Source organism: Salvelinus alpinus, chromosome 11 (genome assembly GCF_045679555.1).
Source record: "Salvelinus alpinus chromosome 11, SLU_Salpinus.1, whole genome shotgun sequence".
Taxonomy (NCBI): Eukaryota; Metazoa; Chordata; class Actinopteri; order Salmoniformes; family Salmonidae; genus Salvelinus; species Salvelinus alpinus.
In genome coordinates, this window is record NC_092096.1 from 28781784 (window position 1) to 28834119 (window position 52336).

The following is a 52336-nucleotide window of genomic DNA, read 5'->3' on the forward strand; positions in this document are numbered from 1 at the left end:
TCATATGTATATGTATATACTGTACTCTATATCATCTACTGCATCTTGCCATCTTTATGTAATACATGTACCACTAGCCACTTTAAACTATGCCACTTTATGTTTACATACCCTACAGTACTCATCTCATATGTATATACCGTACTCTATACCATCTACTGCATCTTGCCTATGCCGTTCTGTACCATCACTCATTCATATATCTTTATGTACATATTCTTTATCCCTTTACACTTGTGTGTATAAGGTAGTAGTTGTGGAATTGTTAGGTTAGATTACTTGTTGTTATTACTGCATTGTCGGAACTAGAAGCACAAGCATTTCGCTACACTCGCATTAACATCTGCTAACCATGTGTATGTGACTAATAAAATTTGATTTGATTTGATTTGATAGCTTTTTATTTAACAAAAATGGTTGCAGAGAATCACAAAGGCCTATTAGCTCAAAAGCAGAACATTGGTAGGGTTGTAGGTCATTTACATCATCAACCAAAGTTCACCATACACGTTTATTTTGTGTTAGAAAACAATTTTAGGGTGATGCAGATGAGACAGTTAATGAGTTTACTGATAAACACAGCACATTCCTGCACATTGCTGACTGTTAAGTGCTCAGAACCTGAGGAAAAGTGGATCTGCGGATTCAATTGGTATGTGTGGCTTTAAACCTGTCCACAATGCCTTGCAGTGTCCCATCTACATTACAATGTAATTTACAAGCTTGTGCAATGAGAGATCTGTAATCCTGGCAACAATAACCAACAACTGGCAATAATATAACTTCTTATTCTGATAACTGCCATCAAAATAAAAGTCCCCAGTGAAACTGCTTAGTAAATTATAGGAAATCCATGTTTTTAATAAAGGCTCACTTTGATACAGTCTGCACATCCCAAAGGAGTGGGGTGGTGTAACGATCCTAGCTTGCGCCCTGGACTCAAACTCAGGTCCCTCTAGTTCTAAGGGTAGGCTACCAGAGGAGGCTGATGAGGGGAGGACGGCTTATAATAATGAATGGAATGGAGTGAACGGACACATAGAACACAGAAACCAGGTGTTTGATGTGTTTGAGACCATTCCATTTATTCTGTTCCAGCCATTACAAAGAGCCGTCCTCCCCATTTTAAGTGCCACCAGCCACCACTGTAGGCTACCTACCCTTAGAACTAGACTGGGGCCTGAGTTTGAGTCCAGGCCGCAGTTTAATCTCAATTTAATTTCTACATTATCATATTAACATGTAATTTGTATTTTGTTGTATTGCAATAACATATTGAACTGTGCAACAAATGAATTGTGCGTCAATGAAAGTAGGTATCTACCCAGAAGCTCTATCTAAAGCAGACAGCTGTATCAGCAAGTGTAGTCTACCTTTATTTCCTCCACTTAAGCTTAACTATGATGAGGTGACTGGTGAGAAGATAGCTTAATATTGTAAACGGTTTTTAAATATTATATGAGGGACCTTTATTGTGAAGGCTGAAGGAATTTACCCAGAAGTGATACTCTGCGGTCCCCTTAAAGCTGCCAACATTACACAAAAAGGAGCTGGAATCAGATGTCCTACAACAGATTGCACAGTGTAAACACGCGTGGATATGCAGAGTGCGAACTTTAATTAGGTAGTCTATTTGCACAATATATAAACCTTTGGAATATGCGATAAAATAAACAGCAGAGAACAATTATCTATCACCCGATTGAATGCCTGAGCGAATTCAGAGTGGGACCAGAGAAAGAGGGGAGTTTCTCATACACTTTTAGCCGGAGGACTGCGGCTGGAAAGAGGTAAATGGATTTTTGCAATAGGCGCAGTCAATGCCAAAGGCCACTTCGCAGTACAGCGTTAAGAGCGAAAAAAAGAGCCCACCATAGCTCAAGTATGATGGTGCCTATAGCTGCAAATGTAAAATTGCCTGTGGTATAGCCATGCATTTTCATTCTCTCTAAGTTAATTCATCTATGTTATTTCTACCAAGAGAAATATACACCCACATACAGTTTGGGTGGCCTCAAATATTAAGTTAGGGTTCTAAAAAAAAGTCTGATCACATAAAAAATATTGCCAGATGGGATTAGGGGAATTTTCCCTAATTGAATAGCCTATGGATGTAGGGCCCCCTTCAGTAGACTATGTGACCTAAACAAATCTCTGGACTATCTGTACTGGTTGCAGAATACCTTGTCACTTTGAATGTCAATGGAATTTGGATTAATAAGAAAAAGTGTGTGTGCGTGCGGTCACTACTGTAACTCGCTTCAACATGTCAACAGGACCTGAAAATGATTACAAATATATATATATATATATTAAACATTGGTGAGCAATTTTTTAATTTTTTATAAATGTATCCAACAACTAGCAATCTTGTGTAATGCTCCAGCTCATGTGAAAGTTCTGTGTGACACAAGGGGTTGGATTCAATCAAACCTGTCATCATGTTCATGTACTAGGCTTTGTTTAAGTTACAGTACTGTACCATAACATTCATGCTCTCTCCCAAATCTGGAACCATCTATGTTGGAAAGAATCTACAGTACCTTCACAAAGTATTCACACCCCTTGACTTGTCCACATTTTTTTGTTACAGCCTGAATTTAAAATGGATTAAATTGAGATTGTGTGTCACTGTCCTATGCGCAATACCCCATAATGTCAGGGGAATTATGTTTTTAGACATTTTTACAAATGAATAAAAAATTAAAAGCTGAAATGTCCGCAGTAAAAATGTGCTTAACAAGTCACATAATAAGTTGCATGGACTCACTCTGTGTGCGATTAATAGTGGTTATCATGATTTTTGAATGATTACCTCATCTCTGTACCCCACACATACAATTATCTGTAAGGACCCTCAGTCGAGCAGTGAATTTCAAACACAGATTCAACCACAAAGACCAGGGAGGTTTTCCCAATGTCTCACAAAGAGCACCTAATGGTAGAGGGGTAATAATAAAAAAGCAGACATTGAATATCCCTTTGAGCATGGTGAAGTTATTCATTAAACCTTGGATGGTATATCAATATACCCAGTCACTACAAAGATGCATGAGTCCTTCCTAACTCAGTTTCTGGGGAGGAAGGAAACCATGAGGCCAAAAGTGACTTTAAAACAGTTACCGAGTTTAAGGTCTGTAATAGAAAACTTAGGGTGTTTCAACAACATTGTAGTTACTCCACAATATTAACCTAAATGACAGAGTGGAAAAAAGGAAGCCTGTACAGTCGTGGCCAAAAGTTTTGAGAATGACACAAATATTAATTTTCACAAAGTCTGCTGCCTCAGTTTGTATGATGGCAATTTGCACATACTCCAGAATGTTATGAAGAGTGATCAAATGAAATTGCAATTACTTGCAAAGTCCCTCTTTGCCATGCACATGAACTGAATCCCCCAAAAACATTTCCACTGCGTGTCAGCCCTGCCAGAAAAGGACCAGCTGACATCATGTCAGTGATTCTCTCGTTAACACAGGTGTGAGTGTTGACGAGGACAAGGCTGGAGATCATTCTGTCATGCTGATTGAGTTTGAATAACAGACTGGAAGCTTCAAAAGGAGGGTGGTGCTTGGAATCACTGTTCTTCCTCTGTCAAACATGGTTACCTGCAAGGAAACACGTGCCGTAATCATTGCTTTGCACAAAAAGGGCTTCACAGGCAAGGATATTGCTGCCAGTAAGATTGCACCTAAATCAACCATTTATCGGATCATCAAGAACTTCAAGGAGAGTGGTTCAATTGTTGTGAAGAAGGCTTCAGGGCGCCCAAGAAAGTCCAGCAAGCGCCAGGACCGTCTCCTAAAGTTGATTCAGCTGTGGGATCGGGGCACCACCAGTACAGAGCTTGCTCAGGAATGGCAGCAGGCAGGTGTGAGTGCATCTGCACGCACAGTGAGGCGAAGACTAATGAAGGATGGCCTGGTGTCAAGAAGGGCAGCAAAGAAGCCACTTCTCTCCAGGAAAAACATCAGGGACAGACATATTCTGCAAAAGGTACAGGGATTGGACTGGTGAGGTCTGTAGTAAAGTCATTTTCTCTGATGAATCCCCTTTTTATTGTTTGGGGCATCTGGAAAAAAGCTTGTCCGGTGAAGACAGGACCATCAGTCCTGTGTCATGCCAACAGTAAAGCATCCTGAGACCATTCATGTGTGGGGTTGCTTCTCAGCCAAGTGAGTGGGCTCACTCACAATTTTGCCTAAGAACACAGCCATGAATAAAGAATGGTACCAACACATCCTCCGAGAGCAACTTCTCCCAACCATCCAGGAACAGTTTGGTGACGAACAATGCCTTTTCCAGCATGATGGAGCACCTTGTCATAAGGCAAAAGTGATAATTAAGTGTCTCGGGGAACAAAACATCAATATTTTGGGTCCATGGCCAGGTAACTCCCCAGACCTTAATCCCATTGAGAACTTGTGGTCAATCCTCAAGAGGTGGGTGGACAAACAAAACCCCACAAATTCTGACAAACTCCAAGCATTGATTATGCAAGAATGGGCTGCCATCAGTCAGGATGTGGCCCAGAAGTTAATTGACAGCATGCCAGAGCGGATTGCAGAGGTCTTGAAAAAGAAGGGTCAACACTGCAAATATTGACTCAACTTCATGTAATTGTCAATAAAAGCCTTTGACACTTATGAAATGCTTATAATTAGACTTCAGTATTCCATAGTAGCATCTGACAAAAATATCTAAAGACACTGAGGCAGCAGACTTTGAAAATTAATATTTGTGTCATTCTCAAAACTTTTGGCCACGACTGTACAGAATACAAATATTCCAAAACATGCATACTGTTTGCAATAAGGCACTAAAGTAAAACTTTGAAAAATGTGGCAAAGAAATTCACTTTATGTCCTCAATAGAAAGTGTTATGTTTGGGGCAAATCCAACACAACACATCAGGGAGTACCACTCTTCATATTGTCAAGCACGGTGTTGGCTGCATCATGTTATGGCTATGCTTGTCATCGGCAAGGAATAGGGAGTTTTTTAGGATACAAAAATAAATACCGGAATAGAGCTAAGCTCAGGCAAAATCCTAGAGGGAAAACCTGATTCCATCTGCTTTCCAACAGACACCGGGAGACACATTCACCTATCAGCAGGACAACAACCTAAAAAACAAGGCCAAATATACACTGGTTGTTTACTAAGATGACATTGAATGTTCCCGAGTGGCCTAGTTACAGATTTGACCTAAATGCGCTTAAAAATCTATGGCAAGACTTGAAAATTGCTGTCTAGCAATGATCAACAACCAACTTGACAGAACTTGAAGAATATTGTGCAATCAAGGTGTGCAAAGCTCTTAGAGAAAGACTCAACTGTAATCGCTGCCAAAGGTGATTTAAAAAAAACTATTGCATCTGGTGTGAATACTTATGTAAATGTTCTGTATTTCATTTTCAATACATTAGCAAAAATGTCTAAAAACATGTTTTCACTTTGTCAGAGAAAAAAACAACAATTTAATAAATTCTTAGCTCAGTCTGTAACACAACAAAATGTGGAATAAGTCATGGGGTATGAATACTTTCTGAAGCCACTGTAGATGCCTTTCTTTCATTGACCCCTAATATTCTGAACCTATTTTATAGATATATTATATTGAGTCTGTCAAAAAAAAATCAAACTACAAGGTACACCGTATTTAAATGGATGGCTTAAGATAAATGTACTGAAAACCCTATTGAATGAAAAATCCATGAGAAAAGCTGTTGGCTAGCAAGTGGGAGGATTTTCAGCGGTTCAATTACATTTATTTAGAGCGTGCAAGGGAACCACGCCAGCAAAGCCCGTTATGCACCTTCATAAGGTAAGTCTGAAAACCAACTACTGAGAAGTGCGTATGAAAGGCGCGCGTAAGAAAGGCATCATTTCCTAAGTCGCAATCGGGCCCTTAGAGACTTACCCAGAAAGACGCATAACTGTAATTGCTGTCAAAGGTGATTCTAACGTGTATTGACTCAGGGGTGTGAATACTTCTGTAGATGAGATATTCCTGTATTTAGTTTTCAATGAATTTGCAAACATTTCTAAAAACATGTTTTCACTTTGTCATCATGGAGTATTGTATGGAGATGGGTGAGGGGAAACATTTATTTTATCCATTTTGAATTCAGGCTGTATCACATAAAATTGTGGAATAGGTCAAGGGGTATGAATACTTCTGAAGGCATTTTACCTGCAATATTTCACCATTTACCTATTTTATGTGACAGTGGTGATTTATATTTTTTTCAGGCCAAGGCATAAATTCTGCTTGTTTGAATTGAACCTTCCGTCTCATTTCTTTGTTTGATGTGGCAGTTCTGTTTTCTGCTGACTGTTTGTCTAACAAGTTGGAGCCTGAGTCCCTATTGAGCTTCTTGCAAGGACATTTAGAGTAACACTTTATTTCATGGTACATAAGTTACCAGGTATTTACTGAAAAGTTACAGGGTGCAATGGTAATCACACAATGCAATAACCAATTCATTGTTTGTTTCTTTGCGATTCATTTGAATATACATACCGGTAATTTCCTATTAAAGCAATGGAAATAATAGGCTTATTGTAAAGTAAAGAACCACTGAAAGTGGAACTACAAGTTGTAAAAGGGGCAGCAGAAGTTTCAGAAAAAGCAAACACTCACATCTTTTCAAATTGTGGCTGTGTGCTCTTACGATTTAAAACAGTCCAATATAGTTTGGTTATTTTGCCCTTCATGAGTGAACAGCCAGCTACTGGATGATTTACATGGTATGACAATGTGCAATCAAACACAGACAACCCACTGAAGTCAAGCAGACTAGTGTAATTGCCAACACGTGTTTGTACTGTCACTGACAAACTTCCATGCACTTTTCTGCACCTATCTCCTGTCCATGTATGGGGCTGTGTTAGACGTGAATTTACATTGTGTAACGGTTCAAAGCTCTTTCAGGATTGATACTAATCTGTGAGGTAAAGGACTGTGAGACTGTATTCATGCTTGTAGCACAGCCGGTGAACAACACAAACACAGGTTTTATGGAATCCCTGTTAATGGTAACATACCTGATGAGTGGTATCACAGGAAATGAGGCATTGTTGGAGTTATACGGGTGGATTTGCTTGCCAATAAAATGATGGGAAGAGGTGAACGGAGGCATACAGTACAGCTGGAATGAAACAACACCAGAAAATGTCCTTTGCTAAACCTAAAAGAGCAGACCAGTTTTAGGGATGTAGTACTTTTTATAGTGTGTGTTTTAAATTAAACTAATTTAAATAGTCAGAGGGTCCAACATCTTTGAGGGGTTACCAGGGTTGTACAGTGGGTGGGGCAGAAACAGTTGTTTTCAGGCAGCTTCAGACATCAAGAGAGACCCCCAGGATTAGACTATTACTCCCCCGCAACTGTAGACCTTCTCTTCCCCCTGTGGGGAGACTGAGCATGTTTCTCCAGAGTCGTGGATCTTATTTCATTGCTAGAGAATATACACTGGGCTGTAATTACAGGTGGCCTACCAGGACCCACAGTTGGAATGAAAGTTCATCCTTAAAATAAACCAAAGAAATGAGGACTACTTTTTAACAACATACATGGAAAATGTGACAAACACATTTACTTGAAGTACAGTGCAGATGCAAAGTTTGGTAACAGAATGACTGTTTGTGCTGTCTGTCATTCTGTTACCAAACATTGCATCTGCACTGTTCTTCAAGTAAATGTGTTTTTGTAAAATTTTCAGTGGAAATTGTTAAAAGAAGTCCTTGTGCATAGAATTGTATGTTTCGTTTAACTTTGCAGTCATTTGTTTTTGTTTGGCATACATTTTAAAGTGAAATTGCACATGGGCTAAAACTCCTCTGTTGAGCATAGCTGGGGGAGTGTTGGAAGGTTGCACATGTTTAGGACTCATTGTTTTTGGATGAAACAATAAAAAAAAAAAGATAAAACAAAGGGTACACACTCCATATAGCAACTAATTATTAGCTAAGCTAGTTATTATTTCAATTAGTGTGTCTTGAGGGTCTACACACCAGGTCTTAATTAGTATGTGAAAGGCCAAGGTGGAAAACCCGGCATATACTGTGGTCCTCTAGCCGGACAGGAGTTGTGTACCCCTGCCTCTCACCCATGCATGGAATCTCTGATATAGATGCTGTTATACAGTAGCACAAATTGCTAGCCTACTTGAACTCTCTCATGAAATCCTCCTCATACAATAAGCTCACAATAGTGGCCTAGGACAGTGTTTCCCAAACTCGGTCCTGGAGCCCTCTGGGTGCACGTTTTGTTTTTTGACCTAGCACTACATAGCTGATTCAAATTGTTAGCCTAGATACAGATACTTGTGAAAGGTCCCTCAGTCATGCAATGAATTTCAAACACAGATTCAACCACAAAGACCAGGGAGGTTTTCCGATGGCTCGCAAAAGTGTTGAATGCGTGTTGACTCCAATGCTTCCCACAGTTGTGTCAAGTTGGCTGGAAGTCCAATGGCTGATGGACCATTCTTGATGCACACAGGAAACTGTTGCGTGTGAAAATGAAAAACCCAGCAGCGTTGCAGTTCTTGACACACTCAAACCGGTGCACCTTACCCATTTAGCCTCTGAATGGCACACATACACAATCCATGTCTCAATTGTCTCAAGGCTTAAAAATCCTTCTTTAACCTTTCTCCTCCTTCATCTACATGGATTGAAGTGGTATATCTCACTGGTCATCCCCAAAGCCAACACCTCCTTTGGCTGCCTTTCCTTCCAGTTCTCTGCTGCCAATGACTGGAATGAATTGCAACAATTGTTGAAGCTGGAGACTTCTATTTCCCTCACTAACTTTAAACATCAGCTATCTGAGCAGCTAACCGATCCCTGCAGCTGTACATAGCCCAATTGTAAATAGTCCATCCAATCTACCTACCTCATCCCCATATTGTTTTTATTTACTTTTCTGCTCTTTTGCACACTAGTATTTCTACTTGCACATCATCATCTGCACATCTATCACTCCAGTGTTAATTTGCTAAATTGTAATTACTTCGCTACTATGGCCTATTTATTGCCTTACCTCCTCACACTATTTGCACACACTGTATATAGACTTTCTTTTTTTATATTGTGTTATTGACTGTACACTTGTTTATTCCATGTGTAACTCTGTGTTGTTGTTTATGGCGCACTGCTTTGCTTTATCTTGGCCAGGTCGCAGATGTAAATGAGAACTTGTTCTCAACTAGCCTACCTGGTTAAATAAAGGTGAAATAAAATATAAATACATTTAACAAGTGACATCTATAAGGGATCATAGCTTTCACCTGGATTCACCTGGTCAGTCTATGTCATGGAAAGAGCAGATGTTCCTAATGTTTCGTACATTCCGTTAAATATTGAGCGCCTTGTTACACCAGTTACTGAAAGGACTATTGAGAACCCAGATGAACTTGGGAAAACACATGACAGATTGCACGCTGTGGCTTGTTTACTACTACTTGGCTTTCTCCATCCCCTGTTGTCAACATAAGCTCCTCTTCTTACAGGGTTAACAGCTTATTGCTCTCCCCAAGCTGCTTACGTTCAACCTTTGAGGCTCCACATTTTCTCACTAGGAGCGATGCAGTGGAAGATGATTAGGTGCGCCATCCTGAGTGATGGGATATTAAGCATGTGACCAACAGAGTGAGCTGATTTAGCCATGTGTCTTAGTTCACTATTCCTATTCGTTAAGGTTGGCCTTAGAACTGGAAAAGGCGGCTGTGCATTTATTTTAAAAAAACGTTATGAACCAAGCATGCGGATTCAAAAATCTATTTTGTTTTTTATGCTGGTTTTGTCATCAGTAGTGGAAGATATGGTTTTGATCATGTCTGCCGACTACAGTAGACCACCAGACTGTTGTATAAGTAGCAGCATCAGTTGAAGGCACATTTAGTGTTTTAACTTGAAGATACTTCATATCATGTCCTGTTGAACTACCCCTGGTCTGCTGAAATTGTGATTCAATAGAAGCTGCAGTCTTTCCCTTCAATTACTCAATGAGGCACTAATCCTGTACCCCCCCCCCAGAGCAGACTGAGTTAGAGATCTGGACAGCCACACTTGGTCATGTGGAGCTTTACCATGTGTCTCTTCTTTGTACTCAACCCTTCCAAAGCACAATGTTCTAAGCATGTACTGAACCCTTCCAAAACAAAAGGCAAATCTTCCAATTTCAAGTAAAGTCATCTAGTAAATCTGGCCAAGCAAGACTTGCCAGTACCACCCTGTCAGTCCAACTACGTAACACTTGAGTGAGCTCATTCAAGCATCCCGTGATCTTTCAAGAAAAGGCCTACTGGGGAAGGTTATTTATTTTTGGAAACTCTTGAAGCCTATATAACAGAATTGATTTGAAAGTTAATCTTTACCAACTATAGATGGACAGCCAAGTGATAGAATTGTTCTTGGAGCAGCATTTGCATCAGTCATTTCCAACTGAATGAGATCAGGAAATAGACTCTCGCTGTGCCCAGTGTGTCACCACAACGGCGCAGTAAATTATTGCCTCATTAACCTCACTGGGTGACTTTAAATTAACTTCTCTTAACTGAGTGTAAGGCTACCAATCTACTACTACTAATAACCTCCCCTGATTCTAACAAAACTGACAGCTCTCTGTGTGGCAAAGTGCATATCTTTTCCTTTTTTTTCTCATATTGGCTCACTATGAATTTTAGAACTAAGCATCAGCTTTAACATTAGTTGACCATATGTGAAGGCTCACTTAACGTCCTTGCCTGCCTTCATTATAAACTGAACCTCTTTAAATTCTGATGACAGTGAGGCATTTGGAACTACTGATCAGACTAGCTGATTCGGTCCAAAGGAGCTGAATTCCTTTCTCCCTTCCTCCATCGGTCTTAAAGGGCACCAGAGAGACCAAAACTGTCTGTTTGGTGACTGACTAAGCTGAAGCTCCCTGTTATATAAGTAAAAACAAAATTCGCTGCATATGCTGCTGGAAAGGTAAGTCTAGGCTCAAGTTTCAGGTATTGTGAGTAAGAAATGTCAGTCACGTGGTTAACAGGTGTTGTAAACACCCAGTTTTTGGGACATTTTGGGAAATTTCTGTGATATAATTCCAGGCGAGCCCATCCTAGGAACTCCTCTGCCAATGCCATGTTGTTTGCGATGCCATGCCTGCTATCTGCAGCTAGCCTCCCAGCCTCATAACTGGGTCAGTAGCAGTTCATCTCTGCCTGGTTCATTACTCCAACCTACAGTATATCACCAGGAAATGAAGTGATTTTGGCTGCTCGGGGATCCGTCTGTACTCAGTAAAGCTGCTGTCAGATTAAGTGAAATTAAATGTAATTTTAGACAGGCAGAGAGTGGGACAAGTCTGTGGTCCTCCTGCTGAGGGGCTTACCTGGGAAAATCTCACCTGTTGAATATGGCATGTCTTGGGAAGAATGCAACGCTTGGGGATGGAGTTATTTGACAAATGACTGACAATGCCGACTGCCAATCAGCAATCAGCAATACTATCCATTTTATTTCTAGTACAGCACCCTAACATCAATCGTCTGTTTAGGCCTTCCTCTCGCTCTAGTGGAATGAGTCAGATATTTTACACGTTTTAATTCCAAACCATCTTTGCTTCAAAATGAAATTTCTCTTTATCCAAGGGTAAAATTGAGGTAAAATCTTGACATTTCCAGTTTTTCACACTTGAAAGACTAGCAGCCCACTTTGACATTTCTATTAGCTGTTTCAAAGGACAAAGTTCCCTTGGCTTAGTTTCAGAAGCATGAAGGCATTGTCACCATACCAACAATTAGTATAAAATACAGGCAAAAAATGTCAGCACAATTAGGCTGATAAACTCTCTGCAATGGAGAGCTGGTAAATGAAATTAAGGAATCCTTACTTGCTACATCCATTTTTGGACTTCTACATTAAAGATATACAGTGCCTTCAGAAAGTATTCACACCCCTTGACTTTTTCCACATTTTGTTGTGTTACAGCCTGAATTTAAAATGTATTAAATTGAGATTTTGTGTCACTGGCCTACACATAATGGTGAAGTTTATTAATTACACTTTGGAAGGTGTATCAATACACCCAGTCACTACAAAGATACAGGCGTCCTTCCTAACTCAGTTGCTGGAAAGGAAGGAAACCGCTCAGAGATTTCACCATGAGGCCAATGGTTACTTTAAAACAGCTACAGAGTTAAATGAGTGTGATCAGAGAAAACGGAGGATGGATCAACAACATTGTAGTTACTCCACAGTCTGTAACGGTGTATGGGTAAAATCACTGGGGAAGCAAAGCCAGAAAAAAATGCCATATTGCAACCTATGTGTTGTGATAATTGCGTTGTTTGCTTTATAACCTGTTAGTTTAGATGCATTGCGACCGTGATATATAGGCCTAAGTCCCAGACAATAAGAAGACACAGTGGTAGAATAAATTAAACCACACTTTTGTTTCATCACAAAACCGGGGAGCAACCTCTGTCTGATGAAGTCCACAAAGCATATTGCATGTAAAAAACAGTAGCATGAACTACAGCATGGTCAAGCAAGTTGTTTCCGAAATTTTCAGACTACTTAACAACTATTTATTTAGAACCATGGAGAGTTACCGCAAGTAGCAAAGAAAACAGGAGCTGCCTCCACTATTCCAGCACCATTTCAACTTCAACATTTCAACATCATCAAATCACCTATGCTTAGTCTAATACAGTGACAACTAAAAGATACTAAAAACTATTTAGTCCAATCAACATAAGATAAATCTGATTTGGTTGTCCATGGTTCAGACTTTTTTGTGTGTGTGCAAGCGTGCAAGTAGAAAAAACATGTTGACTCACCCTACTTGTAGAGAAACACCAATGCCGTCCTGTCTATGGCTCTGTCATACAGTACATGCTTTTATTTTTTGTTGTCCCAGGCTACCTAGCTAAAATGATTGCTCGCCAGCCTAACTTCCTTTGATGGGCAACGTTAGCTAGTTAACATTAGCCTTCTACATCTAGCTACATATTGAACTTCCATCATCTTAGTCCAGAGGCACAATGTATACATTTATGGTTGGATCAGCATCGCCATTATAATCATTGGCCATTATGGAGAATTAAGTAAAACCACAAGTCCAAATTCCTACCTCCATCCATGGCTAATTTAGGAAAATAACACAAGATGCAACAATTCAAGTTGTTTCTGTCAATGACGAATTTCTCTCGATGTGATACACTCCTCCACATTGAACTCTTTTCCACCCTCTGTGGAAAAGGTTCTATGTGGAACCCAAAATGGTTCTACCTGGAACAAAAATGGTTATACCTGGACCCAAAAGGGGCTCTTCAAAGGGTTCTCCTATGGGGACAGCCGAAGAATGCTTTTTGGTTCTAGATGGCACCTTTTTTTTCCTAAGAGTGTAGGCGTGAAGTCAAATCCAAACTGGCTTCCCTTCACACTTTTTTTTTTTTTGGTGCACCAGGACCATTCATATTTGAGCTCACTTGCATTCAATGCTACGGGCGTCAACAATGTCATACTATTTTTGACCAGACAGCATCAGACAGATGGCCTACACATACGCAGGCAGAGGGGCGCTATTTCGCTCGCTCGGATCCTTTCTCTGGTGAGATACATTCAGCCTCTTGCGAATGGCAGAAAAAGTATGAAACACAGAGAGACAAAAGATAAATTATTTTATGTTTTTTTATAGGTACATTTTTTTGGAGGAATCCTGGCTTCCCTTGGCATCCATGAATACATGCCACTGTCCACAATACTAACTTAATTGACATTGAAAAGAAGGAAATATTCCAAAACATGCATCCTGTTTGGAAAAAAGGCAGTAAATTAATACTGCAATTAACTTTATGTCCTGAATACAAAGTGTTATGTTTGGGGTAAATCCAATACAACACATTACTGAGTACCACTCTCCATATTTTCAAGCATAGTGGTGGCTGCGTCATGTTATGGGTTGCTTGTAATCGTTAAGGACAAGGGAGTTTTTCAGGATAAAAAAATTGCATATGTTGTACAATCCAGGTGTGCAATGCTCTTATAGACTTACTCAGAAAGATTCACTGTATTGATACTTGTGTAAATGTTATATTTCTTTATTTCATATTCAATACATTTGCAAACATTTCTGAAAACATGTTTTTACTTTGTCATTATAGGATACTGTGTTTAGATGGGTGAGAAAAAAATCTATTTAAACCATTTTCAATTCAGGCTGTAAGAATTAAATGTGGAATAAGTCAAGGGGTATGAAAACAGGCTAAGTTTAGCTCCAGGTTTTCAGTGGAGGCCAGACGGCCACCCTTCCTGGGTAAACTGTAGATACTGTAGCCCCTCAGCTGTCAGGGAAAGCAGGCTTCAGCCATGTGCTCGACCCTGAGCAGGGAACCACCAAAGACCAAGGAGACCTGCCATCTATGAAAACTTTCTGAAGACACCCATTGATCCCTGAAGAATCTAACTTAGAAGTGCCTCATGAGCTTAGTTCAGTTGTCCTACCCCATCAGAACCAAAGATATACACTTTTTTGCTCCAATGTAAATGTAAACAAACACTGTATAGCCTCAACATGGTTAAAACTATAATGTTTATATCATGGGTGGTCAGTCCTTGCATCCATAATCCTATGAATTTGAGAGTGGTCCATTTGTCCAGACACTTAATTGTTTCAACTGACACTTAATTGTTTCAACTGCGGATTCTAGCTTTAAGAGGGCTCTGTTCGGCCCCTTACAAAAAATATCCACTGGGGGATAAGACTCACACCAAGACACCACTAAGCCAGCCCAGAAAATGTGGCTTCTGTTTTTATTGTGTGTGTGTGTGTGTGTGTGTGTGTGTGTGTGTGTGTGTGTGTGTGTGTGTGTGTGTGTGTGTGTGTGTGTGTGTGTGTGTGTGTGTGTGTGTGTGTGTGTGTGTGTGTGTGTGTGTGTGTGTGTGTGTGTGTGTGTGTGTGTGTGTGTGTGTGTGTGTGTGTGTGTGTGATGAGTATGTAACTGTGACGGTCATCAATTGCTGACATGGAGTAAAAATGCTGAATGATGTCATTATGTTCAATGTCATCCGCTGCACCACTTTTCCTCTCCTGTATTGTTTAAAAAAATAATTTTACCCAGACAAAACCTGCACAGAGGAACTCTCTTACCTCTAGCTTTGATAAAGAGAGTTTATGCTTATCCACGGTCTAGTCCACTCCACTCTGACCATATTGTCGAAAAATGTGAAGTGACAGAAATACATGGATTATTTCCTAATTGCCAGTGAATGTTTGTTCTTTCCCAGGGCTGAGCCAACTAATCCGGTCAGCGTTGTTGGGGCCTTACAAATCCAGGGGCTAGTTGCCATGGCGAGATATTGTTTGCATCCAGTCATGCCAGCGCCGCCAATGTGGGCGGTCCCCTCGTCAGCATGCTTCTTTGTTTGTGTACCACTTGTTAGAACAACCCCCCTCGTCTGTGCACACATCCTTGGAAGCTTTAAAGTTCTCTCCGTAGTGCATTGGTCTATCACTCAGGTTCATCTTTGGTTTTAGCAGTGGAAAATCTGGAATAATATCTGTTTATTTTATCAACTGTACTTTTAATGGATTAGTATAGTATTTGGATTTCCTATTTACTAAAGAAATAACTCAATTTAATAACAGGCAACATTATGATATCAAAGAGCAACTTCTATTCTCACATTTTCTCTCCTGCGAAGCTGTGCAAAACTGCCGACCTTTCACTCTTCTGTGATCTTACTGTGCAGTAGAGTCCTTCCCCTCCCCCCGTCTTCAAGGCATGGAGAGAATGCAGGTTGAATAGAGGGCCAGGCTAAGTTTAGCTCCAGGTTTTCAGTGGAGGCCAGACGGCCACCCTTCCTGGGTAAACTGTAGATACTGTAGCCCCTCAGCTGTCAGGGAAAGCAGGCTTCAGCCATGTGCTCGACCCTGAGCAGGGAACCACCAAAGACCAAGGAGACCTGCCATCTTTAGGTCATCGTGCTTCACAATCTCTTGCCCTTTAGACTGGCGCCATGATTTAGTTAGATTAGTTAGTTAGATTTAGTTATAGTCAAGGTAGGTCTGTACTGAAGAAAAGTCCAGATTTCCCACTCCTGACAAAGTGAATTTGGTACCACCAGAATTGAGGTATTAAGGTAAACACACTATCAAATGTTTTATGCATGTAGCTATACTAATTTGACTGTGTAGCATTCAAAGACTGTAAGTAGGCTAAATGACGCTCAAGGGCTCAAGTTTCTCCACTACCAATTCTGAGGCTGTGATTGCATCTGGTTGCCTAATATCCAGTACTACGTGATAATCTTACGATGGAGGGGCGAATGACTTCAACACAAATATTCTCATAGATGTGTCCATACCATGTCCTCTTGGTAATTAGGAATACACAATATTGTGTGTATGTGGTCTTTTGTTAGTTCAACTCAGGTCAGAACTATGATTGAGTGTCAATTGGCATTAAGACAGTAACAGTAGTACTGTATTTGATTAGCGATGTTGTGTCATCATTACAGCGTATTTTCCACATTGATGATAATTGATTATGTATTTCACATTGTTCAATAACATCAATTAAGGCATTAGGCATCCAAAGTTACATCAATATTCTGATGAAAGACAGGTTTTCTACAAAGCCAATTTGAAGAGTTTTCTGAGTCGGATGACATTTATACATGATCCACCAAAGAACCATGACTGTTGATATTCACCCCAAACAAATACTTTGGCATTGAAGAAATAACTTTGATCTAAGTGCTAATTCATACATTTTGTAGTCCCTGTGTACGGGTGCTGATGATGTCAGATGTGAGTGTGAGCCTTACAGGATGAAGTAACATAGGCAACATTGCCAAAGGAGACCAAAATTTGCACCCAGAGGGGGCCCCAGGACCGAGTTTGAGAAACTCTGCTCTAGTATCTAATTTCTTTGTCATATTCCTCTCCCATTACTGCTACAGTCAATATTGGCAGCCAGACAATCCCATAGAATCAGAGCATATAAAAAAAAATATATATATACAGCACCAGTCAAAAGTTTGGACACCTACTCATTCAAGGGTTTATTTGTACTATTTTCTACATTGTAGAATAATAGTGAAGACATCAAAACTATGAAATAACACTTATGGAATTCCATATGTACAGACTGTCAGCTTTAATTTGAGAGATTTTAATTCATATCGGGTGAACCGTTTAGAAATTACAGCACTTTTTGTACATAGTCCCATTTTAGGGGAGCAAAAGTATTGCGACAAATTCACTTATGTGTATTAAAGTAGTAGAAAGTTAAGTATTTGTTCCCATATTCATAGTACACAATGACTACATCAAGCTTGTGACTACACATTTGTTGGATACATTTGCTCTTTGTTTTGCGTTTTTGGGAGGACGCCCTGGACCCCCCCGTCTACTTCCCCCGCCCAATATGTACACCACAATTTCGCCCTTGTGAAGTAATGACATCCTTTATCCTTAGTAGTCAAGCTTCTTTTTCCATCGAGGCTCTCAGTCAAAGAAGGGTGGTTTCAGTTATACTTAACATGTGACAGATGTTGAGAATAGAGGATGGAGAGAGAATCTCACAGGGAGCTCCTCAGTCTGACACCCAGCCCCTGCCTTCAGAGGTCCTGTGGTTAAAGATTCTATAACCCAATCCATATTTCTCAGTATTCCACAAAAGGTATTTTTATGATCTTATCAAATGCTTGAGGAATGGAATTTATTAGATTGGAAAAACACCATACTTCTACATTGTGTCATATAATCCCATATCCTTACCTCCTCTGCCACCCAAAATACAATTTCCATGTGAACACTTAACACCTGGCAGCCTGCACCTCTCTCTCCTACCCCTGAGCTGTGTGCAGCATGGGAATGGCCCTATTTACAGCCAGTTACCAGGCGGCTCTGGCCTGGAGATTCTGCAGTAACTGTCTACAGTTACAAATCACTCTGCCAGTTCCCAGTGCAACACAAGACTGCCTCCGGGATTCCAAAGGCCTGTATACGTAGCGTGGTGCCCCTGAACGGCTAGCTCAGTCAGGGAAGGCCTCAGTAACCAGAGGTGTCTCGGAGGGATACCCGCGGCAGGATGGTGTTGAACCAGAGGGAACGTGACAGGGAATTGTTGTGAGGCTGGCAGCAGGTGTGATGAAGATGCTTAAAGAGGCAAGGGAGCTGTTGCCATCTTACGTGTCATTAGGGAGTTAAGGATCAGAAAGTGGATAATGGGACGAAACAGGAAAACGGATGGCCGTTCCGAGAGAGGGATAAAAAATGACGCTTAAACTCCGTGCATCTGTGTTTCCCTGGCCCGGCAGGCTGGCGGTTCAGATCTGCACTGTTGCGTCTGCTTGATGCCTTGCCAGGTCTGTAATCATTGCCTTTCAGCTAAGGTGCTTGTGTCAGCAGTTTAAAGGGTTCCTCATGCAAGCGACCAGAGAAAGCTTTCCCGTAGGCATTACCAAATAGAACCCCCATCGTCAGATAGGGCCTTCGAGACAGACCGACAGACACTGCATTAAACCCCTTATTCCAATGATTAAATGTGTACCTCGAAACCAGAAACTGTAACTAAACTTCTGCTGAAGTTTCTCCTTCGTCCTTGGTAGTAGATACAGAGGGACTCCTAAAGTAGCTTTTAAGTGCATGTAGTGCAGCAACAGATTCCTAAATGTTGAGAGAGTGCGGTTCTGATTTATAAGCCTTTTTCTATCCATGTAACCCGCATCAGTTTGGAAATGCAATGCTCTGATTCTATGGGACTCTATGGCTGCCAATACTGACTGTAGCAGTAATGGGAGAGGAATATGACAAAGCAATAAGACACGAGAGCAAGTTTTCTCAAACTTGGTCCTGCCCGTTTTGATAGAGATACGGGGTGATGTTGAGTGGTTTAATTCGCATCAATGAACTGGAATCTTCTTTGCTGTCTCATCTCACTTGTAGTCACCAAGAAAGTTGCAATTTCCCAGAACCTCTTATTTGTACATTTTTAAGCTTACTGAGCAAGATGGATAATTTAGCATTGTTTGTGAGTCTCTGTATTTCAGTGTTTTGTGTGTGTGCATTTTGGAATACAGTAAACTCACAGAGCTATATAGTAAACCCAGCATTTGACAGTCTCTCTGTTCTATAGAATGCTGGAGAGATCCTGTGTAGCGCCCCCTTGTGTGGAGGAGGAATGACGACGCCCCCTCGATGAGAGCTATGGAGCTGAAAGTGTGGGTGGATGGAGTGCAGCGGATCGTATGTGGCGTCACAGAGCTCACCACGTGCCAGGAGGTGGTCATTGCCCTGGCCCAGGCCATTGGTGAGTCAATCCATCCTGCAATATTGTCCAAAACCCCCCCACCCAAAAAATATTAAAGTGATAGTTCAAGGGATAAATTGAAAATAAGATTAAACTAAAGTGAACTACTGTACCCCTTTAAGCCTTACCACACTCCGTGTGAGAATGGATCCTTTTGCAGGACACACATCCACAGTGCATGCAGCATATTTGACGGTCCGTTTCTGAGAGATGCTAAAGACGGTGGAGTGCACCAAGATTAGAGTTGACAGGGAGTGAACAGAGAATCAAGATGAGTGTTGACCCTGGGAGTAAACAGAGATTGTGAGAATCAAGATGAGCGTTGACTTGGAGTGAACAGAGATTGTGAGAATCATCAAGATGAGCGTTGACTTGGAGTGAACAGAGATTGAGAGAATCAAGATGAGCTGTGTTGGGATGATTCATAGATGTCATTGAGATGCTCGCTGAGGAGAAGAGAGAACTACATGATGACTGGATTGTATTCCCATAATGGTACCGCATTTATGTATGAGAAGCTATTACCCCAGCCCACATGTAGAGGCAACAAAATACGTTTGAAAGAAGCTGTCTGTTCCCACCGCTTCTAGGGAGAAATAGCTGTAGAACCAGCATGGAGCCACTTTTAAAGGTTCACCTCTTTTGCATTATGGAGATGTACTGTACAGACCTGCACTGAACTGTGTGAGTATGGCTCAGCCCGACAATACCCTGCTCATACTGCTGTCATTTCATACTGTTTTCAGTTCATACTGGCACAGTTTTGCACTTGCACTTTGCACTGCTTAGAACCAAAATTCTGTGGAGATGTCATGGTTTACATAGGTAATTTGCTTTTAGAGAAAATACTTGGAGGTCCTAGAGGTAGCATGTAAGGGTTAAATGAATCCATTGGATTTGTACATGCTATTAAATTGTGATCCATGCACAGATACATGATTGTAGGACTAACAGCTAAATGCTGTGTCTTTTCATCAACAGTACAGGAGTTATGGTCCAGGGCCTCTTTTGTATGTTTTCAGTCTTTTGTCTGGTCCAGGGTACTTTGATGTGAAAGGCCTTCAGACAGATTCAGCTGTAGTGACAACTGTGTTCCTTTCATAGGGGTTCTGCTGTTGAGAGGGGAAAGACTTTGGCTTGTGCTCTTAACTGCAGCAGAACACACACACACACACACACACACACACACACACACACACACACACACACACACACACACACACACACACACACACACACACACACACACACACACACACACACACACACACACACACTGATTTGGGTCTGGAGGAATTTTATTGAACCTTACTCCAACCCTAGTATGAATGGGAACTGAACAACTGCTCCTATATTTGAATAGAGAAATCCCTGTTGGGTTCTTCCTAGAAAAAACAACCCATTACTCTGAAAACTCTGCACAGTGCCCACCCAATAAACTGTCTGAAAGCAAGTGGGGTAGTTGTGAATGGTTCTTCCATAGAGTTTCCCTGTTCTTAGCGGAGGTAAATTAGATTAGGGTTGTGGCTGTGTTTCTGAATGCCGGAGGGGATAACAATGACAAAGTCAATGGTAGATGATCTCTGTAATCTGCTGCTACTGCAGAGTGTAGTCTAGCTACTGGTCTGTATGTAACTGGTCACCGGCTGGTATGTGGCAAGAAATAGCAAACAACGTTGTCGTGTGACTACTGTACATTGGTCATCTAAGCCCAATTACTTAGTAAAGCTCCAATTAATTAATCTGATCAAATCATTATTTCACTCTTTTTGCAGGGCGTACTGGCAGGTACACGTTGATCGAGAGATGGCGGGAGACGGAACGTCACTTGGCCCCGCATGAAAACCCTGTGGTGTCCCTCAACATGTGGGGCCAGTATGCCAGCGACGTGCAGCTGGTTCTCCAGCGCACTGGCCCCTCCCTCAGCGAACGTCCCAACTCCAACTGCTCATCCCGTGTGCCCGAGCGCGGCCTCTACCGCCAGAGCCTGCCTCCTCTGGCCAAGTTGCACGCGTCGGCCAATGACCGTTTGCTCAAGCGTCGGGAGCCCAAGCGTAAGTCCCTCACCTTCACGGCTGGGGCCAAGGGCTTGAGGGATATTTTTGGGAAGGGCAGAGATGCCGAGGCCAAGCAGCAGCAGAGAGCACTGAACCAGGGCAGGGGGGTGGTGTCTGTGCCCCTCAGTCCAGCCCGGGAGCTGGTGCGCTTGGTCCAGCTGCAGAAGGACAAGCTCCAGCTACTGGAGAGCCGGCTGCAGGGCTGTGAGAGTGGTGATGTTGGCGTGTGCATCGAGGGTCAGGAGGGCATTGGCGTGCTGGAGGAGGAGCTGGTGTGTCTGGAGCAGCAGCTGCGGAGGAATGAGGTGGAGATGTCCGAGGAGGAGTTCTGGCAGAATGAGCTGCAGATCGAGCAGGAGAGCGAGCGGCAGCTGAGGGAGCAGCTCCAGGAGCTGATTGGACGGATGCGGGAGTGCGAAGCCCGGCTGGGGGAGTACCTGACCCGTATCCAGGGCATGGAGGCTGGCCTGGAGCAGGAGACTGAGCAGAGCAGGCAGGTGGACGAGGAGGAGGCCCGGGCCCAGCTGGGGAAGGTCAGGGCAGAGCTGGAGCAGCAGGTTCAACACAGAGTGCAGCTGGAGAGCAGCTGCAGGGCTGTGGACCGCTCACTGGGACAGTCCAGCAAGAAACTACAGGTCAGCTTTGGTAGAAGGAAAAATGTATAGGAAAACAGTGATAGTACATACACAAATTCAGCGTTTTAGGGAGGTGCTGGAGACTCTAAACACTGCAATCTACGCTCCTATGTGCTTTGACTGATGAAGACCTAAGGGATGAAACATGTTCAGAAGACATAGAGAGAGAAGTGCCATACTAAACTTTTCCATTGATTCCTAATGGTTTTGAAAACAACACATGATGTACATAAACAAACACCTTTTGTAAAATAGGGTTGAAAACAACATTTATCATTGATTGGAAGACACACATGCACCTTTTGCAGAAAACATTATAATGAAGTAAGACACATAAGCCCATTTTACAGGGCTGCATAATATCTGGAACATATACAGTACCAGTCAAAGGTTTGGACACAGCTACTCATTCAAGGGTTTTTCTTTATTTTTACTATTTTTTACTATGTAGAATAATAGTGAAGACATCAAAACTATGAAATAACACATATGGAATCATGTAGTAACCAAAAATGTGTTAAACAAATCAGAATATATTTTATATTCTTCAAAGTAGCCACCATTCGCCTTGATGACAGCTTTGCACACTCTTGGCATCCTCTCAACCAGCTTCACCTGGAATGCTTTTCCAACAGTCTTGAAGGAGTTCCCACATATGCTGAGCACTTGTTGGCTGCTTTTCCTTCACTCTGCGTTCCAACTCATCCCAAACCATTTAAATTGGGTTGAGGTTGGGTGATTGTGGAGGCCAGGTAATCTGATGCAGCACCGTCACTCTCCTTCTTGGTCAAATAGCCCTTACACAGCCTGGAGGTGTGTTGGGTCATTGTTCTGTTGAAAAATAAATGATAGTCTCACTAAGCGCAAACCAGATGGGATGGCGTATCGCTGCAGAATGCTGTGGTAGCCATGCTGGTTAAGTGTGCCTTGAATTCTAAATAAAATCACAGACAGTGTCACCAGCAAAGTACCCCCACATCATCACACCTCCTCCTCCATGCTTCACAGTGGGAACCACACATGCGGAGATCATCCATTCACCTACTCTGCATCTCACAAAGACACAGTGGTTGGAATCAAAAATCTCAAATTTGGACTCAAAGGACAGATGTCCATCGGTCTAATGTCCATTGCTCGTGTTTCTTGGCCCAGGCAAGTCTCTTGTTCTTATTGGTGTCCTTTAGAAGTGGTTTCTTTGCAGCAATTCGACCATGAAGGCCTGATTCATGCAGTCTCCTCTGAACAGTTGATGTTGAGATGTCTGTTAGTTAAACTCTGTGAAGCATTTATTTGGGCTGCAATCTGAGGTGCAGTTAACTTTAATGAACTTATCCTTTTTTACTGTTTTATTTCACTGTAGAGCCTTTAGTCCCACTCAAAATGCCTTAGATAGCTCTTTTGTCCCACCCGACACACATGCGGAGATCTCACCTGGCTTAACTTGTCCCTCCAGAGACGAAACCTCTCTCATCGTCACTCAACACCTAGGTTTACCTCCACTGTACTCACATCCTACCATACCCTTGTCTGTACATTATGCCTTGAATCTATTCTACCATGCCCAGAAATCTGCTCCTTTTATTCTCTGTCCCCAACGTACTAGATGACCAGTTCATATAGCCTTTAGCTGTACCCTTATCCTACTCCTCCTCTGTTCCTCTGGTGATGTAGAGGTTAACCTAGGCCCTGTAGCCCCTAGTTCCACTCCTATTCCCCAGGCACTATCATTTGTTGACTTCTGTAACCGTGAAAGCCTTGGTTTCATGCATGTTAACGTCCGAAGCCTCCTCCGTTAGTTTGTTTTATTCACTGCTTTAGCACAACCCGGATGTCCTAGCCGTGTCTGAATCCTGGCTTAAGAAGGCCACCAAAAATTCTGAAATTTCCATCCCCAACTACATTTTCCGCCAAGATAGAACTGCCAAAGGGGGTGGAGTTAGCCTGCAGAGTTCTGTCATGCTATCCAGGTCTGTGCCCAAACAGTTCCAGCTTCTACTTTTAAAAATCCACCTTTCCAGAAATAAGTCTCTCACTGTTGCCGCTTGTTATAGACCCCCTTCAGCCCCCAGCTGTGCCCTAGACACCATATGTGAATTAATTGTCCCCCATTTATCTTCAGAGTTTGTACTGTTAGGTGACCTAAACTGGGATATGCTTAACACCCTGGATGTCCTACAATCTAAACTAGATGCCCTCAATCTCACACAAATGATCAAGGAACCTACCAGGTACAACCCTAAATCCGTAAACACGGGCACCCTCTTAGATATCATCCTGACCAACCTGCCCTCTAAATACACCTCTGCTGTCTTCAACCAGGATCTCAGCGAACACTGCCTCATTGCCTGCGTCCGTAATGGGTCCGCGGTCAAACGACCACCCCTCATCACTGTCAAACGCTCCCTAGAACACTTCAGCGAGCAGGCCTTTCTAATCGACCTGGCCTGGGTATCCTGGAAGGATATTGACCTCATTCCGTCAGTAGAGGATGCCTGGTTATTCTTTAAAAGTGCATTCCTCACCATCTTAAATAAGCATGCCCCATTCAATTTAAAAAAAACTAAGAACAGATATAGCCGGTTCACTCTAGACCTGACTGCCCTTGACCAGCACAAAAACATCCTGTGGCATACTGCATTAGCATTGAATAGCCCCCGCAATATGCTACTTTTCAGGGAAGTTAGGAACTAATATACACAGGCAGTTAGGAAAGCAAAGGCTAGTTTTTCAAACAGAAATTTGCATCCTGTAGCACTAACTCCAAAAAGTTTTGGGACACTGTAAAGTCCATGGAGAATAAGAGCACCTCCTCCCAGCTGCCCACTGCACTGAGGCTAGGAAACACTGTCACCTCCGATAAATCTACGATAATTGAGATTTTCAATAAGCATTTTTCTACGGCTGGCCATGCTTTCCACCTGGCTACCCCTACCCCGGTCAACAGCTCTGCACCCCCCCACAGCATCTTGCCCAAGCCTCCCCCATTTCTCCTTCACCCAAATCCAGATGGCTGATGTTCTGAAAGAGCTGCAAAATCTGGATCCTTACAAATCAGCTGGGCTAGACAATCTGGACCCTCTCTTTCTAAAATGATCCGCCGCAATTGTTGCAACCCCTATTACTAGTCTGTTCAACCTCTCTTTTGTATTGTCTGAGATCCCTAAAGATTGGAAAGCTGCCGCGGTCATCCCTCTCTTCAAAGGGGGTGACACTCTAGACCCAAACTCTTACAGACTTATATCTATCCTACCCTGCCTTTCTAAAGTCTTCGAAAGCCAAGTTAACAAACAGATCACCAACCATTTCGAATCCCACCGTACCTTCTCCGCTATGCAGTCTGGTTTCCGAGCTGGTCATGGGTGCACCTCAGCCACGCTCAAGGTCCTAAACAATATCATAGCCGCCATCGATAACATACAATACTGTGCAGCCGTATTCATCGACCTTGCCAAGGCTTTCGACTCTGTCAATCACTGCATTCTTATCGGCAGACTCAACAGCCTTGGTTTCTCAAATGACTGCCTCGCCTGGTTCACCAACTACTTCTCAGATAGAGTTCAGTGTGTCAAATCGGAGAGCCTGTTGTACGGACCTCTGGCAGTCTCTATGGGGGTGCCACATGGTTAATTTCTCGGGCCGACTCTTTTCTCTGTATACATCATTGATGTCGCTCTTGTTGCTGGTGATTCTCTGATCCACCTCTACGCAGACGACACCATTCTGTATACTTCTAGCCCTTCTTTGAACACTGTGTTAACAAACCTCCAGACAAGCTTCAATGCCATACAACACTCCTTCTGTGGCCTCCAACTGCTGTTAAATGCAAGCAAAACTAAATGCATGCACTTCAACCGATCGCTGCACGTGCCCGCCCGCCCGTCTAGCATCACTACTCTGGACGGTTCTGACTTATACCCTGACTACACCGCGTGCGCAAGCGTTGCAAAATACATTTTGAAATCTATATTATTCAATTATTGCACCCACACTGCTCGCTCGCGCCAACGAGCATCTGCGTTGCCAAGGGATAAAATACAAGTCAGTTCTATTTGTGACGCAAATCACACTGCAAGTCCCGCCTCTCTCATCTCCTCATTGGTTTATAGAAGCAGATACCCATGTGCCATCTCCTCATTGGTTATACCTATGTGGGTGACTAAAAGACGAACGAGGTCAGTGGCGGTAATGCACCTAATTTATGAAAGTTGCCAATCGCAATATAAAGTCCAGAGAAGAAAAAGCCTGGAAGGAGGAGAGATGACTAAAAACGATTCGGTTGACCGTTTTATATGTGGATTAATTGTCGGACTAGAGGACCTTGTGCATTTTAGGTAAAATAACAACTCAATGTTTATATCCCAGGACAAATTAGCTAGCAACAGCAAGCTAGCTAGCTAAATTGCCATAAATGTTTAATGCTTTTCGACCTGTCCCCAAATTAATGTAATTGGTTCAGAGTTTGTTTTGATATTTTAACCTGCGTGTCGTGATCACATTTGGTGTGGGTGGACAAAATAGATTTATGCACGATGGCGCACGATGGCGCACGATGGCGCACGCGCGCAGCCGGTTTGGGTTCCGTGTTATAATATGTGGACAACTACAAATACCTAGGTGTCTGGTTAGACTGTAAACTCCCCTTCCAGCCTCACATTAAGCATCTCCAATCCAAAATTAAATCTAGAATCGGCTTCCTATTTCGCAACAAAGCATTCTTCACTCATGCTTGCAAACATACCCTCATAAAAATGACAGATCCTTGACTTCGGCGATATCATTTACAAAATAGCCTCCAACACTCTACTCAGCAAATTGGATGTAGTCTATCACAGTGCCATCTGTTTTGTCACCAAAGCCCAATATACTACCCACCACTGCGACCTGTATGCTCTCGTTGGCTGGCCCTCGCTTCATATTCGTCGCCAAACTCACTGGCTCCAGGTCATCTATAAGTCTTTGCTAGGTAAAGCCCCGCCTTATCTCAGCTCACTGGTCACCATGGCAGCACCCACCCGTAGCACGTGCTCCAGCAGGTATATTTCACTGGTCACCCCCAAAGCCAACTCCTCCTTTGGCCGCCTTTCCTTCCAGTTCTCTGCTGCCAATGACTGGAACGAACTGCAAAAATCACTGAAGCCTCATATCTCCCTCACTAACTTTAAGCATCAGCTGACAGAGCAGCTTACCGATCATTGCACCTGTACGTAGCCCATCTGTAAATAGCCCACCCAAATACCCATCCCCATATTGCTATTTTTTTTTTTGCTCCTTTGCACCCCAGTAACTCTACTTGCACATTCATCTTCTGCACATCTATCACTCCAGTGTTTAATTGCTAAATTGTAATTATTTCGCCACTATGGCCTATTTATTGCCTTACCTCCCGAATCTTACTACATTTGCACACACTGTAAATAGACTTTTCTATTGTATTATTGACTGTACGTTTGTTTATCTCATGTGTAACTGTGTTGTTGTTTGTGTCGCACTGCTTTGCTCTATCTTGGCCAGGTCGCAGTTGTAAATGAGAACTTGTTCTCAACTGGCCTACCTGGTTAAATAAAGGTGGAAAGAATATAAATCCTCTGCAGCAGAGGTAACTCTGAATCTTACTTTCCTGTGGTGGTCCTCATGAGAGCCAGTTTCATCATAGCGCTTGATGGCTTATTTGAGCTGATCTTGCTGTAATATGGACTTGGTCTTTTACCAAATAGAGCTATTTTCTGTGTACCACCCCTACCTTGTCACAACACAACTGACACATTATTAACTAAAAGAATTCCACAAATTAACCTTTAAAAAGGGGCGCCTGTTAATTGAAATTAATTCCAGGTGACTACCTCATGAAGCTGGTCGAGAGAATGCCAAGAGTGTGCAAAGCTGTCATCAAGGCAAAGGGTGGCTACTTTGAAGAATCTCAAATATAAAATGTGATTTTTGAACACTTTTTTTGGTTACTACATGATTCCATATGTGTTATTTCATAGTTTTGATGTCTTCACTATTATTCTACAACGTAGAAAATAGTAAAAATAAAGAAAAACCCTGGAATGAGTAGGTGTGTCCAAACCTTTGACTGGTACTATATATATATATTTTACTTTCGTCTGGCGCTGAATTTATATTAGTTTGGATTCATGTCCTTGACAAAACCATGTTTACAATGAAACATAACTATTTATTAATTCAAGCATGGTTTCTCACTGCTTGGGACGAACGTTTTTGAAGTTACTGTGTTTGATTGAAAAGGGCCCTGTGTTTTTAGTAGGAACATTTTGGAGGCCTCTTATTAGTCCTCATGATGTAATGTTTACTTACAGGGTGGAGTACACCACACAGGCTGCATTTAGACAGGCAGCCCAATACTGATCTTATTTCCACTAATTTGTCTTTTGACCAATCAGATCCGCTCTGAAAAAGAGCTGATGTGAAAATATCTGTTGTGATTGGTCAAAAGACCAATTAGTGGAAATAATCTCAGAATTGGGCTGCCTGTCTAAATGCAGCCATAGTGTGGGCGTGAGGTAAAACAGTTATTTTAAAGATTAGGGTGGTGAGTTATATACTACTGGTGGTTTGGGGGCCTGAAAAGAACTGCAGATCTACTCCACCAGACTTACTCTTTCCCTAGAACCAACTCTTCCTTAGCTGGGCTCTAGAATGACTGGCCCTTTATTGGGTTTAACCACCTGCAACATGTATGTAACCGTAAACTGTCTGATTTAAAGGTTCCTCTCAATACAACAATTCCACCTGCAAATAGCCTTAAATGTAAAGGAATACAATTCCACAAGAGAAAAATACATTTTAAACATCGTATGAATCTATAAAGTTGCTTGTTAGGCGCGAGTGGCCAGGTGGGCCCCATCAGTGGACAAACGGAGTATACAGGAAAGTGGAACTGACAGTAGAAACTGCAGGGTAAGTAAATGACTAGTTGAGTGGTTGTTTGTTGCAGGAGAAGGAGCAGGAGTTGGAGCAGTTGACCAGGGAGCTGAGACAGGTGAACCTTCAGCAGTTCATCCATCAGACTGGCACCAAGGTCACCGTTCTACCAGCCCAGCCCAATGATCAGGAGAATAACACAGGTACACACAAGCATTACAAAGTTTCCTAGTCTGGGCAGAAAATCTATCTGGGCTCAGACATTTCAAACATTGTATTATCCAACACTACCCCCTAGTGGAAGTTAGTACACCATGTAAGGTTTTTGTAAAGCTCTTTATTTGGCTAGTAATGTTGCGTTTTGTCACGCCACAGTCTAATCTACACCTGAAAGTAAAGTATTTAAAATAAAAAATACCACTTAACATAGACTTCTTGATGACTTCCTCCTCCCCTCTCTCTCCAGACCTCCAATCAGGCTCGCTGAAACGGCTGGGCTCCTCCCGCCTCCTCCCCAGCGACCTCCGAACTCTGCAGAGTCCAGTGTCTTCAGGCCTCAACCCTGAAGGCATCTACGTCTGACCCCTGACCTTTACCTTCTGCTGCCTACCATCAGTGACCCTCTGCTGGAGTTGAGTCGGCTTCTCCCCTGGAGGATCCATCTCTTATCTCCATTGGAGCGCCACCAGAGGAGGCTGGTGGGAGGAGCTATAGGAGGAAGAGCTCAATGTAATGGCTGGAATGGAATAAATGGAATGGTACCAAACACATGGAAACAACCATTACAATGAGCACTTGCGCTGGCAGCTCATCCCCTAGCCTCCTCTGATCTCCACCCTGTCCTCACACAATGCCATCCTTCCCCTTCTCTCTGCTGACTTTCCTCTATCTTCCATGAGAACACACAGAGACCCTCAACAGTTTTGTCAAGACTATAGGATTTAGAATGTTTGCCTCGTTTTGGCTGATCTGCCACTGGTAGATAGCTGGAGAGCTCGACCGTGTCCTTGCTATGCATTTCAAACAGTCATGCTTCTTTGAGGAACAGAATGCCCAACTTCTCTATTTCCTCTCGAAGATCTACAAGGACTCAGTAGATGCGAAAAATATGGTATTAACACCACCTAGCACTCTGTTACCTTCATATAGCAAGCTAATGGACTAGTAAAGTGCACAATCACAGTCATGTGATGACAACTAGAGTCAACCGCTGCCCTTGGCCCTGTACAACCATGAGGAAATCCAGCTGTTTGTAGGGGTTGAGACTGAAGAAAGTCCCTTTGAGATCAGGCGATATAGAGGAAATGAAAATATCTTCAGACAACCATGATTTACAAAGACAGAGGTCTCAAAAGTCTATTGGGCATTTGTTACAGAAACAGAATGGGTCAGAAAACCATATTTTACACAGATAGGCCACCTTGTGTGAGACCTGTGGTGTGTAGCAGAGCCATATCTGACTGCCTTATAAGTATTTTTCTGTTTTAAAGACTTTAAGAACAGTAAAGGCTGTTATAACAGATACTTATAGACATGGCAGCTATGCTCCAGAGATCCGATGGACCATTCATGGTCAACACAGCAGTCTAGTGACTAATTGTTGATCAGTTTTGTATTTTTTTTGTGACTGATGACAATAGCTGTATAATCTGGTCTGCCACTGGGTGGCAGAATACATCTCACAAAACATTTTGCTAGGATCTTAATATTGGTCATTTCATATTGATTATACATGCAAAAATGTTACATTATGCAATTTATGTGGTTACTCACTTTCATCGTTGGAATCTTTTAGTATGCTGTAAGTTTACCGTTGCACTTTTACTTTGGAAGGGCCTGTACAATTTGTACTTACCACTTAGTTTTTATAGATAATGTCCTGTTTGTGTTGAGTGGTTTTCTTTTCTCATTTGTAACCTCTTGAAGAATCGTGGGTTTGTCTATTGTCTTACATGGCTAATCATTTTTATGAAGTTAAAAGATGTCTCACATGAACCAAAGCAAGTTAGACAATGTGATTGGTGGCGGTCAACCTGAATGTACTTAATTTGTTAAAACAGAACATGCTCTGTAAATACCTTTACAGGGGCCACTGTATCTGCCTCCACTTTAAAAGTGATGCATTTGTAATGGAGAGTTATTGGACTGTGAATGTATCTGTCAATAGATCGTACTCCACTCTGTGGCTCTTCAGCCTCGTGGAGAGAGAACTGAGTGAGATAAGAGGTTGTTGTTTGGTTGTGGACTAGTTGATACCAGGGAACCCACCAACAGCAAAGTCGGTGGACGCACGTCAAGGTCAACAGACTGACCTGAAGCTCGTTCCATTCAGTATTATTGATGTCCTAGTTTGGATCATGAAGGGTTGAGCTGTGTCGCCGAAATGTAACCGAACTGTAACCCACTAAAACAAGAACAATGGCTCTTAACAACGTACACAGTGTAGACTATTAGCATGCCTTACTGAATTGTAAATAATCACTACATATGTAACGGATGTGAAATGGCTAGCTAGTTAGCGGGTACGCGCTAGTAGCATTTCAATCAGTTACGTCACTTGCTCTGAAACCAATATGTAGTGTTGCCCCTTGCTCTGCAAGGGCCGTGGCCTTTGTGGAGCGATGGGTAACGATGCTTCGTGGGCGACCGTTGTTGATGTGTGCAGAGGGTCCCTGGTTCGCGCCCGTGTCGGGGCGAGGGGACGACGTAAAGTTATACTGTTACATTGATGCTGTTGACCCGGATCACTGGTTGCTGCGGAAAAGGAGGAGGTTGAAAGGGGGGTGAGTGTAACGGATGTGAAATGGCTAGCTAGTTAGCGGGTACGCGCTAGTAGCATTTCAATCAGTTACGTCACTTGCTCTGAAACCAATATGTAGTGTTGCCCCTTGCTCTGCAAGGGCCGCGGCTTTTGTGGAGCAATGGGTAACGACGCTTCGTGGGTGTCAGTTGTTGATGTGTGCAGAGGGTCCCTGGTTCGCGCCCGAGGTCGGGGCGAGGGGACGGTTTAAAGTTATACTGTTACACATAGTATTGGAATATTTTTTACAATATTTAAAATAATGCATAATGCTGACAAAGACAATAGTTGTACATAATATGAATTAACTTTTGTTTTATCCTGCTACTCTGTGGACAGCTTGGTGCATGCACTGATGGCTTGGTTTCATTTATGTTTTTGTATTGTTGAAATGACCAGAGGCTTACGATAATAGTGGATTATAAGTACGGAAGTATAATGTTTATCACAGTGTATGTTACTGACTGCATGGCTCTGTCTTCTACGGTGGCATGTCTTGGTCCCAGACCAGTGCAAGTGTAACGGATGTGAAATGGCTAGCTATTTAGCGGGTATGCGCTAATAGCGTTTCAATCAGTTACGTCACTTGCTCTGAAACCTAGAAGTAGTGTTGCCCCTTGCTCTGCAAGGGCCGCGGCCTTTGTGGAGCGATGGGTAACGATGCTTCGTGGGCGACCGTTGTTGATGTGTGCAGAGGCGCCCGGGTCGGGGCGAGGGGACGTACTAAAGTTATACTGTTACACATTCACTCAGATACAGTGGGGCAAAAAAGTATTTAGTCAGCCACCAATTGTGCAAGTTCTCCCACTTAAAAAGATGAGGCCTGTAATTTTCATCATAGATACACTTCAACTATGACAGACAAAATGAGAAGAAAAAAATCCAGAAAATCACATTGTAGGATTTTTTATGAATTTATTTGCAAATTGTGGTGGAAAATAAGTATTTGGTCAATAACAAAAGTTTATCTCAATACTTTGTTATATACCCTTTGTTGGCAATGACAGAGGTCAAACGTTTTCTGTAAGTATTCACAAGGTTTTCACACACTGTTGCTGGTATTTTGGCCCATTCCTCCATGCAGATCTCCTCTAGAGCAGTGATGTTTTGGGGCTGTTGCTGGGCAACATGGACTTTCAACTCCCTCCAAAGATTTTCTATGGGGTTGAGATCTGGAGACTGGCTAGGCCACTCCAGGACCTTAATGCTTCTTACGAAGCCACTCCTTCGTTGCCCGGGCGGTGTGTTTGGGATCAATGTCATGCTGAAATACCCAGCCACGTTTCATCTTCAATGCCCTTGCTGATGGAAGGAGGTTTTCACTCAAAATCTCACGATACATGGCCCCATTCATTCTGTCTTTTACACAGATCAGTCGTCCTGGTCCCTTTGCAGAAAAACAGCCCCAAAGCATGATGTTTCCACCCCCATGCTTCACAGTAGGTATGGTGTTCTTTGGATGCAACTCAGCATTCTTTGTCCTCCAAACACGACGAGTTGAGTTTTTACCAAAAAGTTATATTTTGGTTTCATCTGACCATATGACATTCTCCCAATCTTCTTCTGGATCGTCCAAATGCTCTCTAGCAAACTTCAGACGGGCCTGGACATGTACTGGCTTAAGCAGGGGGACACGTCTGGCACTGCAGGATTTGAGTCCCTGGCGGCGTAGTGTGTTACTGATGGTAGGCTTTGTTACTGTGGTCCCAGCTCTCTGCAGGTCATTCACTAGGTCCCGCCGTGTGGTTCTGGGATTTTTGCTCACCGTTCTTGTGATCATTTTGACCCCACGGGTGAGATCTTGCGTGGAGCCCCAGATTGAGGAAGATTATCAGTGGTCTTGTATGTCTTCCATTTCCTAATAATTGCTCCCACAGTTGATTTCTTCAAACCAAGCTGCTTACCTATTGCAGATCCAGTCTTCCCAGCCTGGTGCAGGTCTACAATTTTGTTTCTGGTGTCCTTTGACAGCTCTTTGGTCTTGGCCATAGTGGAGTTTGGAGTGTGACTGTTTGAGGTTGTGGACAGGTGTCTTTTATACTGATAACAAGTTCAAACAGGTGCCATTAATACAGGTAACGAGTGGAGGACAGAGGAGCCTCTTAAAGAAGAAGTTACAGGTCTGTGAGAGCCAGAAATCTTGCTTGTTTGTAGGTGACCAAATACTTATTTTCCACCACAATTTGCAAATAAATTCATAAAAAATCCTACAATGTGATTTTCTGGATTTTTTTCTCTCATTTTGTCTTTCATAGTTGAAGTGTACCTATGATGAAAATTACAGGCCTCTCTCATCTTTTTAAGTGGGAGAACTTGCACAATTGGTAGCTGACTAAATACTTTTTTGCCCCACTGTATGTCAGAGGACACCGAAATGCAAACTGTTTATTAGACACAACCTACGAATAAAGGCCCAAAGATGCAGGGTCGTTTCGCCTCAAAAAGCACATGAGGATTTCGACACCCACCATCTCAGATTTTTCTGAAATCGTTTCTGTAGTGAGTAACAGATACGATTAGCATTCCTGAAACATTATTTTGATTAAATTCAATTTCAATAAAATAATGTTTTAGGAATGCCAATCTTACCTGTTTCTAACAAATTATTTCTGAACAATCTGAGATGGTGGGTGTCATTGCTCGCTGAAATGACATGGAATGGCTGCACTGAAATCTAATCTACTCTTATCTATTAGGACTGTTCTTAAATGTTGCACCAACTGAGTATGGCGTTCTCAGAAGTCTTTTAAGGGTCTGACTTCGTAAACATGTCTGAAATCAACGTTTTTCCAGACACAGATTAAGGGCTGGATTCAATCTGTAGCGCTCTAGCGCGATTGAAATGTTTATATAATTTCTGATTGAGCTGACATATGCAGCGTTTACCATGAATGCGGTCTCCACGAACGCGGGAACATTGCCTTTACGTTTCTATTGTGCAGCCAAAGACAGTAATGTAGGCATAAACTGCTTCTCCAAAAGAAATACCTGCCCACACTTGTAGGCGATGTCATGGCAACGTTGGAAACACCTCATCGGGTCTAACGGTCGTCTCGCACCGTACTGCGCATGTGCAGGACTCCAATCAAAGGCGCAAAAATGAAAACGTGTCAGTTTGTCACTTTCACGAGGTTGGAGTAATAACATGTTCAATTTCTTAAAATATTGTCTCGAAGCTAGGTTGTGCCTTTAAATTGAGAACAACTCATTCATAATTTTTCACTTCTCTCATTGACTTCTCAAACCACAGCCTGGTTTGCTTGGTCTGTTTCACAAGCGTTCCCGGAAGTCTCTGGGTTTAGAAACTCTGTGGCTCAGCGATACGGATTAAATCTAGCCTTAAATCTATTTTTCGATTGAGAAGGTCGTTCAATAGAGAATCTCCCGTGAACAGTTTTTAGTCTAGGACTAGGCTGACGATATGTCCGGGAAACCGGCCCAAAGAGTAAATGATTGGAAGGAAATTCTGCCAACATGTCGGACGGAGCTGTCATATATGAGAATGACATGTTCTACTTCCTTTTCCCCACACACATCTGAGAGAAATGACTGCCACATCCTTGACATCATTGTAATAAACTGATGTTATTATATGAAATGCTTAATACATTTAGACCAGTGTTGAAAGTTTGTCCTTGTGTTGATTTCTGTTGTAGCGGATTTCAACTCAAATGAAAAGACAATATTTGTTTTGTTGTCCTGCAGCACTAATATTATGTCACAGCTGACTCATTCAATGAATGATATTACCTAATGTAAAGAAATTAGGAATTGAGAGGATTAGACGCTACAATCTTGTCTGTCCACAAATGATTTTGTGTCTTGGAACAATCCTAATGCGCCACTTGAGGATTGGCAGATTTGTTGAGTTATAGTGTGTATCTCAATAATCCAACACACAAGAAAAGATGGATTTGAACCCTGGACCACTGGTTTTGCAGATCTGGGAGAGAAATGTATAGACTATGGCTGGATTCAATCCGTATCACAGAAGATCTGTGTTCAAATTTAAAGGTTATTTCCGACTGAGTCGACATATGCAGTGTTTACCATGAACACAGTCTCCGCAAACGCAGGAACATTGCCTTTCAGTTTTAATCGAGCTATAACGCAAATCTTCTGCGATCATTCTGCAACACAGATTGAATCAAGCCCGTTTATACCTTGCTCTAACATAAGTTCTGATCTTCTTCAACATTCTGATTGTGCCCACATTTTTACACAATTAAAAAGACATCTTGAACCGAATGTTTTCAGATCTCCCTGAACACCACGGGAGGTAGTTGGGGATGCATTGTTTCTGCATATTTTACAAGTGTAAAGGAATCTGGAGGTTTAAACCGTTTTAAATTGGGTCAATGTCAATCATAATCCCGCTTCTAAAATCATTATTGTTATTTGTAGTCTCGAATATCATGTGTAGACATGAAAAATCTGAAGAAGTTTATTGAAAAACATGTTTTGGTATGATAATCTGATATACAAAAGAGGACCTGTAAAATCATGTGTATACTGCTAGTATTTACATTGGAATTAACTCCTTCTTTTGGTCTCATTTTGTTTTTTTTACGAGACTTTGTCTTTCTTTCTGTTGGGAGTACTTTTGGAGAATCTTAACCGGTCTATGAACTCTTCTCATATGATTTACCATATTACCCCTTTGAGTAAATGTTTTCCCACACTCTGAGCACCGGTGAGGTTTCTCCCCAGTGTGAGTATATATGTGCGTTCTAAGAGAGTCTGAGGTAGTGAAAGATTTGGGGCATTGGGTGCAGGTGTAAGGACGCTCGCCTGTGTGAGATCGCAGATGAACCGTAAGATGGCAAGATACTTTGAAACCCTTTCCACAATGTTTACAGGTGTGGGGGTTTTCTCCTGTGTGCGTTCGTGTATGCAACCGCAGTTCTCCTGAGGTAAGGAATGCCTTACCACATATGCTACATAAATAATTCTTCTCCCCAGCATGCATTCGCGTGTGTCTCACTAGTGCACACTGCTGGGTAAACCTCTTACCACAGACAGTACACATGTGACGGCGCTCCCCAGAATGAATGCGTATGTGCACTTTGAGATCATATGCACTCCTGTACCTCCGGTCACAGTGTTCACATGCGAATGGTCTTTCTTCTGTGTGAAGTAGCTGGTGCTTTTTCAGAGCCCCAGGAGTAGCATATCGTTTGGGACACTGGTCACAATGATATGGCATCGTGTGAACTCCCATATGTAGCGTCAGCAGTGATGGTTTTTTGAAAACCTTCCCACACTCACATGTATGAGTCCTGTTTTGGGGTGCAGGGGATCCATCTTTTTTCTTGTCAACCTGTTTGATCACCCTCTTTTTGTCCCCCTTTCTGACCACCTTTTTTTTCTTAACCTGTTTGATCACCCTCTTTTTGTCTCCCTTTCTGACCACCTTTGTTTTCTTGCCAACCTGTTTGATCACCCTCTTTTTGTCTCCCTTTCTGACCACCTCCTCTTTCTTGTCAACCTGGTTTCTGTCCTTTTCTACTTGGTCGGTCTTGATGTCCTTGCAGAGGTTGGCCATTTCACTGTGAGATAATGGAGGCAGAGTCCAGGTAAGAACCTGGGATGGCTCGTCAGCATTCATCATTACGTTGAGAGAATGATCCAAGTCCAATTCTGTAAGGAGAAAATACAGGAGATAAGATTACATAACCACCATATATATAGATTCATATTTTTACACAGGTAACTGCCAAACTAAAGGAAACACCAATATAAAATGTTTTCAAAGGGCGTTGGGCCACCACGAGTTGGGCACCTTGGCATAGATTCTACAAGTGTCGAACTCTATTTGGAGGGATGCGACACCATTCTTCGACAACAAATTCCATCATTTTGTGCTTTGTTGATGGTGGTGGAAAATGCTATCTCAGGCACCCCTCCATAATTTCCCATAAGTGTTCAATTGAGTTGAGATCTGTGACTGATGGCCATGGCACATAGTTAACATCGTTTTCATGCTCAAACCATTCAGTTACCACTCGTGCATTGTGGATGGGGGCATTGCCATCCTATGGAGGCATAGCCATGGTAGGCAAAATATTGGCCTGCCCAGCATTTCTATACATGACCCTAAGCATGTGACTTTAATTGTTTAATTAAGTCAAGAACCACACCTGTGTGGAAGCACATGCTTAGAATATACTTCGTATGCCTCATTTACTCAAGTGTTTTTATTATTTTGGCAGTTACTTGCACATGGTAATTCATATACTTTATTAGTCATAAACAATGGATGAGTGTTTGACCTTTTATATTTTCCTTACCATCACAGGGTACTGGAGTAACCAACACTGAGGTCTCTGCAGGTGACAGACCCTCCTGTTCCTGTGATGTTGACAGTCCTAGATCCTCCAAACATCTATCAGTGCCTTCATCCAGGATTTCATTGTGGTCTTCATATTCACAGACCTCTACCCCCTTATCTATGCATTCATCGTCATCTGAGTATGGCCTCACATTGTCAGAGTTGTCTGGCTCGTAGTTAATAACAACTCTCATTTTGGGAGGGAGGGACAGTGTGGACAGGATGGTATCTGCAGTGTATTTAGAGACATGACCTGAGTAGGAGAGAACATCAGTTAAACTCACCTACATTGGCAAGTAAAAAATACAAGGTGTCCAATTGGACTATTTACTTCATAGCCATTATCTGGATGGAGACTTACACTTGTTCAGGTTTCCATGACGCTGATGGTGCTGCAGCACTGTCTTCAGTTGTTCAGGGTCAAAGACAGTATGTCCACATCCCTCCAGGACAGAGGGGGCAGCACTGAGCCATGCTGTTGTCTAAGAGGAGCAGGGCAAGGGGAGCAGGGCAATACAGAATAATAAAGAGTTCAAATACATTGTACCAGCCACTTGAGGTTTTAGACAAGTTTTGAAAGGACCAAATACACCATTCAATTCATCTGTAGAGCCACATGAGGTGATGTTCCGTCAATCTTTTAGAACTGAGATGTTTTCCTCAGTACCTGCGTGAGGTCTGGTACAGGCAGCAACTCCTCCAGTCTGGAAAGGAACTCCCACATCAGTGTCTGCAGCGCTGTGTCATACCGAGGGCCATAGTGGACTGGGAACACCTCCTGTGAAATAGACAATTTAGCATGAAATGAGTCTAGTGCCAAATGTCTCCATTAAAGATGCACTCCAGCTTTTTTGGAACTTTTCCTTTAGAGAAACAATATCCCAAATATAAGTACTGTAATGTACACACATGTAAGGGTGCAAACTACAAGCAGTAGGCCATTCGAGGAGTTGGTCTGATGTGATGTCATCAGCCTCCTCCCTTACTTGTGGGAACAATGGAGGAGCAGTTGATCTAAGTAGATGTTCAACTGGTAGCCTACTTCAGAAATATATTCAAGCAAAAGGATCATAAAGAAGTCTAGAGAGAAAGTTCCTCACCTGGAAGAAATGCTCCCTCTCAGAAGGGTCTTCCAGCAGGGTTTGGACCAGCTCCACAAAGTTACAATCTGCAGCCTCCAATTCATCACCATGACTCTGTCATTAGGTGCAAACAAAACATCAGACAAATGTACAGGAGTGAATCCCTCAGAAATAATGTTCTCCTGTGTCTCATTCATAAAGTGTTGCCTATTTAACTAACCTCTTTGTGTAAAGACTTTTCTGTCAACGTGTTGATTATGTCCAGGTGGGCCTGGATGGTCAGCAGGTCAGCTGTGTCCTTACTGCGACACAACTCTAAAACCAGCTGGAACAGAGGTGGATATGTGAAAAGCAGGACTAGGGCCAATGTAGTCTGATTAATCAGGGTGTAATACACTATTTATTGGTACATACACAATTTTGTAGGCATTCATTTCATGCTGTAAGTGTTCCTTACAAGCCAGAATGTTGAATAAAGTTGAATGTAAACTTACTCTACCAGTTGTCTGTGTGGTTTGTCCTTCAGATGCTTGAAACTCGAGAAAATATCCACAGGAAAGTATTGTCTAGGGCCTACAAAGGTGAAGGTAATTATATATTGTATTTTTTTCTCTCTCTCCAAGCTTGCCACGACAATTGTATGTTCTGAATCGGGAGGATGGATAATGTTTTTGTGTGGAATTGTAGGGGAAAGAAATATTGAAAAATATTCGCACACAAAAAAGGTGTGGATTGTTCTCCATCCTCCCCCGATTCAGAATATTGGTTCTATAGCTATTGACGAGAAAAACAAATATCCGATATAAAACTAATTTTACCTAAGTGCCGAACCACATCTCTAAAAGGTTGGGTAAACAATACTTTCCTGTGGAAATGTCGCAAATGCTGAAGTACAATCCGCCAGACAACCGGTAGAGTAAGTTTAAATGTAATTTTATTCAACATTCTGGCTTGTAATGAACATTCATACAATTTTGCAGGCATTAGTTGCTGTCTGTATGTACCAATGAATTGTGTATTACAGCCTGATTAATCAGAGCAGGGCAGACATACAGTAATTGCAGCAAGTGGCTGCCCATAGTTTGTTCCATCATAAGACTCTTCCCATCCCAACCCTCAATATTTACACCTCTCACCCTTGCTCTCAGTCCCAGGATGAGCTGGGTCCTCTGCCTGGAACTCAGCAGCTCTGGAACCATCTCTGTCACCAAAGTCACAAACTCCTCCAGCTTCCCATACTGCATCACATTACGCTCTTGAGCCACTTGCCACATGAAAGCAGACATCAGGCGTAGAGGTGGAACCAGGAGACGCAAGGAGAACAGATGGAGATCTGTCGCCGAAGAGAAGAGCAACTAACAGATAAACAAATACATTCCATAACTCAGCTAGTTAATATTATTACAAGCTATGTGTAGGCTATAACGTTAGGACATATTTGAATGGACATAATTTTTCTACATTTAACAAACTAACCTTGTTCTGATGCTGGATCAATAATGTTATCCATAGCTAGTTTGCAAAGAAAAAGAAGCCACTGAAACAAGCTACTGTTAGCTAGCTAAAGAGTTTGATGCTAACGTTAGGAGTGACCAAGCCTAGAATATACACTGAGGGCTTACAACGTAGCTAAAAAGGTTGATATCTTTATGCAAGCTAGCTAATACTATACTAGTTAGCTAGCAAACTATACCCGTTTTCTATAGATAGCCAACATTTGCACATCCCATTACTTTTACCAAAGATGTTCTACTCATCTATCTGTGCTTTCACTAACAACAAACAAATCATTGACCTCGACGAAATACTGTACTTCCGGGTGATGTTTAAAAACAATCCTTCAGAATAAAGGTCCTCATTTAAAAAAAGAAAGATGCATACCACAAAATATTATTCTCTTTGTATTTAGTCATTGCAATATATCATTTATTTTTATTGAGGGTTTATAATATTGCCCACCAAAATAGCCTAATTCTCCTAACCTGCTGCGTAAGTTCTCCTAACCTGCTACAAAACTGTTCCTGTATACCACCTAGTCAAAACCCTGACTGAGAGACAGCTCCACTTCCATAATTAAAATGAATTAAATATTATTAATGGTTCATATTTTTGTTTCAAATGTCAACAAAATTGCCGTTACTGTCCTGCCATCTTACTAAGAAAATTTGAGCGCTCATCATTGTGGCAAAGGCTTGTCCAGCCTACTTGCCTTGTCAGACGGAGGTCAAAGTCATCTGCAGTTTTCTGGGGAGCTGCCTCTTAACCATCAACATGAATTAATAGGGATGATAATAGAGCTCGCCAGCTTGTAGTCCTAAAAGCCGGAAATTAGTTAACTCTCATATACGTTCAGCCATTCCCATGGGGAAAATGGATGGGGAAAGAATAGGGTTTTGGGATAAATGCCAAAAATAAGGTCAGAGGTTAACACAGGCTTAGGAGATCTTGAACGTTTTGTTCTATAAGATAACATCAGTCATTTAACATGACCTTAATGAATTATGAAGCCTTTATGTGCTTTGTGATTTTTTTATTACATAAATGCTTAAAAATGGACAAAAAGTGACTTTAGCTGATGATGATCTCATAGAACAAAACGTATAAGATCTCCCAAGCCTGTGTTTACCACAGAACTAATTTTTGCCATTTATCCAAAAACCCTCCAAAAACTCCACTAATTTCCCCATAAGCTTCGTCCAACGAACCATGGCGGAGTTAGTGCCTACAAAAATGCACCATTGTTATTGCTCTCTATGTCGGAGCTGTCGTGGATGAGAATGACATGATCTACTTCCTTTTCCCCACAAACATCTGAGAGAAATGACTTTGCCACATCTATGGCAACATTGTAATAAGCTGATGTTATTATATGAAATGCTTAATTAATACATTTAGACCAGTGTTGAAAGTTTGCCCTTTCTTGTGTTTGTTACTATTGTAGCGCATTTCATCTCAAAATATGAAAAGACAATATTTGAACTTTTGGACTGCAAGAACTCATTTTGTTGACATGCAGCAATAATATTAAGGCATAGCTGACTCATTCAATTAATGATATTACCTAATGTAAAGAAATTAGGAACTGACAGGATTAGATTAAGCTACGATCTTGTCTGTCCACACATGACTGTGTATCTTGAACAATCCTACTGTACTATGATAGCCACTTGAGGATTGGCAGATTTGTTGAGTCATTGTGTATCTCAATAACCCAATACAAGATAAGAAGACAAGGATTTGAACCCTGGACATCAAATCGTATTTATGTGCTGAATACAACTGGTGTAGACTTTACCATGAAATGCTTACTAACCAACAATGCAGAGTTTAAAAATAAAATAGTAACAAGAGGAATATTAAAAAAACGAGTGGAGTACCAGTACCAGATCAATGTGTAGAAGTACAAGGTATTTGAGGTAGATATATACATGTAGGCAGGGTAAAGTGACTAGGTATCAGGATAGATAATAAGGTATTTGAGGTAGATATGTACATGAAGGCAGGGTAAAGTGACTAGGCATCAGGATAGATAATAATGAGGTATTTGAAGTAGGTATGTACATGAACGCAGGGTAAAGTGACAAGGCATCAGGACAGATAATAATAAGGTATTTGAGGTAGGTATGCACATGTAGGCAGAGTAAAGTGACTAGGCATCAGGACAGATAATAATAAGGTATTTGAGGTCGATATGTACATGAAGGCAGGGTAAAGTGACTAGGCATCAGGATAGATAATAATGAGGTATTTGAGGTTGATATGTACATAAAGGCAGGGTAAAGTGACTAGACATCAGGATAGATAATAATGAGGTATTTGAGGTTGATATGTACATAAAGGCAGGGTAAAGTGACTAGGCATCAGGATAGATAATAATAAGGTATTTGAGATAGATATGTACACGAAGGCAGGGTAAAGTGACTAGGCATCAGGATAGATAATAATAAGGTATTTGAGGTAGATACTGTATGTACATGAAGGCAGGGTAAAGTGACTAGGCATCAGGATAGATAATAATAAGGTATTTGAGGTAGATATGTACATGAAGGCAGGGTAAAGTGACTAGGCATCAGGATAGATAATAATAAGGTATTTGAGGTAGATATGTACATGAAGGCAGGGTAAAGTGACTAGACATCAGGATAGATAATAATAAGGTATTTGAGGTAGATATGTACATGAAGGCAGGGTAAAGTGACTAGGCATCAGGATAGATAATAATAAGGTATTTGAGGTAGATATGTACATGAAGGCAGGGTAAAGTGACTAGGCATCAGGATAGATAATAATAAGGTATTTGAGGTAGATATGTACATGAAGGCAGGGTAAAGTGACTAGGCATCACGATAGATAATAACACAAGTAAAATAAATAACAGAGCAGCAGCAAATTATGAGTTTTAAAGTGTGTGTGAACGTGCATGTGTGTGTATTGTGTATGTATGTGTGTTTGTGTTGTGTCGGTCTGCGTGTGTGTGTGTGTGTGCATATGAGTGTATGTGAATGTGTGTGGGAGTGCCAATGTAGTGGTGTGAGTGATTGTGTATAGGGTTTGTATATACAGTACCTTCAGAAAGTGTTCAGACCCCTTGACTTTATCCACATTTTGTTAAGTTACAGCCTTATTCTATAATTGATTGAATTGTTTTTCCCCCTCATCAATCTACACACAATATCCAATAATGACAAAGCAAGAACAGGTTTGTAGAAATGTTTGCTAATTTATAAAAAATGTAATAAATTAAATATCACATTTACATTAGCATTCAGACCCTTTACTCAATAGTTTGTTGAAGCACCTTTGGCAGCGATTACAGCTTAGAGTCTTCTTGGGTATGCCGCTACAAGCTTGGGACACCTGTATTTGGGGAGTTTCTCCCATTCTTCTCTGCAGATCCTCTCAAGCTCTATCAGGTTGGATGTGGAGCATTGCTGCACAGCTATTTTCAGGTTTCTCCAAAGATGTTCGATCAGATTAAAGTCCAGGCTCTGGCAGGGCCACTCAAGGACATTGAGAGACCTGTCCCGAAGCCACTCCTGCATTGTCTTGGCTGTGTGCTTAAGGTCATTGTCCTGTTGGAAGGTGAACCTTCGCCCCAGTCTGAGGTCCTGAGTGCTCTAGAGCAGGTTTTCATCAAGGATCGCTCGGTACTTTGCTCCGTTCATCTTTCCCTCGATCCTGACTAGTCTCCCAGTCCCTGCCGCTGAAAAACATCCCCACGGGATGATGCTTCACCATAGGGATGGGGCAAGTTCTCCTCCAGATGTGACGCTTGCCGTTCAGGCCAAAGAGTTCAATCTTGACTTCATCAGACCAGAGAATTTTGTTTCTCATGGTCTGAGAGTCTTTAGGTTCCTTTTGGCAAACTCCAAGCAGGCTGTCACATGTGCCTTTTACTGAGGAGTGTCTTCCGTCTGGCCACTCTACCATAAAGGCCTGATTGGTGGAGTGCTGCAGAGATGGTTGTTCTTCTGGAAGGTTCTCCCATTTCCAAAGAAGAACTCTAGAGCTCTGTCAGAGTGACCATTGGATTATTGGTCACCTCCCTGACCAAGGCCCTTCTCCCCCGATTGCTCAGTTTGGCCAGGCGGCCAGCTCTAGGAAGAGTCTTGGTGATTCCAAACTTCTTCCATTTAAGAATGATGGGGGCCACTGTGTTCTTGGGGACCTTCAATGCTGCAGACATTCTTGGGGACCTTCAATGCTACAGTCACTTTACCCTGCCTTAATGTACATATCTACCTCAAATACCTCGTACTTCTACACATTGATCTGGTACTGGTACTCCACTTGTGTATATTTTTTTATTCCTTTGTTATTATTTTATTTTTAAACTCTGCATTGTTGGGAAGCAAGCATTTCATGGTAAAGTCTACACCAGTTGTATTCAGCACATAAATACAATTTGATTTGATGTCCAGGGTTCAAACCCTTGCTGGGTTACTGAGATACACAATGACTCACCAAATCTGCCGATCTTCAAGTGGCATAGTACAGTAGGATTGTTCAAGATACAAGACTCTCCTCCTGAGCAGCCACTGTAGGCCTATACACAACACAACCATTGGGTTAGGCAGCAAATAAAAACGTTTTTGATCAGTGACAGCAGAGCCGGCCGGGCTTCAGGTTTGGAATATCCATTGCAGTGTATAATGCAGCCCAGTTTTACTTACACCATCCCAGCAGCTATCTTAGAAATCAGTGGCGATTTGAGCATGTAAATGTTGGTGGGGCAAAAAAAATAAAAAAATATGCATGCCAGCAAAACCACTACACAACACAACACTAAACAATACATTCATTGCACTATAACGGTGACAAACGGTGCCCACAAACTGTTAGGGCCTACATAAAGCTGTCCCAACCGCACCATAGTGAATTCTTACCACTGCTACACCTGGGTGTCAGCGGAGCCTTGTCTGGCAACGAAACAGTTCATTCAGTCTCATTTACTGCCTTTTTAAAAAACATAGCTGATATGACTGACTTGCTTACAAATGTGGTTTCTACTGACAATTGAGATGTACAAGTTATGGCATAAGGGAACAACAAGCGGATAAGAGGCAATCCGTAATTCCACAATTTCAATTAAGACATTAATGGATGGACAACATACACTTAGTATTACTTTCTTGGATACAGTACACATATCTCCCTGGCATATTACATTATGCAGCAGCATACAAGACATTTTTGGACTCCTTGTTGTGCTATGCTCACTTGAACAGGAAGGTGGGGTGGCAGTCCTTCTTGTGGGCTCTAGAAAGAGGCACAAAATCCCGACTTGGAATTTTCCATATTTTCCCAGTCTGAGCTAGTTTTATCCGAGTTCCCAATTGTCTTGAACTCACGGAAGTCTGAGATTTCCAAGTTCACCGTTTCCAGTTCTTTGGAACGCGGCAGAAGTCAAGCTGGATTGACAGCATGGCCAATGTATTCAAACTCTTCTGGCCCATGGTGTTACCCCATTTTTCTTAATATCCAATTGGTAGTTACAATCTTGTCTCATCGTTGCAACTCCCCATCGGACTCGGCGACGGTCGAGAGCCAAGCCGCACTGCTTAACCCCCAAGCCAGCCACACCATTGTGTATTACAGCCTGATTAATCAGAGCAGGGCAGACGTACAGTAATTGCAGCAAGTGGCTGCCCATAGTTTGTTCCATCATAAGACTCTTCCCATCCCAACCCTCAATATTTACACCTCTCACCCTTGCTCTCAGTCACCTGCCCTGAATGACGCGTAGCCACTGTTAGAAATATAACTTTGCTCTGTGCTTCTCTGAACATGCACTTTGTTGACTATAGGCTAAGAAAAATTTGATTGAGACCACACAAATAGCCTATAGACACACTTGATATTGTGCGCCCAGTGGAGAATCATAGATGAGGGGCTCCATCGCGCACATCGATATATAGCCTAATAAGCAACTAATTCTAAAACACTGAGAAATATATACATTTAGTCAATTACATGACCATCCCCTGGACTAGATTAAAAAAAATACTAAACCAATATCCCCTTGACTGAAATTGAAAAAGCACGAAGCTCCCCCATTCCTAAGCGCCATTTATATCTTGCGCTAACATACTGTAAATCCTGTCCTGATTTTGGCCACATTCTGACTATGCCCACATTTGACATTCACATTTTTATTTTCAAAACGCTATAGGCCAATATCCATTTTCAGAAATGTTGGTAAATTAGTTTTCATCTAATCTATCTAATCATGGCATGGGGTTGTTGAATGACATATATATTTGTTTGAAATTACTTTGTTTTTTCAGAGACAAATAATATATATTTTTGCAAAACACTATATCGCCTTACTCTCAGAGAAACTAAGCAGTAGGCCTAGGTTACTGCTATGTAGTCGAATGTAACAAAGCCTAACTACATTTTAACTGTACAAATGATACATTTGTGACATCAATATTTAAAAAATGAATCAATACCATAATGAGATGTGTATGTAAAACATTTACATTTGGAATTTTAGTCACTTAAGCATATGCTCTTATTTAGAGCGATTTACAATTAGTACACAAGACGCACATTCTACATGTTAGTGAGCTAGCTAGCTTGTTTACACCTGGCAAAAAAGTTCCACGCGACTCGCACTGCTGCTCACAATACGTGGCACTCTGCTACTGGATCCGCTACTCACGCAGGTCTAGGATTCGTTTCAGCCAGGGTTCATTTGAATTTCACATACAACTTATAGTGTGGATAAGGTTACCAAACACTCCAGGATCCGGACACTTTTTAAAAATGTCCTCCTAAAATGACACTCAAATCTAACTGCCTGCAGCTCAGGACCTGAAGCAAAGATATGCATTTTATTGATACCATTTGAAAGGAAACACTTTGAAGTTTGTGGAAATGTGAAATTAATGTAGGAGAATATAACACATTAGATCTGGTAAAAGACAATTCAAACAAAAAAAACATGCATTTTCTATTTTTCATCATCTTTGAAATGCAAGAGAAAGGCCATACATTGAGATAGGATTCTAGGTGTAATTTAGATGTTGTCCACCAGATGACAGCAGTGTGTGCAAAGTTTGACTGATCCAGTGAAGAATCACAACACAATATTTTGTATCAAGTCTGCCAGGAGTTTGCCCAAATGTGCCGAATTGGTCAATGTATACATTTTCAAATACATACCTTTAAAGAACATGCAAAAAAGCTATGGTAATAATTGTTTTTAGTTTACACACTGCCAGGAATGTCATAAATGATGGATCATTAGCTTCCCTACAGAAAATACACTAACCTTCACATCTAGATGGCCAGGCGGGGTGGGTGTGGAGCCAGAGACAGCAGCGGGGTCAAACTGTAAAACCCAGTTCCTACATTTGAATATAAAAATCTATTTTATCAAACAAAACTATGCTACATTTTATCTCTGGGACCCTCAGGATGACAAATCAGAGCAAGATTACTGAATGTAAGTATATTATTTACCTTCATAGGTGAATGTATCAAACCAGTTGCCGTGATAAGTGTTTTGTTGTTGTGCACTATCCTCAAACAATTGCATGGTATTTTTTTGCTGTAATAGCTACTGTAAATTGGACACTGCTGTTAGATTAACAAGAATTTCATCTTTCTGCCCATATAAGACAAGTCTATGTCCCGGAAAGTTGGCTGTTGTTTACAACATAATTCTAATCACATTATCGCATTTTGAGCAACAACTGTCTTGGTTGAGGGACACCAATCCCATAGAGTTAAAGCACCCTTATTAAGATGGCTAGGTGAGACAACCACCACATATCACTGTAAAATACCGTATTCAAACATTCCATTTCAACTAAACAATGGATATATAATGTTTTGCATAAAAACAATAGTTTTAATATACACCTAAAATCAACAAATAAAAAAATATGAGAACATTAGTATTTGGCACACACATGAAGGTACCCACATGCAATAATTTCAGGTGAAAAAACACCAATGTGAAAAATTGGTGGACATAGCATTTTGAAAATAAACTCATGGACACTTTGTATATGCATATCTTACAAGTGTTAAGGAATCTGGTTGGTCAAACAGTGTAAATTGGGTAAATGTCATCATCATCATCCCACTTCTAAAATCATTATTTGCAGTGCAAATATCATGTGTAGATGTGACAAACCTTGATTTGAAGTTTATTGAAAAACATGTTTTGATATGATAATCTGATATACAAAAGAGGAATTTCTTGTCTCAATAATTGCAATCAATATTGGAATTACCTATTACATAGTTTCTTTCGAACTCAAAGCATTTTTACAAGACTTTCTGTGTTTCTTTCTGTTGGACTGCTTTTGGAGAATCTTAACCGGTGAATTCTTCTCATATGATTTACCATATTACACCTCTGAGTAAATGTTTTCCCACACTCTGAGCATTGGTGAGGTTTCTCCCCAGTGTGAGTATATATGTGCGTTCTAAGAGAGTCTGAGGTAGTGAAAGATTTGGGGCATTGGGTGCAGGTGTAAGGACGCTCGCCTGTGTGAGATCGCAGATGAACCGTAAGATGGCAAGATGCTTTGAAACCCTTTCCACAATGTTTACAGGTGTGGGGGTTTTCTCCTGTGTGCGTCCGTGTATGCAGTCGCACTTCTCCTGAGCTAAGAAATGCCTTACCACATATGCTACATAAATAATTCTTCTCCCCAGCATGCATTCGCGTGTGTCTCACCAGTGTACTTGGATGGGCAAACCTCTTCTCACAGATAGTACACATGTGACGGCGCTCCCCAGAGTGACTGCGTATGTGCACTTTGAGATCATAAGCACTCCTGTACCTCCGGTCACAGTGTTCACATGCGAATGGTCTTTCTTCTGTGTGAAGTAGCTGGTGCTTTTTCAGTGCCCCAGGAGTAGCATATCGTTTGGGACACTGGTCACAATGATGTGGCATCGTGTGAACTCCCATATGTAGCGTCAGCAGTGATGGTTTTTTAAAAACCTTCCCACACTCACATATATGAGTTCTGTTTTGAAGTGCAGGGAATCCCTCTTTTTTCTTGTCAACCTGTTTGATCACATTCTTTTTGTTCCCTTTTTTGACCACCTCTTCTTTCTTGTCAACCTGCTTTCTGTCCTTTTCTACTTGGTCGGTCTTGATGTCCTTGCAGAGGTTGGCCATTTCACTGTGAGAGAATGGAGGCAGAGTGCAGGTAAGAACCTGGGATGGCTCATTCACCATTACGTTGAGAGAATGATCCAAGTTCAATTCTGTAAGGAGAAAATACAGGAAAACAGATTATATAACCACTATATATATATATATATAAATGGTTGGTATATATATATGTATATATATATATATGTATGTAAATGGTTGGTCTCATGTTCCCATGAGCTGAAATAAAAGATCCCAGAAATTTTCCATATACACAAAAAGCTTATTTCTCTCAAATGTTGTGCACAAATTTGTTTACATCCCTTTTAGTGAGCATCTATCCTTTGCCAAGATCATCCATCCACCTGAAAGGTGTGGCATATCAAGAAGCTGCTTAAACATTATGATCATTACACAGGTGCACCTTGTGCCATGGAAAATAAAATGCCACTAAAAAATTTGCAGTTTTGTCACACAACATAATGCCAAAGATGTCTCATGTTTTGAGGGAGCGTGCAATTGGCATGTTGACTGCAGCAATGTCCACCAGAGCTATTGTCAGAGAATTGAATGCTAATTTCTCTACCATAAGCCGCCTCTCGAACATCGTTTTAGAGAATTTGACAGTATGTCCAACTGGCCTCACAATTGCCGACCACGTGTAATCAGGCCAGCCCAGAACCTCCACATCCGGCTTCTTCACCTGTGGGATCGTCTGAGACCAGCCACCCAGACAGCTGATGAAACTGAAGAGTATTTCTGTCTGTAATGAATCCTGTTTGTGGGGAAAAACTAATTCTGATTGGCTGGGCCTGGCTCCCAAGTGGGTGGGCCAATGCCCTCCCAGGCCCACCCATGGCTGCGCCCCTGCCCAGTCATGTGAAATCCACAGATTAGGGCCTGATGAATTTATTTCAATTGAATGATTTCCTTATATGAACTGTAACTCAGTAAAATCGTTGAAATTATTGCGTGTTGCGTTAACATTTTTCTTCAGAATATAAATTAGAATTTAGATGCTATATTAGTCAAACAATGGATGAGTGTTTGACCTTTTTTATTTTCCTTACCATCACAGGGTACTGGAGTAACCAACACTGAGGTCTCTGCAGGTGACAGACCCTCCTGTTCCTCTGATGTTGACAGTCCTAGATCCTCCAAACATCTATCAGTGCCTTCATCCAGGATTTCATTGTGGTCTTCATCGTCATCTGAGTATGGCCTCACATTGTCAGAGTTGTCTGGTTCGTAGTTAATAACAACTCTGATTATTGGAGGGAGGGACAGTGTGGACAGGATGGTATCTGTAGTGTAATTAGAGACATGACCTGGGTAGGAGAGAACATCAGTTAAACTCACCTACTGTATATTGCCAAGTTAAAAAGACAAGTGGTATCCTATATGACTCTGTACTTCATATCCATCATCTGGATGAAGACATAGGGCTCGATTAAATCCGATCCGCTTTAGCCAACATCCACATAGTGCTTCCTTTTGGCAGTGTTGGAGGTGGAACTGCGTTAAAGCTGTCAAATCCACAAGTGGCTACCGGCATTACATCTAAAACGGACATTGCCATTGGGTTCAAGGAGTCGCATTAACAAAAATCCCATGCAACCTTGTTTACAAGTTTGAACATTGGAATGTGAGATGTAATCTATACCTCGATTAGGATGACAGAAATCCCCATTATTTAGTTGAATGATTTTTCAATTTGAGCATAATTATTTCTATATAGGCTGCGTACTTTCTCGCTCAGAACTTCTAACGCTTGGCAGGTGTGGCTTCATGACCATGATCGGAAGAGCAGCTTCTCACCGATTTGACGGCTCCAACACAGTTCCACCTCCAACACCACCAAAATGTCCGCTATGCGGGTGTCTACCATCGCCGGTTAGCGGTTGATCTGATTGAATCTAGGCCTTACTATTGTTCAGGTTTCCATGATGCTGATGGTGCTGCAACACTGCCTTCAGTTGTTCAGGGTCAAAGACACTCTGCCCACATTCTTCCAGGACAGAGGGGGCAGCACCGAGCCATGCTGTTGTCTAAGAGGAGCAGGGCAGGGGGAAAACAGTACATTAAAAAGTTCAAAAGTGTTATACCAGCCACTTGAGGTTTTAGACAAGTTTTGAAATGACCAAAAACACTATTCAATTCATCTGTAGAGCCACATGACGTGATGTTCCGTCAATCTTTTAGAACTGAGAGGTTTTCCTCAGTACCTGCGTGAGGTCTGGTACAGGCAGCAGCTCCTCCAGTCTGGAGAGGAACTCCCACACCAGTGTCTGCAGCGCTGTGTCATACCGAGGGCCATAGTGGACTGGGAACACCTCCTGTGAAATAGACAATTTAGCATGAAATGGATCTAGTGCCAAATGTTTCCATTTAAGATGCACTTCAGCTATTTTGGAACTTTTCCTGTTGAGAAACAATATCCCAAGTACAGTAATTTAAAACACACACTTAAGGTTAAAAACAAAACAAAAAACTTTTGAGCAAAATAGTGTTTTTTAGACAACTACAACCTTCATGGAGGCCATTCAAGCAGTTGAGTTGGTCTGATGTGATGTCATCAACCTCCTCCCTTGCTTGTGGGAACA

The 52336-nt window shown here is 41.8% G+C and overlaps 3 protein-coding genes across 7 annotated transcripts in view; 1 reads left to right on the forward strand and 2 right to left on the reverse strand.

Moving 5' to 3' along the window:
* Window positions 1-1546: 1546 nt before the first annotated feature.
* On the forward strand, window positions 1547-32141 carry LOC139533869 (ras association domain-containing protein 8-like). Of its 3 annotated transcripts, none has more exons than XR_011666870.1 (6): window positions 1547-1790; window positions 19130-19319; window positions 21095-22011; window positions 28970-29099; window positions 29363-31385; window positions 31928-32141. XR_011666870.1 is itself a non-coding variant. In XM_071332320.1 (5 exons), exons 2-5 carry the CDS (start codon window positions 19208-19210, stop codon window positions 29476-29478), a joined length of 1275 nt encoding a protein of 424 aa, XP_071188421.1. In that variant the 5' UTR covers window positions 1547-1790; window positions 19146-19207; the 3' UTR covers window positions 29479-32141. The 3 variants fall into 3 exon arrangements, 1 of the variants encoding a protein (XP_071188421.1); XR_011666869.1 differs by having other exon boundaries at window positions 19146-19319; XM_071332320.1 differs by having other exon boundaries at window positions 19146-19319; window positions 29363-32141.
* A 3984-nt stretch (window positions 32142-36125) lies between these two features.
* Window positions 36126-40943, reverse strand: LOC139533863 (uncharacterized). 2 transcript variants are annotated; one of them, XM_071332309.1, is made up of 8 exons: window positions 40586-40943; window positions 40246-40442; window positions 39330-39434; window positions 39128-39223; window positions 38695-38805; window positions 38389-38509; window positions 37987-38280; window positions 36126-37336 (listed from the first exon to the last, which is right to left on the reverse strand). In XM_071332309.1, exons 1-8 carry the CDS (start codon window positions 40617-40619, stop codon window positions 36249-36251), a joined length of 2046 nt encoding a protein of 681 aa, XP_071188410.1. In that variant the 5' UTR covers window positions 40620-40943; the 3' UTR covers window positions 36126-36248. The 2 variants fall into 2 exon arrangements, with proteins under 2 accessions (XP_071188410.1, XP_071188411.1); XM_071332310.1 differs by having other exon boundaries at window positions 40246-40464; window positions 40586-40905.
* A 6478-nt stretch (window positions 40944-47421) lies between these two features.
* The window catches only part of LOC139533864 (zinc finger protein 558-like), a 6347-nt gene continuing 1432 nt past the window's right edge, over window positions 47422-52336 (reverse strand). For both annotated transcript variants that reach the window (XM_071332311.1, XM_071332312.1), the window contains exons 5-8: window positions 51959-52069; window positions 51661-51781; window positions 50804-51061; window positions 47422-49846 (exon numbers count right to left, since the gene is read on the reverse strand). In XM_071332311.1, the coding sequence (XP_071188412.1) occupies window positions 48882-49846; window positions 50804-51061; window positions 51661-51781; window positions 51959-52069 (1455 nt within the window). In that variant the 3' untranslated portion in view covers window positions 47422-48881. The remainder of the gene's footprint in view (window positions 49847-50803; window positions 51062-51660; window positions 51782-51958; window positions 52070-52336) is intronic.

Bases quoted from the DNA above. Each gene is read 5' to 3' on its own strand.
- LOC139533869 (XM_071332320.1), top strand. From the start codon at position 19,208: ATGAGAGCTATGGAGCTGAAAGTGTGGGTGGATGGAGTGCAGCGGATC. The intron at 19,320-21,094 runs GTGAGTCAATCC...CTCTTTTTGCAG, and splicing joins TGCCCTGGCCCAGGCCATTG to GGCGTACTGGCAGGTACACG. The intron at 22,012-28,969 runs GTCAGCTTTGGT...TGTTTGTTGCAG, and splicing joins AGTCCAGCAAGAAACTACAG to GAGAAGGAGCAGGAGTTGGA.
- LOC139533863 (XM_071332309.1), bottom strand. From the start codon at position 40,619: ATGGATAACATTATTGATCCAGCATCAGAACAAG. The intron at 39,224-39,329 runs GTTAGTTAAATA...ACCTAATGACAG, and splicing joins AAAAGTCTTTACACAAAGAG to AGTCATGGTGATGAATTGGA. The intron at 37,337-37,986 runs GTAAGGAAAATA...TTCTCCTTACAG, and splicing joins TACTCCAGTACCCTGTGATG to AATTGGACTTGGATCATTCT.